The sequence below is a fragment of the Protomyctophum parallelum genome, assembly GCF_964188405.1.
Source record: "Protomyctophum parallelum genome assembly, chromosome: 14".
NCBI lineage: Eukaryota > Metazoa > Chordata > Actinopteri > Myctophiformes > Myctophidae > Protomyctophum > Protomyctophum parallelum.
Genome location: NC_139709.1, coordinates 50,637,100 through 50,709,188, shown reverse-complemented (window position 1 = coordinate 50,709,188; position 72,089 = coordinate 50,637,100). Strand labels below are relative to the sequence as shown.

General features: G+C 42.8%; 1 protein-coding gene across 1 annotated transcript; it reads right to left on the bottom strand.

Annotated features, from left to right (window-relative positions):
• Positions 1-51,087: 51,087 nt before the first annotated feature.
• LOC310870330 (hydroxysteroid dehydrogenase-like protein 2) lies at positions 51,088-52,542 on the bottom strand. The gene has a single exon (XM_083781511.1). The coding sequence runs from the start codon at positions 52,411-52,413 to the stop codon at positions 51,163-51,165; it is 1,251 nt and encodes a 416-aa protein (XP_083637637.1). The 5' UTR covers positions 52,414-52,542; the 3' UTR covers positions 51,088-51,162.
• Positions 52,543-72,089: the final 19,547 nt, after the last annotated feature.

Sequence of the window (72,089 nt, the reverse complement as noted above, 5' to 3'; positions counted from 1 at the left end):
GAATATTGCAGGGGATGTAATCACACACATGATGAATAGGCCTTCAAAACCACGACAGCAAGGATCGGGGTTAATGATTCATCATATGAGGGGTATTAAACGGCCTCCAAGGTTCCAGACACATGGGCGTATCAAGAAACGTAGAAATACGTATAAAAGAGTAGCCGAGACCCATAAGAAGAAGACAAAGGCTAGACGTCACATCAGTAGGACTACTAGATCGTCAACTAGAGACATCTTCTAACCATACTTCCCATTCTACATTATTTCACCATGTCTTTGATACATACTCAATCGCAAGAATGCTCAAAGAGTGAACTGGACCTCTTCAGTGTTTGTTTGACTCAAACAGCAATTGATAAGAATACTTACCACGAAATAAATCCTTTGTCAGCCCTCACGGATACCGCACCTATCGAGTTTTACATCACCGGGAGTTCTGAGGAATATCTCGATCTGAATAATACATATTTACACGTACAAGCTAAAATCACGAATGCTAATGGAACCAATATTGCGGCAGGAGCTGAAGTAGGATTTGTCAATTATCCGGGGTGTACACTATTCTCCCAAGTAGATATTATGCTAGGGGATACACTCATATCACATGCATCTAATACTTACCCTTATAGAGGGATATTGGAATGTTTGCTGAATTATGGTGAGGATACACTATCCAGTCAGTTTGGATGTGGTCTCTTCTCTAAAGATACATGTGGACATATGGACGCTTCAAGCCCCGCTGGTGAAAATGCGGGTCTTACTGCTAGAGCTGTATATACTGCCGATAGTACAATTGTAGATATTATAGCTCCTATTCATTCTGATATGTTTTTTCAAGAAAAATTACTTATAAATGGCGTTGATCTCAAGATGAAATTTATACGTGCTAAAGATGATTTCTGTCTGATGGCTACAAATGCTGCTGGTGGTTATAGGGTTAAAATTGTATCAGCTAGTCTATTTATAAAGAAAGTATCAGTATCGCCGGGTGTCCGAATGGGGCATGCCCGAGCTTTAACACAGACAAATATCAAATATCCTATTGATAGAGTATGTTTGAAGACCGTTTCTATACCGAATGGAGCACGACTATGCAGCCAGGAGAACTTATTTTTAGGTCAGATACCTAAGTTTATAGTTATCGGTTTTGTCGATCATGAAGCATTCACAGGGAACTACACTAGGAATCCCTTCAAATTCCATCATTACAATTTAGAATTCTTGAATCTACATACGGACAGTCAATCATACCCAGGGAGACCTTTTCAACCATCCTTCGATAATGGACAGTATGGACGTGAATATTATCAGATGATACAGGCCACTGGTCGTCAACTGAAAGACAGAGGCCTAGCCATCACCCGAAGAGATTTTGGTCTAGGATATACATTGTATTGCTTCAATCTAGAACCAGACGAGGGTTGTGGTGGACACGTGTCATTGATCCGGTCTGGAAACGTCCGTTTGGAGGCCAGATTTAGAACCCCGCTACCTCATACAGTCAACATGATCTGTTATGCTATTTTCGATTCAATCATTGAGATATCAAACCGTAGACAGGTCTTAGTGGATTATTATTAGAGTATTAAAAACTAGATACTAGACATGAATACTATAGAATTAACTAGTGTTCTTAAAAAGAAGGTTAAGAGACACATACATTTATTGGGGGTATTGGCATGTGATCAACTCCCAGATATTATTATTAGTAGTTTACCTGTTATGGTTATTATCAATACCCAACCGTCATCGATGGATGGGGCACATTGGTTAGCCATATATATCAATAATGATCGACATGGATATTTCTTTGATTCATTTGGACACCCTCCTACATATAGGAATTTCCCTGAAGATATAAATATATTTCTTCAGAAGAATTGTGTTAGTGTGACCTATTCTGTAAAACAGGTCCAAGATGACATGGCTACAACATGTGGTCAACATTGTGTATTCTTTCTATGTTATATGCAGAGGGGTTTTTCTTATGAAAAGGTGATGAATTTGTATAAGGATGATCTATGTTGTAATGATGTTATGGTATGTAAGTTTGTTAGTAGAATACGTCCGGAGATGTGTAGAAATCATGATTTTACGTGTGTACAGTGTGTAGAGCATGTAAAATATTGTATGTGAAAAAATGTAATTGATGTTAAGATGATTTCATGATTTAATAATAAATAAATAAAACACGGATACAAATTATTTCAAAATGTAATGTTTTTATTTAATTTTACTATTTTACATAACATAAAACACAGTCACATTCACTGGCATGTGTATAGCATATACATCTTGTTGACATTATATGAATCACAGTAGCATAGTACATACATAGAATTAAACAAAATACAATTAAAACAAAAATGAAAAGATCAAAAGAAAATACATAATATAAACCATATCATAAATCAAGCCAGACTTTTGATGGGGTACGCCTCGTAATACTTCGACTCCTAGGTGTCCTCCTCACTGGTGATATTTCATAAGCTATGGCACTTGGTCTACCTCGTTTCCTAGCCGGAGATATATCACTACGTTGTATGGCAGTGATAGATACCTTGACGTTATTGTTGGGAATGGCAGATAGAGGTATATTCAATGTGGCAATTTTATCCAAAAACTGCATCCACCCCCGTGGTCTCTTATCATCGGACATCTTGAATGGATTTGTTACATTCTTAAGTAAGTCGTAAAGATGTGATCCTCTAATAGTATTTCCATCGATAATTAACTCTCCATGAGGGGTCCATGAGACATCATCTTTATATTTAGATAATGTATCCATAATGTGTTGAACATTCTTCTTGTTTTTGTCAGGCATATGGTATAAAATATCCTTCAAAACATGGTCTTCTGAGGTTACAACATTAGCATTTTCTGCACTATCATCCACATGAGTGTTTTGTATGCCTTTAGGTAATGACAATGTGAGCATAGTTGTATCGGCCCCTCTCTGTTTAACCAGAGCCAAATATCTATGTAAAACCATAGTGTATTTCTTCGCTTTTGCATGTAAATCGGTGTCAGGGGTGTTCAAGACATCTAGTATTGATTTATCCAATTCATTCTCAGCGACTTGTCTGATAGATTCACGAGGTGATGCTGATGATGATGATAGCTGTTTTAAACTATCCAACTGCTGTTGTGGTACTAGAAACATTTTCTGTACGTGGTCCATATTTGTAAATAAAAAATAGTAGAAACTATCTCCGTGAAAATAGACTGGTTATGAAAGGCAGTGCAGCAGCTAGCAATGGCAGAATGAAACCATTACCTCTCTGGTTAATAATTAGTTTCTTTTTGGTTAGATTAATCCGTTTATCTGCAATTAACCTCACATGCCCCTTTTTCTTCTGCAATGCGTTATATTGTTTAGCTGATAACGGTATTTTGCCACGCAGAATATTAATGGAGATTTCACAGAGAGCATTCAGAAAATCTGAACTGGCATTTTTCAGAATAATGCGTCTGGTTTTAGGACTGGCCTTATACAATCTTTCCAGTAGGACTAAATTTCTACGAATGAGGTCTGACATGATTACAACAGGGTTTTTCTAGGTAAATAGACTACTGATGTGTCTGCTAATATCTCTGATCTGAGACGAAAACAGTCCGGTGTTGTTGTTTTAAAGTCAACAAGTAGATATCCATATGAACGACTGGTGGCGTCGTTATAGGCTTGTAAAAAATATTTAGTATCCCCCGGATACATCTGCCGTGCTAGCAACATTATCTGATTCTTGTCTCTGGCTGTTTTGAATAAGACTAAGTAATTAGCATTCAAGCTAATAGTTCTGCTAGCCTTACCTTGTATAAAGATGTTCTGTAGTAAATAGATACAACTGAGATTCCTATGATGTACGTACTTTGTGAAAACATTCTGAACCTCTTGATTCTGACTAGCTGCATCCATGACATCATCAATTATTAATAAATTATGTACATTAGTAGGTAAGAGGTTATCATCACATAATGACTCTGGAATTCCTTGTACAAAGTTGATAGGCCTGATTTTCAATAAATCATCATACATCTTTTGCCAACAAGCATATATGTACACAATATTCTCTACTTTAGCAGAGATAATCTGATCAGCATGTTCAATTAGCTCTTTCACAAAGAAAGTCTTCCCGCTATTAGACGGCCCTGCTATTAGCATACTAAAAGGATGTTGTAATTTGGTTTGAAAACCATTAGCATCTTTAAAACCATCTCCGTTAGTAGCCATAAGGAAGGGTGGTGAAGTCGGGGTATACTCGTCTCTTGTTGTACACAATTCGTACACGTTTAACAACTGTTGCATTTCTTAACTGCAACGTGGTTTTATTCCTAGTGATAGTGGATGTCTCAACCTGGACCAAACCATGCTACCAGAACTAATTAATAAACAGATGCTGATGTTAAACAGTACAATGTTGCATAAATGACAGGTAGCTTTGTAAACATGTGTGATTTGTGTAACAATGAGAGGGGGTGTGGTGTATAGAATCAGGACAGCCTATTTAAAAGGGAGGTCTCAGATCTACATCTGCATCAGATCTTTCACACCCCGAGGATAAGGCTACGATTCCTCAATTATTCGTCAATTATTTCCTCTCAATATTAGTCATGGATGCTATGGATACACGAGGATCCCATAATGAATCAATGGAACTTCAGACGTTATCGTCAACCGAACCAAACCACACCAAACCTCTGTTCAACTCATACGATCCTTACAGAGTATGGGGATATGTGGATCCACTAGAGGACAGATTGGTCTATACTCCGGCTCTCGAAATATACAAAGAGAGAATGGATGATGCGGTCATGACTGCCGAGCTGTTAAGCATACATATGCCCAGAATTGATAAGGAGGACCTGGTGGACTTGGAGTCAGACGGGTTGATAATCGATACGGATGATGAATATTTTGATGCTATCGAACCGATGGACTTGACTACGATCCAGAATAGTAGATGGGGAGTTGGACAACTTCCCAGCACAACCCCAACCCTCCTCAACCCCGAACTATTCCAAACCAGTGCAACCCCTGCATACTCTGATGATGAGGACGCAACCTCCCCTCTAGATCTAGATGCACCAAACCTTGTCCATGAGGGTGCTACAAAATATGATGATGACCTTCGCCATGATGCACAGGACAAACGCAGACTCAGAACCCAAAAAGAACCTAAACCCAACACTACATTCCCCTGTCCATACTGCATCAGAGTAATCGGATCCAGAATCGGCCTCCATAGCCACCTGACGACCCACAAGCCCCATGTGTACAGTGTGCCCACTATACACTTATAGACTCAGATAAAATCATCATTGATAACTCAATTTATACTACATTTTGTACTATATGATTTAGTTTTAAATCTGTTAGATGTATTGTGTAACATACCTGTGTAAATATGTGTTACATGTTTCTCACTAAATAAAAAATATCAGACTCATTTTCATCGTTGTTTTTATCTCATGTTTATTTCATATTTATTATTCAGTGTATGTAAAAAAAAAAAAACCCAGTTTGACCTCAAAGGTCGACAATGACAGCTTGAAATTGTTTATCTATACCGCTTACAAATACTCTATTTCTCCTAAAATTCTTGGCCGCAGGAGCATGAAGTGTATATACATCCTGTTTCTCTAACCACTTTTTAACCTCCACTATTTTAGGAGTGACCCCATGATCTGTTTTAGCAGCTGCGATCAGTCTGGCTACCCCTCCTAACCCCCCAGGGTTACCAGCATCATAATATATCTTCTGTAAAGTTCCGTCCATCATAACATCTATACCAACAATGAATAGATTGTACACTAGACCTGTATTAAGTATTATTTTTTATTTTTTATTATTATTCTTAATGATTCACTCTATATTTGCTGGCCTATCATTTTTAAAGTATACGTGTAACTCTATAGCTAATATCTTATTATATCTATATCATGTTTTGTTTTGTTTGTTACACTATAATGTATAATAATCTTAAACCATGAGTGTCATGGTTAACTGTGAATCCATGGTGTCATAAGCATCTAGCATTACCCAGAAGGCCATAGGGGGCGTTACTTTAAACTCATTCACAACCACGAGTGACAGGGTTGACGCTGGATCCACTGTATAACAGATGTGTAGCATTACCAATGATGCATCAGGCATTCGTGACTACCACAGCGGCGAGTCCCTATTCTACATATCTATTCCCACCCGTGAGAACAAACACGCACACCTAATCGAGGGGAGGTTGCATCAGCTGAAATGCTGTGGTCAGATTGGTTAAAAAAAAAATAACCAGCATGCAATAGTTACTTCCATGCACTTAATTAAACATTTCATTTACAGAATACAGTATATTCACATATTTTGTTCACATGGTACAAACAGTATATAACTAATTATAACTGTCATCATATTACACCTATATCATGTTTTGTTACACTATAATGTATAATAATCTTAAACCATGAATGTTATAGTTGACGCTGGATCCCCGGAATGCATCTAGCATTACCCAGAAGGCCATAGGAGGATGCTTTAAACTCATTCACAACCATGAGTGACAGGGTTGACGCTGGATCCACTGTATAACAGACCAGCAAGGTTATAATAGTTAACTAAAACTAACTAAAAAACGAAAACTAGAATTAAAAAAAAAAACATTTTAGTTAACTGAAACTAAATAAAAAACTAAAAATAAATTAAAAACGATAACTAAACTGAAACTGTATTGCGTGTTCACAAAACACAACACAAAACACAAAATAATACAAAACCTACTTTAACCACAAACATTAGGAAAAAACATGAAGCCTAATTGAAGGGTCTATTACTCTATTTGGTTACCAACTCTCCATGATTTAGCTGGTGGGGATCACATGAACCCCCCTCAAGGACCACTGGTAGTCCCAGACCGCTGAAAACATTGCACAATGTGACTGAAATCACATCAGGGCATAGGTGGTATTGCAGTGTAATTATATATATAGAAATTGACCACTAGGTGGGGTATCCTTGACTTACACCAGAAATAAAACAAAAGTCTGGATTCGTGACTGCCACAGCAGCGGGTCATCCATTCACAAACCGTGACACCGCATCATAGTATCACTCGCCATTCCTCCTCTCAGTACTGTAATCTGATTCCTTGTCTGCTCCCCCCATCGAACTCAGAGCTAATATTATAGGGGCGCTGTGAAGCTTCACACTTAGAAATGCTACGGCAGTTGTTAATGTCAATAAACTTTATAAAATTATAATTAAACTACTACTTTTTATTTTAAGTAATGTCTACACAGGCCTAACTGTTGTGGTCAGATTTGGTTGAATGCTTGGCTGAATGTTAAAGACAAAAAACAATCTATGACCACTTAGTTATAGTTTTTATCAATATTTATATGCATTCCGCTGAAAACATTGCACTATGTGACTGAAATCACATCAGGGCATAGGTGGTACTGCAGTGTAATGCATCTAGCATTACCCAGAAGGCCATAGGTTACTTTAAACTCATTCACAAACCGTGAGTCACAACACCGCATCATAGTATCAACCCCCCCAATTCTCCCTCAGTACTGTAATCTGAGACCTTTGTCTGCCTCCCCCATCGAACTCAGAGCTAATATTATAGGGGCGCTGTGAGACTTCACACTTAGATAAGCTACGGCATTTGTTAATGTCAATTTTTATAAACTTTATAAACTTGATTAAACTATTACTTTTATTTTAAGTAATGTCTACACAGGCCTAACTGTTGGGATCAGATTGGCTGACGAATGTTAAAGAGCTAAACAAGCTATGTCCCCATCAGTCCTCCAAAACCAATATAATCATACAAATACGTCACAGAGACGGTCACCAACACAATATCCTTTATGTAAAGAATTTAAGGAATGTATGGAATTTTATGATTATGCTAATTATAATTATAATATTTATGAGATATGCAAATATGATTTATGATTATGGAATGTAAAGAATTTAATTACTAATTTGCATAATTTATGCATTAATTGACTCAGTGGCGCCCCCCAGTGGTCAAAAGGGGTGGCGTTCACACACCCATATAGACTACTCTCCAGGTCTGTAGTTTACTCAAGTTAGGGAATAAGACCTGGTACTTAAGACACGCAAAATACAGCCCTGTGAGTTCCAATGAACCTGAGAGCGATGCCGTCCAGGGTCACCCATGGCGGTAAGGTCAAAGGGGAGGTTTCATTTTCTTCTTTTTTGTCCTTTTTAGTTTGAAGATTGTGAGTTCCAATGAACCTGAGAGCGATGCCGTCCAGGGTCACCCATGGCGGTAAGGTCAAAGGGGAGGTTTCATTTTCTTCTTTTTTGTCCTTTTTAGTTTGAAGATTGTGAGTTCCAATGAACCTGAGAGCGATGCCGTCCAGGGTCACCCATGGCGGTAAGGTCAAAGGGGAGGTTCCATTTTCTTCTCCATTTAATTTGTCTTCTCCTTGGATCGTCACCTTGTAGTGGTGGAGAAGCTTGTGAGTTCCAATGAACCTGAGAGCTATGCCGTCGGGAGCTTTGCTCCTGGTAGGGTCACCCATGGCGGACAGCTCAAGGGGGAGGTTCCAGACGAAGTGCGATCCAACACCTCTACGGAGGACCAGACACATGCTGACATTCCAGGAGCATCACAACAGCTGGGAATGAGGATCTGAAGGCTGCAGCAGCATTGAGCCCATTCTTGGACTCTATGCGACTGGATCCTGACCCACATCTGTTAATGACTGCTTAATGGCTGTCTGTGTGCCCGTCTCCCCATGTGATGCAAACGCAAAGGTATGCTCCCGAAAGTGAATGTACACATGACATCCCTTATTTCACCTGACAGTGGATGACCACCACAAATGAGCTGGACATCCTGCAGTCAAAATAGACCAAATAGACCAAATGACCAAAATCTCCATCCGGCCCGGTCAGAAGCTAACAGCACTGTTACAAGCAACTGTCTACAAGCTACAGGTCCACAGTGTCATGGAGTACGCCTCACTCCATGACTCCATGATGAGTGCTCCACCTACAAATCTCAGTCTACTTGAAAATATTCAGAGGAAGGCTCTCAAAATAATTTGAGTTGACCAGGAGGACACTGCCAGTACAACACTCTCCATCGACAGCCATAGCCACAGAAGACACATTGCTGCTGCTACAGTCCTTTACAAAATGCCCCCCCACTGCCCTAGGGACCTCCAGGACATGCTCCCTCCACCACAAATCAGATGGCGAAACGCCCACCTTATATGGCACACCCCCCCCCCCCCCCCCTAGGCTCCAATACACGCACATTGGACAGAACCTTTCTCCACACAGCTGTCTGTGGGTGGAACAGCCTACCAGAGCATGTAGTTGACTCCATCACAGCCAATGGCCTTCAAGCCTTTAAACGTGGAGTTCATAGACACCTCCTGACCACCCCCTCACACTGACTGTTGTGCTGCAGTGAACCGTAGGATTGGCCAATGGAAATATATATGCAGTGACAGATGACACTATGATCCCAGGTAAATGTCCCTGTGAAGCAGTAGTAACATGTAGTAATATGCATTATCAATCTCCCCACTGACATTATTGAACACACTGAGCTTTGACATATACTGTCTTATCACTGAAATCAGTATACACATGCTTTTTAAGTGTATATATACCTGAACTAAGTTGTTACATGTAATTTCTGATTGTGTGTTAACATTGCGATAGATTTTTCTCTTCCTCTTATCCAGACAACATGCCACTGGTAAATTATATCACTACATTTGCAAAAGCGTCCTCATACCAAAGTCCCTCATCACAGCTGAGTTGACACGAGAAGTTGATGATCAGTCTACAGTGAGCAGTGTCCCCATGAGCACATGTACAGTAGGAGCTACACACTACTCCTACTTCCACAGTTGACCTACGTCACGCTGACAAACCAAAGGATTCCTAGTGCAGCTACAAAAGAAACTATCATCCGAGGTAACGTCCCTGTTAAAGCATTAGTAACATGTAATAATCTGTATTCTCCGATTCCCCACTGTCATTGCTCAGTGCAAACATGTACATCTGCTGTCTTTGATTCATGTCCACCTATCTCTGCAGAATGTTGAAGGAGTCAGTGGAGGAGTACCTGTCCCTGCAGGAAGTGCTGTGCCAAGTGGATAAGATGTAGGCCAAGCTGCTCAAAGAGGAGGCCTTCCTGGAGGGACCAGACCACCTGATCTCTAGAGCAAAGGTCAGGAAATGATGTCTGCCTGTGTAACTCTGTTAGTAAGATTGGATATAGACCGATTCCGTAACAGTTTCATGGTCGCAGCCTACGTATTTCCTGTAGGCGGAGCCGACATAGCTGCGGTATTTAAACCCTCACCAGGCGCACCTCTTCTACTATAGTGAACGGCAGAGTGACTGATGTTTAGTCTGCCTCAAACGTTACTCTTTTACCTCCTTTTTACTAACACTAACATTACAAATATGCCCAGAACATTGTGATGAACCTGTGTAGTTTATGGCTGCTCCAACAGTAGTGGCAACATAAAAAAGAAAATGAAAACGGAATGTCAAAATATCCACCGCGGTGGCTGAGACCAGAGCCATTGAGACGAAGCAGTGAAAGGTCCTGAAACATACATAACGTCAGTCTTACCCAATACCCAATATTTCTGTTTTATGAACACAAGGCTGCTGTACTTTATACCTCATACTTGAAATGCTTAGTATGAGGTATAAAATACAGCAGCCTTGTGCTCATAAAACAGAAAGATTGGGTATTGGGTAAGACTGACGTTATGTATCTTTCAGGACCTTTCACTGCTTCGTCTCAACCATTACTCAATGGCTCTGGTCTCAGCTACCGCGGTGGATATTTTGACATTCCGTTTTCTTTTTCTTTTTTATGTTGCCACTACTGTTGGAGCAGCCATAAACTACACAGGTTCATCACGATCTTCTGGGCATATTTGTAATGTTAGTGTTAGTAAAAAGGAGGTAAAAGAGTAACGTTTGAGGCAGACTAAACATCAGTCACTCTGCCGTTCACTGTAGTGGAAGAGGTGCGCCTGGTGAGGATTTAAACCTGCAGCTATGTCAAGTCCACCTACAGGAAATACGTAAGCTGCGACCATGAGACCCGCTACGGAATCGGTCTATACTGCTGTGGTTGGATACCATCTCCCCAGCCACTGCAGATATGCTACTGTATGTCCAGAGATTATAAAAATATGTGTGAACATGTGTGCAGGTACTCTGACCTGGACCAGTGGATCTCCCAGTACCAGACAGCCTTCTCCAGCCTGCAGGCCATAAAGCTGGCCATGCCTCGGTGAGATGCAGTGATACTGTGCTGTCATATGTGCACTCCTTGCAAATGAACCCATTAAGACTTCAGCTCGATTCTACGAAATGTTTTCTAAATCATGCAAAAACCTATGTTTCTATGTCAGTGGTCCTGAAACTACTTCATATCAACGACCCCTAGAATTATATGTATTTGGCCTCCGACCCCCATCTCAAAATATGTTGTTCCAGGGACCCCACAGAAGCAAACATTTGAGTTAAAAACGTTTGTTTTGAAAGAATATATGTTCCAAATTTGCGCCACATTTTCACAAATTTTCAAAAACCGCAAATCAACAAGCTTGTAGCACAGCACCAAGTGCCTCGTTATCAGCTTGTAGATCTGCTATTTTTCAATAGCTAAAGTATAACAATGCTTAAAACACCAAAAGGGGTTTCCGTCCTGAATTTGTTAACAATATCAACCTGGTATGGCACTCCTACTATGCTTGACACAGTAGGTGGATTGAACTATTGGTTCACAGGCCTTTGTCAGAATGTAGAACAGCAGGAATACTATTTAGGATACTAAAACATCATCATTGTGAATATTGTTCATTGTGTAGGAAACGCCACTAGCATATGGGACGCTCCTTTCAACACTATTTCACTGGCATTATATTTTTGCTCTAATCCATCCATGTACACCTGAACTATAATTATCAACCATGCTTGTTAACATTGATGATTGTGTACCTCTTTTACAGATATCTTTGCACTGGAATTGTCTATCACTCCATTTCCAAAAGCTTCCTCATACCATAGCCCCTCACCGCTGCTGTCACGTAGTGAGTACGTTCATCAGAGAAAGGTGACACAACAGCCAGCAAGAGGATGGAACGGGGAACCTTCCAATTCCAAGACGGCCACTCCACCTCCTGAGTCACTTGGTAATCATGATATTGTAACACTTGGTGCAAATGGTCTCCCATAGTGAAGTACGTAGACAATGCTCACTTTCATGTGACCCAACAACATTAACAAATAGCCATTGAAAAACATGTCATAATCATTCATGCAAAGTCATTTAGGACGAATGGATCAGCAACGGCTATAGAAAATGCTCGATTTTCAGTCGTCTGCTGTGTAACCCTTTAAAAGTTTTGAAATGCGACACATTTGGAATTACTTAACTGCAGTGTATCCTGCAACCTACTCCGCAGGACTTATTTAGTTATTAATTTGTTTCAAAGTGTGACTTTAATATAGTGTAAGCTGAGCTTAGGTTGCTACCAACCAAATTTTTGGACATGGTTCAAACAGAATTTGCTGAGAGGGACCAAATGCTTAATTGTTGCTTTTTTGGTCCGGATAGCGTTCCCCACAGGACATTGTAAACGTAACCAAATATGCAAATGAGACATGGTCAGGCCATGGATCTATTGACAGAATAGGCTATTCCTGTGGAAGATTATTTCACTGACAAACTACAACAGAAGGTTGTTTTGTTTTTGGATATTATCAAATATCTGTGATGAAAAACAGTGAGTACATATAATAGTCACTTATAGGCTCATTAAAGAAAAGGAAAAGGCAGGCATTTCAGGCTACGGACAGAGGGAGTAACCACACACACACACACACACACACACACACACACACACACACACACACACACACACACACACACACACACACACACACACACACACACACACTCACACACTCACACACACACACACACACACACACAAACACACTTGTAAACCAGTCAGTCTAGCCACCCCTCTGCCGCTTTTTATTTCATGACGAAAAAATAATGAATAAAGAAAAACGTCATAAGAATTACATTTCCACATAAAATAATATATTTCATAGCCTACATAAAAAAAAAGAATTGTCATAAAAAATCATAAGTCATGCCTGGGCCGTGGCTCAGCGGTCCAGGCACCTTGGCTGTTAATCCAGTCTGGCAGTGTGCCGCGGGCTCGACTCCCGATCCTGACGGCCTTTACTGCATGTCTTCCCCCCCATCTCTCTCCCCATTTCCTGCAATTGAATTGCATGGCGTTGGCGTTGGCTGGCATTGGTCGCTGTATTGTGCGTCCGCCAGTGCCTGGTGAATTGCCAGGCGGAGTTTGTTTTTTGCCAATGGCGTTAGCTTGTCCATTTCATGGCCAATGAAATATATAAAGTGGTGCGTGTCGGGTTGCAGGTCATGGTTGCCATCTCGGAGCTGGTGCAGGACATCCCGTTCAAAGGCGTTGGGCTGCTCTAACCCTGCAGGGCCTGCACCCTGCCCAGACCCAGAGGCCGCCTGCTGCTGCTGACTGGATCCTATTCAACAAAGGTTCAACCATGTATTACATTGACCTGAAATTTATTTTTTATTGTATTACACAACCATCATGTCAAATCTGGAGAGACAGCGAAATGCCTTCACGACTGACGACCTATGTCGCGACGTATATTTTTCCGTCGCAACATATATTCGAGTACGTCCTGGCGTAAATATCAATTCGTCCCGGCAGAACGGACTCGTCGCGGCTATATCTACCCGTTTGCGACCTAGTAGTTTGACTATTCTTTTACGTCGCGACAGAACGGGACACGTCACGGCTATATCTACCCTTCTCGACGTAAAAGGTAATTCGTTGTGGCGTGTGTGGACTCGTCGCAACAGAACGGAACTCGTCGCGGCTATATCTACCCGTTTGCGACGTAATAGTTTGACTTTGTTATGCCCGGTGCGCGGTGCCCTGCGCGGTGCCCTGCGCTGCCCTACGCCCACCGCGTGCACCTTGCCGGTCCGCCCTGCGCCCTGTGGCCTGGCACGTGTGCACGTGTGCCAGGCCACCGCGTGCACCTTGCCGGTCCGTGGAGCCCTTCGCCGTCCCCAGGCGACCCTGCGTTCCAGAGCTGTCACCTGCCCACCGAAAATAGCAGATCTACCAGCTCCTCTCCTACATACGGGATGGCCCGACCCGCGTCTGTGGACCCCTGGGGGGGTGTGTGTGTGAGCGTCTGAGCTCCTATCTGTGTGCCTCCCCCCCCCCCCCCCACCCCATGTGGACCCTTGCAGGGGGGGGGGGTCGGGGGGTCCCCCTATGCACTTTGTGTAGATGCTGCGTATCGCCTCATACTGAAAAAATTACTATTTTACGCACAGCGCAAGGCAATATGTGATTACGATCGTCCTTCTGGGGGGGGGGGGGGGGGGCTGGCCTACACAATAGATAACCTACCCTGGCCAACACAATAGATAACCTACAAGGACATATGAATTTAATTTATATACACGGCTATATTAATTTAGCCGATCATCAAAGCTCACCGCGCTCGTATAGCGCATTGACTGTCTGTCTGTCTGTCTGTCTGTCTGTCTGTCTGTCTGTCTGTCTGTCTGTCTGTCTGTCTGTCTGTCTGTCTGTCTGTCTGTCGGCATCTGATCTACAAGCTCACGCATCGCAGCGAACAGCGGTTGATTATCGCTGGGCCGCAGCGGGTCTATATCGCCTAATGTATCATACAGCGAATGAAAGCAAACGTGTGTGTGTGTGTGTGTGTGTGTGTGTGTGTGTGTGTGTGTGTGTGTGTGTGTGTGTGTGTGTGTGTGTGTGTGTGTGTGTGTGTGTGTGTGTGTGTTAAATGTGGTCATTTAAATGTAGGCCTATTATATACACGCACCATACAAGCACCTATATTATATAATGTGTTATACAAATGGGCAATCAACATATAGCAGCACCCCCCACCAGCAGATGTATATAAACATGGAATTGCGCTATGATATTAAAATTGACTGAGCTGTGATTGTGCCGTACTGCGCCGGCCGGTGGCCACTGGCCTATTCTGCCAGTATAAATGCATTATCATGCCTGTTGGTGAAATATAAACATCTAAAATGGTTCAGTAATAATTAGCATAAGTTATTATTAACGAAAAACATCTAATACTATTTTAAATTGGTCTAATAAAGTTAGTAACTAATCAGAAGCAGCAACCATTTTGTTTCAAACAACTATAGACCAATAAAATAGTAGGCTAGTATTTATGTTTTTCGTTAATAATAATACATGCTAATTATTATTGAACGTAAGTACGCTGGTATGTACGCTAAGGTACACTATAAGCTTGTAGATCTGTTTATTTTAGTCAGAATCTCGTGTGTGTGTGTGTGTGTGTGTGTGTGTGTGTGTGTGTGTGTGTGTGTGTGTGTGTGTGTGTGTGTGTGTGTGTGTGTGTGTGCGCGCGCACACACATCACATGTGCACACATGTGTGCTATATGTTATAGCTCTAGAGACGCAGAGACAGACATATTTATTTAAAATCATCCTGTCTCGCACGGCATATAGAGCCAATGAACGGAGCATACACCCCCCCCCCCCCCTCTCTCTCTCTCTCTCTCTCTCAGCACACGCTGTGCTGTGATATCAATCAGACGCAAATGATCATTGAGTAACGTTAGCTCTGACTCGCACATTATGTGAGATCACATAAAAGGCCTTTAATATAGCCACAGATCATATAGGAATAGGCTTGGGCACTACCCTACCATCTCTCTATAGTGGGGCACCGACGATCTGCAAGCTCACAACGCGCTGCATGTGGACGCAACACTTGGAGCTTGTAGATGCGCACCACAGATCATACAGGGCGTGTGTTCCAGCTAACCCTATAGCATAACACACACACAAGCAACAGTATAGACATCTATTCATCATTATTTATTTCAAATCAAAATACAATGTAATGCTGCACCACTGTCATGAAGTTCGCACGCACACGCACACGCGACACACACACACACACACACACACACACACACACACACACACACACACACACACACACACACACACACACACACACACACACACACACACACACACACACACACACACACACACACACACACGTTTGCTTTCATTCGCTGTATGATACATTAGGCGATATAGACCCGCTGCGGCCCAGCGATAATCAACCGCTGTTCGCTGCGATGCGTGAGCTTGTAGATCAGATGCCGACAGACAGACAGACAGACAGACAGACAGACAGACAGACAGACAGACAGACAGACAGACAGACAGACAGACAGACAGACAGACAGACAGACAGACAGACAGACAGACATGAAATGAAATGGTTCAATAATAACACACACGAGATTCTGACAGAATGCGGCGGCATGCTTAAAATAAACAGATCTACAAGCTTATAGTGTACCATAGCGTATACATACCAGCGTACTTACCGTTCAATAATAATTAGCATGCATTAGTATTAACGAAAAACATAAATACTAGCCTACTATTTTATTGGTCTAGTTCAGTTGATTGAAACAAAAGTCATGGAATTCAATTGCCTACATTCAGTATAGGCCTGGTTTTGATATAATGATGCAGGGAGATTTTCTGAGCCAGTCCGTGCCATGTCATTTTTTCAGATTAATATTTAAATCTTTAGTTGGAAGAAGAATGCAATAGCATATCATAAGTGTTGACCATAATGGGACGGTTGGAACCAAATGAACCCCCGACGGCCGGCGCTATTCAGCTATAAGGCCTATAAACGATATGGCCATACAAATATGGTTATGTGGTGGTCTGTGACATGTCTGCGTGCGTGCGTGCGTGAAAGAAAGACAGAATACGACGCAATGACATGTCAAATTGTCAATTGTAGATCAGCTGCTTGTTATTTAAGTAGGCTAATATGAAGGCAGCGTCTCCGCAAACGTGGACACCCGTGGCCCCCCTTGATCCCCAAGGGTCCACGGTGACCCGTACCGCCCGGGGGTCCCCGGACCCGTTTGGGCGGCCCGTCAGGTGGTTTTCGAGCTTGTGGATTTGTATTTTTAATATTGCTTGTCAAACGTTTAAGGCATATAGCCTATTTAATCTGATTGGTATAGCTCTGCATGGTTGCTGCTTCTGATAGCCTACTAACTTTACGCACGCATGCGACACACACACACACACACACACACACACACACACACACACACACACACACACACACACACACACACACACACACACACACACACACACACACACTAGAGCCCTGCACGGGACTAAAATATAGGGGCCCGTGGAGTTAAGGGACCGTCCGGCCCTAAGCCCGTTGGTACAGTCCAGAAACGGACGCCCGGAAGCCCAACATATTTTTATTTAATATTTCAAGCATACGTGCCGCTGCCGCGGTCGCTCTATTGGTGCACGGACGCAGCAGCAGCAGCTATAGGCCTACTCACTCACAGCTGCACTATATCGCTCTGATAAACCTGCACATTAAGGAACAAGAAGTCAATAACACACAGACGTCACACAAAAAAGTAGCCTACTTAAATATAATTTTATACAGTAGCTGCTGCACGTGCACTGTCAATCAGCGCAACGCGTTGTGAGCTTGCAGATCGGCTATCGCGGAGCGGACTCACACTGCATTATAAAACCCAGACGGACAATAATAAGAACACTTACGTTATGTTACGTTTCTGCAATGTACAAATCCAACTTTGTTTAGTGTAATGCTCCCGCAGTATTTAATGTTTTTAGAGCCGTACCCTATATGCTACTTATACTTAGTACTCGGTGTGTGTGTGTGTGTGTGTGTGTGTGTGTGTGTGTGTGTGTGTGTGTGTGTGTGTGTGTGTGTGTGTGTGTGTGTGTGCACATGTGTCACACATGATGTGTGCTACAGTATATATGTTATAGCTCTAGAGACGCAGAGACAGAGACATATTTATTTAAAATCATCCTGGCACAGGCCTATAGTCTATACTAGACAACGGCGTCAACCGTCAACTCCGCTGGTGGCAAAATAATAAGCCAATAATAATAAGTTGCGGGGCGGGTGCCTTAAAATATATAGGCTACTCTAAGGTGGGCACGCACCCACTGTCGTTATAGGAACCTTCTGCCCTTGCCTATAGAACTGCCCCCCCCCCCCCTATCTGCCTATCTGCATGCGCTACGACGCAGAGAACGCAATGAGAACTCACTCTTTTACTTTACTTTAATAAAGTACTTGTAGTCTATATTATCCGCCTAAGGCAAGTCATTGAGACACAGACAGACAGACAGACAGACAGACAGACAGACAGACAGACAGACAGACAGACAGACAGACAGTCAATGCGCTATACGAGCGCGGTGAGCTTTGATGATCGGCTAAATTAATATAGCCGTGTATATAAATTAAATTCATATGTCCTTGTAGGTTATCTATTGTGTTGGCCAGGGTAGGTTATCTATTGTGTAGGCCAGCCCCCCCCCCCCCCCCCCCCCCCAGAAGGACGATCGTAATCACATATTGCCTTGCGCTGTGCGTAAAATAGTAATTTTTTCAGTATGAGGCGATACGCAGCATCTACACAAAGTGCATAGGGGGACCCCCCGACCCCCCCCCCTGCAAGGGTCCACATGGGGTGGGGGGGGGGGGGAGGCACACAGATAGGAGCTCAGACGCTCACACACACACCCCCCCAGGGGTCCACAGACGCGGGTCGGGCCATCCCGTATGTAGGAGAGGAGCTGGTAGATCTGCTATTTTCGGTGGGCATGGGTGACAGCTCTGGAACGCAGGGTCGCCTGGGGACGGCGAAGGGCTCCACGGACCGGCAAGGTGCACGCGGTGGCCTGGCACACGTGCACACGTGCCAGGCCACAGGGCGCAGGGCGGACCGGCAAGGTGCACGCGGTGGGCGTAGGGCAGCGCAGGGCACCGCGCAGGGCACCGCGCACCGGGCATATAACAAAGTCAACCATTACGTCGCAAACGGGTAGATATAGCCGCGACGAGTCACGTTCTGTCGCGACGAGGCCAGCTCACGCCACAACGGGTTCCGTTCTGTTGCGACGAGTCCACACACGCCACAACGAATTACCTTTTACGTCGAGAAGGGTAGATATAGCCGCGACGAGTTCCGTTCTGTTGCGACGAGTCCACACACGCCACAACGAATTACCTTTTACGTCGAGAAGGGTAGATATAGCCGTGACGTGTCCCGTTCTGTCGCGACGTAAAAGAATAGTCAAACTACTAGGTCGCAAACGGGTAGATATAGCCGCGACGAGTCCGTTCTGCCGGGACGAATTGATATTTACGCCAGGACGTACTCGAATATACGTTGCGACGGAAAAATATACGTCGCGACATAGGTCGTCAGTCGTGAAGGCATTTCGCTCCACCTGCAAATCTGACTATAGTCACACAAAGTTTAAATCAAATATTACATTGGGGTTGAGTTGTTTTTGTCTTTGCTTTGTACACATGTTTATGACTTTTCTGTATCTTACCACTTTCATCCTGTGATGTCTGACCAACAGAGGCTGGTGGTCTGGCCTGATGGCTCCTGGTGGCAGGGTTCCAGTGCCTGTAGGTGTGACTGCCTGATATGAAGTAAGATTTAATAGCATTATATAGAGCTTGTATTTTTTGGTGTTTGACTTGCAAATCCCAATGAGTTGTCTAAAGATCTTACCATTTCCACTAGCCGATGGCAGCACAGGCCTCTGCTCAACCACAGCAGAGGCCTGTGGTCCAGTCATCTGACTGGTGACCAGTCCGGTCATCTGACTGGCTGACCCTGCAGAAGCCTGTGGTCCAGTCAGATGACTGGACCACTGCTGGTTGGCCGACCCTCCTCTGCCTCTGCCTCTGCCTCTGCCTCTGCCCCTGCCTCTACCTCTGCCTCTGGCTGTTGCACAGCTGGTGGCAGTGTGGCTGATATAGACCTTGAATTGCTTTTGGGTTAGATTCTTAAATGGAAATGGTTTCATTTGGAATGTCTTACCACTTTCAGCAGCTGTGTCCATCACAGGCTGGTGACCTGCCTGGTACCCAGGTACCGTGGCTGGCAGTCTGTGGCCTGGTGACCGACTGGACCCTTTCCCTCGTCGTCTTGTGTAAAAGGCTGCTATGAAGTAAAGTTTAATCATAATATGATATTGTGCTTGAATTGTTTTTGTTGCATTTGTAAATGTCAATGACTGTCTTTTACACCTTACCACTTTCACCAGCTGGGGACCGCATATACCCGGGAGCTGGGGACTGCATATACCCGGGTCCAGGGGTTGTGGGTCTCTGGTCTGCTGACCAACTCGGCCCTGCTGCTTGGCTGGTGCGAGCAGGTGTGTGACTGGCAACTATGAAGAAGTTTAATCATATGATATTGTGCTTGAATTGTTTTTGTTGCATTTGTAAATGTCAATGACTGTCTTTTACACCTTACCACTTTCACCAGCTGGGGACTGCATAAACCAAGGTCCAGGGGTTGTGGGTCTGTGGTCTGCTGCTGACCAACTCGGCCCTGCTGCTTGGCTGGTGCGAGCAGGTGTGTGACTGGCAACTATGAAGAAGTTTAATCATATGATATTGAGCTTGATTTTCTTTTGTTGCATTTCTAATTGTCAATGTCTTGTCTGTACATCTTACCACGTTCAGCAGGCTGTGGACCTCGCTCCCTGCAGGCTGGCGCTGACAGCAGAGACTGGGTCTGGCTGGGCTCGTCTTCTATTAGGTAATGTTGCAAACATGTCAGTACACCTTTCTATTGGATTTGTAAGCCCTAAAACCTAAAACTCTAGCAAAGTGTAATTTAGTTTGGATAACTATCACAACATGTTACCTGGTACATTCAGGTACACCAAGTCAATTGTGAACTCTGGGTCATCCTCCACGGCTGCTGGTGACTCTCCACGTTGTTCGTGAGTTGGCTCTGAAATTGTATGCTCCTGATTGGTCTAAAGTAAGGTTTTATGTCTTAACATTTAGAGCACCGAAGGAATAAGAAAGCTTCTGCCGGCTTCCTTCTATGAAGCAAGGTTCAAACATTTATTGAATTTGTTGTTCTTGTAAACATTTGTTCTGATTAATATGCATGTCTTACTTTTACCCCCTGCAACAGCAAAGATGTCCTGCCTGGACCATTGGGAAATCTGAGTGGCATCTGTAAAGTAAGGGTTAACATGTTATTGAATAGAGCTTTATGGCTTGATTGAATTTGTAATTAGTCATCTTATTACTAATATACATCATTCTCTTACCACTGTCATCAATGTAGGGTTGGCGCACTTGGTGAAGCTGCACACTTCTTTCTATGAAGTTAGAATCAAACATACATAATTTGTGTACACCTGTATGGTTTGGATTGGTGTTGTGTTTGTAAACGGTTATGATTAACATGCATATATATTACCTCTTTCAGCAGGAAACGGCGAGCTGGGCACCTGATAAGGAGGGAGACTTCTGTCTATTAACAAATGGGAAAGAAAATAGAGGTTCAGAATTCCCAAGATTCAAAAGAAAAACAAATACATGAAATACAACACATTTCCAGAAATGTCATCATAGATAAGGTAAAATCAGCACTATTAAAAGTGTACAGATGCTTAGAACTAGAATCATCCTAGGATTCTCTCATGACTTTACAAAGGTCTTCTGGAAATGCAAGTTCACAATACATTGTTAACGAAAGGTGTGCGACAAATTTGATAAACATCTTGGGAGACAATCTTTAGATTCTCCAGCTCAGAAAAGAAAAACCAAGGCTCTGGATGTTAGAGATGAGGGGATGCTAATCTTTTTTATAGAACTGTGTTCAGTCAAATTCACAACCACATGGTGAATGTCTGTGTAGAGCAACGGTGCCCACACTTTTTGGATTTGACTTCAAAATGACCTGCTCAACGATATCTACCCACCTCAAAATAAGTATCTATATTATATATACTTCTATATATTAGAGAAGTTATACATACTGTATTTATATTATATAAATATTATCCCCACAATAGTATATAACTATATAAATAATTTAGTTTTAACATTTTTCATGAGGGGTTTCTGGAATAGCGATGCTGGCATTACATGTAGACCAGGGGTGCCCAGTAGATCACAAGGGCTTTGCAGGTAGATCACATGACATGCCACTAAAAAGTATTAAAAAAAGTTCAAAAATATTTCTGGAATCTGCCACTTGAATTAAGGGGACTTGATTGATTGACATAAAAAAGGGCCTGTCAGCTCGAACCCACTATTTTGTTTTCAAGAGTGTTGCTGTGCACAAATGTCAGTAGCATTACAGATTAAATACAACAAACCCTACATATTCCATTTATCCCCCTCTATTTCCAATTCCAAGTGTATTTGTAACACCAGCTCTGCTATTCCATATTTAAACTATTTTCAGCAATGGTATACTATTCTTTTTTTCAGCGGGTAGATCTTGTTGAGCTTGTCATTTTGAAAGTAGCTCTCAAGTTAAAGTGTGGGCACCCCTGATATAGACAATAGTGGGGGAAGATGGAATTGGTGCAACAGCAACACTCTTGAAAACAGTTTTGGAATGTGAGTTTGAACCTATGTACTTAGCTTTTTGATGTAAATCAATCAAGACACCTTCAAGTAGCAGTTGCCAAAACATCTATTTCTCCATATTTAAATTATATATTTTTAGGGGCATGCCATGTCGTCTACCTGAACAGCCTTTGTGATCTGCTGTGAGATTGCGATCTACCTTTTTTGCAGCCCTGGTGTAGAGTGATATTTCATTCTATTTTTTGGCAGTGCATTTGTTGTGTTTTTGCACACACAAAAATGGGGACCATTGAAAAACATGCAGATACTTTATCGTATGTACAAGGACAAATAATGTAGCAGAGGAGCAAATAGAAAAGCAAAACACTGTAATGTGACAAGCATTTATCTGTTCTTTTCCCAAATAAAAGTAAATTACAAAAAGGAAAAAAGGCTCTAAATATGTGTTAAGTTTTGCATTTGTTAACAGTCATGAGTAATATGCGTCTCACCACTGTCAGGGAAGAGGTGGTGGCTGTGACCGGGATAGTGCTGCTGATGCTGCAATCCATCTGAGAAAAGTTCCAAACATATTTATTGTGTACAATTCTTTAAGGATTGGTGTTGAATTTGGAAACAGTCATGAGTGATATATGCTTCTTACCACCGTCGGCAAATAAGTGGCTGGGACCTGCTGCATAGTGCTGCTGATGCTGAGTTTCATCTGAGAAAGGTTCCAAACATATTTATCGTGTACAATTATTTAAGGGTTGGTGTTGAATTTGGAAACCGTCACGAGTCATGTGTACTATTATTATTTATTACCTGCATTTCCAGCATAGAATGGCTCCTGGGAGTCGTGGCTGCCGTGCTGCTGATTGCTGTCTATAAAGGTTGAAAGATATATTGTAAAACTTTGGCCTGTTGTGTGCTGGCTCAAAACGGTCATAACAAATATTTCTCTTACCATTTGGAGGTGGGAAATTGGAGGACGTTTCTCTCTCCGTGACATGGGGCTCCAGAAACGACATGATGTCGTATAGTGGCCATGTGTGCGTGTCCCTCCCTTCGCTGCCACTTTTGGGGGTTCTCAGCGCTCTCCTTGTCCTGGTGTACTGGTTCCGGAGGCCTGTCCACCTATCGAAGCACTTTTGTGCTGAGTATGCAAGACACGGAAATGAAGCATAGCACAAATCCAAAGGGACACCCAGGAAAATAGTTTTTTTGTCCATTTGGTAGATATGTACTATAGGCCTATCAAAACGTTAAAGAATGATTCACTCAATCAACATGGTTTGTATTCTGTCCTATTCAAATTGTTGCCCAAGGCAATACACTGCAGAGGTCTGTGTTTACTGTACTCTACTCATCATACAGTGGAGTCTACTGTATGAGTCTACTGTATGGTGCCTGATCCCTACAACAAGTATCTCTCCTTCATATTTTTTTACATGATAAAATCAAGTAGGCTTGTACCACTTCTTGTGTGTGCAGTGTATAATCACAGTATGATACACGTATCGACAGGAATACAAGCAGAGTGGGCACCTCATCATAAATAGGCTATTTTGTCCAAAATGTAGAAGTATTTGGAAAATGACATTAAGTAATATACGTCCATGATTTAGACATATAGCCTCAATGCTGCATCATCTTACATCCTTCAAGGTATTGTTTATTGGGAAAATGAATTCTCCAGAACAACATACTAAAAGTCCCAAGAAATCCCAGTTGGGGAAATATGTTTAATTGCATTAATCCAAAATGGCCGCCAATTGGGCTTATTTGGCCAATCTTGGAATACATTTTTGACCATCAGGTAATTTTAACAGATTATATTTCGCCTATAGTCTACCATCGACGTCTGCGTCATGGCTAACAGCCTGAAATGCAGCAAGTCGTCTGAGCGTGTTGTGGTAAAATGGATGCGCTTTATTAAAAATAATGGAGTGGTTGCTAACATAGAAAATATTAATTTTCCTCAAATGATGCCATGCTCTCTGCTAGTCTGCGTTCCTGGAGGCTACTATACATACACACGGAACCAGTGCCAGACTTGGCACCTACTGTGGTAGTGGTACTGATAACAGCCGTGGAGACAGCCGTGCGCCCGGACGCAACTTGGAGTCTCCAAGTTACGCGCAGCTGTCTCCAGTCTGGAACGTTCTGGAAAGTTCGTTCGACAATCAGTACCAGATTTGTCGATTCTATCTGGCACCGATTGTGTGCAGGTAACCCCCCAGGGACACAGTCACGCAGACTACAGGAGAGACTCAACATGGCGTCATTTGATGAACGATTAATTTTTTCTGTTTGTAAATATCCTATTTTGTATAGCAAAAGCCATCCGTACCACTGTAGGAAGGATATGAGATGGGCAACATTTAAGGCTATTGCCCATGAGATACACGAAGATGGTAAGTAGGCGAGATATAGCCTCGATAGCCAGGCTTTCATTTCGTCTGCGCGAAAGATGAAAGCCTGGAAAAAGCCGTGGGCTGAACAAGTCTAAAAGTGGGAGTCAACCCTTCCGGGTGGGCGTCGCTCTAAATGATGTGACGTAGCGCTGCACTAGGGGGGAGAGGAGGGGCCGGGGGTGACGGACAGATCGATGAGATCCAATCAGGGTGCGCGCATTTCTGAGGCGCGACCCGCCCCTCTAGACGAGAAATGTCTCGCTCTGGATCAGGCTAGGCGAGATATAGCCTAACGTAGGATAAGATGGCATGGGATGGGTAACAGCATAGGTTGGCACCATGCAAGGAAGGGTCTGCAGCACCCTATAGGCCTATATATAGGCAATTTGTTCCAAAATGTAAAAAAGGACATAAAAATGTGTTTACATTATTTGAACATGCTTAAATAAGACTATAAGGTCTAGTAATGCTAACATTTTGCTTCATGTGTGCTTCGTAAATGCGCACCAGGAGCGCACTAGCCTATTAGGCATTGCACCGTGCGCTCTCCTCAGTGCGCTATTTCCGAACGCGTGTAATCTTCATTTGATCTGACTTTTTGATTATTCTATAGGCTTCACGTATTTTGTGGACATCTTCATGCCTCACGTATATAGGCTCTCGCTAATAAAGAGGCCGGGTCTCAAATGAGTTCGTCGTCTCAATTTCTCAAATATATTCAGAAGGAAATTAAAACTGTATTCAAGTGCATTCCCTATACCAGGGGTTCCCAACCTTTTTTGGACCAGGTACCCCTTTTGCGGTAGATATTTTTCCAGGTACCCCCTCATCCTCGCAACACAGATAACAATATATTTACAACCACAAGCAGTGTTTCCTGCAGGAAAAAGCTTTGGCATGGTGCTGGGCGCAGGCCGCAGGGGGGCCTTCTTGCGTCGAACATTTTGATTAATTAATTAATTTGATTCAATAATTAATGAATAAGATTAATAAATTAAGATTGATTTGTATTATTGCTCTTGTATTGCTATTGGAGACACTGGGGGGACACTGGGCAGGCACTGGGGAGGCACTGGGGAGACACTCGGGAGACACTCGGGAGGCACTCAGGGAGGCACTGGGGAGGCACTCGGGGGGGACACTGGGGAGGCACTCAGGGGGACACTGGGGAGGCACTGAGTGGACACTGGGGAGGCACTGGGAAGGCACTGAGGGGACACTGGGGAGGCACTGGGAAGGCACTGAGGGGACACTGGGGAGGCACTGGGAAGGCACTGGGGAGGCACTGGGGAGACACTGGGGAGACACTGGGGAGCATGGGGAGGCACTCAGGGGGACACTGGGTAGGCACTGGGGAGGCACTCGGCTGGTCACTGGGGAGGCACTCAGGGGGACACTGGGGAGGCACTGGGAAGGCACTGGGGAGACACTGGGGAGGCACTGGGGAGACACTGGGGAGCATGGGGAGGCACTCAGGGGGACACTGGGGAGACACTGGGGAGACACTGGGGAGGCACTGGGGAGACACTGGGGAGCATGGGGAGGCACTCAGGGGGGCACTGGGGAGGCACTCGGCTGGTCACTGGGGAGGCACTCAGGGGGACACTGGGGAGGCACTGGGAAGGCACTGGGGAGACACTGGGGAGGCACTGGGGAGACACTGGGGAGACACTGGGGAGCATGGGGAGGCACTCAGGGGGACACTGGGGAGACACTGGGGAGGCACTGGGGAGACACTGGGGAGCATGGGGAGGCACTCAGGGGGACACTGGGGAGACACTGGGGAGCATGGGGAGGCACTCAGGGGGACACTGGGGAGGCACTGAGGGGACACTGGGGAGACACTGGGGAGGCACTGGGGAGACACTGGGGAGGCACTGGGGAGGCACTGGGGAGGCACTGGGGAGACACTGGGGAGGCACTCAGGGGGACACTGGGGAGGCACTGGGGGGACACTGGGGAGGCACTCAGGGGGACACTGGGGAGGCACTGGGGAAGCACTGAGGGGACACTGCAGGAGGCACTGGGAAGGCACTGGGGAGGCACTGGGGAGAAACTGCAGCCACTGGGGAGACATTGGGGAGCCACTGGGCAGACACTGGGGAGGCACTGGGCAGACACTGCAGGGAAGACACTGGGGTGGCACTTGGGGAGGCACTGGGGAGGTACTGGACATTTCATATCACACACACACCATGATTCACAAGGCCCCTCAAAAAAAAAAAAAAAAAAAAAAAAAAAAAAAATCTCCTTTTTTTTTTGAGGGGGCTTGGGTACCCCCTGGCTATGCGTCGCGTACCCCTAGGGGTCCGCGGACCCCACGTTGGGAACCACTGCCCTATACGGTCGAGCCACACACGGCTTTTCAAAGCGCGCGCGCGTACACGTGCCCCACGCATCCAGTTAATATGTGCTGTGCGCGTATGCGGGGCTCGCGTGTACGCGCAAACGCGAGCTGAAAAGCCTGGTGTAGCTCGGCCGCAGGCACGTGCGTCACGCGTATACTCTGCGTAAAGTTCGGGCGTAATTTCTACAAATCCTCTATATAAATTAATTTTCCCAATAAACAATACCTTGAAGGATGTAAGATGATGCAGCATTGAGGCTATATGTCTAAATCATGGACGTATATTACTTAATGTCATTTTCCAAATACTTCTACATTTTGGACAAAATAGCCTATTTATGATGAGGTGCCCACTCTGCTTGTATTCCTGTCGATACGTGTATCATACTGTGATTATACACTGCACACACAAGAAGTGGTACAAGCCTACTTGATTTTATCATGTAAAAAAATATGAAGGAGAGATACTTGTTGTAGGGATCAGGCACCATACAGTAGACTCATACAGTAGACTCCACTGTATGATGAGTAGAGTACAGTAAACACAGACCTCTGCAGTGTATTGCCTTGGGCAACAATTTGAATAGGACAGAATACAAACCATGTTGATTGAGTGAATCATTCTTTAACGTTTTGATAGGCCTATAGTACATATCTACCAAATGGACAAAAAAACTATTTTCCTGGGTGTCCCTTTGGATTTGTGCTATGCTTCATTTCCGTGTCTTGCATACTCAGCACAAAAGTGCTTCGATAGGTGGACAGGCCTCCGGAACCAGTACACCAGGACAAGGAGAGCGCTGAGAACCCCCAAAAGTGGCAGCGAAGGGAGGGACACGCACACATGGCCACTATACGACATCATGTCGTTTCTGGAGCCCCATGTCACGGAGAGAGAAACGTCCTCCAATTTCCCACCTCCAAATGGTAAGAGAAATATTTGTTATGACCGTTTTGAGCCAGCACACAACAGGCCAAAGTTTTACAATATATCTTTCAACCTTTATAGACAGCAATCAGCAGCACGGCAGCCACGACTCCCAGGAGCCATTCTATGCTGGAAATGCAGGTAATAAATAATAATAGTACACATGACTCGTGACGGTTTCCAAATTCAACACCAACCCTTAAATAATTGTACACGATAAATATGTTTGGAACCTTTCTCAGATGAAACTCAGCATCAGCAGCACTATGCAGCAGGTCCCAGCCACTTATTTGCCGACGGTGGTAAGAAGCATATATCACTCATGACTGTTTCCAAATTCAACACCAATCCTTAAAGAATTGTACACAATAAATATGTTTGGAACTTTTCTCAGATGGATTGCAGCATCAGCAGCACTATCCCGGTCACAGCCACCACCTCTTCCCTGACAGTGGTGAGACGCATATTACTCATGACTGTTAACAAATGCAAAACTTAACACATATTTAGAGCCTTTTTTCCTTTTTGTAATTTACTTTTATTTGGGAAAAGAACAGATAAATGCTTGTCACATTACAGTGTTTTGCTTTTCTATTTGCTCCTCTGCTACATTATTTGTCCTTGTACATACGATAAAGTATCTGCATGTTTTTCAATGGTCCCCATTTTTGTGTGTGCAAAAACACAACAAATGCACTGCCAAAAAATAGAATGAAATATCACTCTACACCAGGGCTGCAAAAAAGGTAGATCGCAATCTCACAGCAGATCACAAAGGCTGTTCAGGTAGACGACATGGCATGCCCCTAAAAATATATAATTTAAATATGGAGAAATAGATGTTTTGGCAACTGCTACTTGAAGGTGTCTTGATTGATTTACATCAAAAAGCTAAGTACATAGGTTCAAACTCACATTCCAAAACTGTTTTCAAGAGTGTTGCTGTTGCACCAATTCCATCTTCCCCCACTATTGTCTATATCAGGGGTGCCCACACTTTAACTTGAGAGCTACTTTCAAAATGACAAGCTCAACAAGATCTACCCGCTGAAAAAAAGAATAGTATACCATTGCTGAAAATAGTTTAAATATGGAATAGCAGAGCTGGTGTTACAAATACACTTGGAATTGGAAATAGAGGGGGATAAATGGAATATGTAGGGTTTGTTGTATTTAATCTGTAATGCTACTGACATTTGTGCACAGCAACACTCTTGAAAACAAAATAGTGGGTTCGAGCTGACAGGCCCTTTTTTATGTCAATCAATCAAGTCCCCTTAATTCAAGTGGCAGATTCCAGAAATATTTTTGAACTTTTTTTAATACTTTTTAGTGGCATGTCATGTGATCTACCTGCAAAGCCCTTGTGATCTACTGGGCACCCCTGGTCTACATGTAATGCCAGCATCGCTATTCCAGAAACCCCTCATGAAAAATGTTAAAACTAAATTATTTATATAGTTATATACTATTGTGGGGATAATATTTATATAATATAAATACAGTATGTATAACTTCTCTAATATATAGAAGTATATATAATATAGATACTTATTTTGAGGTGGGTAGATATCGTTGAGCAGGTCATTTTGAAGTCAAATCCAAAAAGTGTGGGCACCGTTGCTCTACACAGACATTCACCATGTGGTTGTGAATTTGACTGAACACAGTTCTATAAAAAAGATTAGCATCCCCTCATCTCTAACATCCAGAGCCTTGGTTTTTCTTTTCTGAGCTGGAGAATCTAAAGATTGTCTCCCAAGATGTTTATCAAATTTGTCGCACACCTTTCGTTAACAATGTATTGTGAACTTGCATTTCCAGAAGACCTTTGTAAAGTCATGAGAGAATCCTAGGATGATTCTAGTTCTAAGCATCTGTACACTTTTAATAGTGCTGATTTTACCTTATCTATGATGACATTTCTGGAAATGTGTTGTATTTCATGTATTTGTTTTTCTTTTGAATCTTGGGAATTCTGAACCTCTATTTTCTTTCCCATTTGTTAATAGACAGAAGTCTCCCTCCTTATCAGGTGCCCAGCTCGCCGTTTCCTGCTGAAAGAGGTAATATATATGCATGTTAATCATAACCGTTTACAAACACAACACCAATCCAAACCATACAGGTGTACACAAATTATGTATGTTTGATTCTAACTTCATAGAAAGAAGTGTGCAGCTTCACCAAGTGCGCCAACCCTACATTGATGACAGTGGTAAGAGAATGATGTATATTAGTAATAAGATGACTAATTACAAATTCAATCAAGCCATAAAGCTCTATTCAATAACATGTTAACCCTTACTTTACAGATGCCACTCAGATTTCCCAATGGTCCAGGCAGGACATCTTTGCTGTTGCAGGGGGTAAAAGTAAGACATGCATATTAATCAGAACAAATGTTTACAAGAACAACAAATTCAATAAATGTTTGAACCTTGCTTCATAGAAGGAAGCCGGCAGAATCTTTCTTATTCCTTCGGTGCTCTAAATGTTAAGACATAAAACCTTACTTTAGACCAATCAGGAGCATACAATTTCAGAGCCAACTCACGAACAACGTGGAGAGTCACCAGCAGCCGTGGAGGATGACCCAGAGTTCACAATTGACTTGGTGTACCTGAATGTACCAGGTAACATGTTGTGATAGTTATCCAAACTAAATTACACTTTGCTAGAGTTTTAGGTTTTAGGGCTTACAAATCCAATAGAAAGGTGTACTGACATGTTTGCAACATTACCTAATAGAAGACGAGCCCAGCCAGACCCAGTCTCTGCTGTCAGCGCCAGCCTGCAGGGAGCGAGGTCCACAGCCTGCTGAACGTGGTAAGATGTACAGACAAGACATTGACAATTAGAAATGCAACAAAAGAAAATCAAGCTCAATATCATATGATTAAACTTCTTCATAGTTGCCAGTCACACACCTGCTCGCACCAGCCAAGCAGCAGGGCCGAGTTGGTCAGCAGACCAGAGACCCACAACCCCTGGACCCGGGTATATATGCAGTCCCCAGCTCCCGGGTATATGCGGTCCCCAGCTGGTGAAAGTGGTAAGGTGTAAAAGACAGTCATTGACATTTACAAATGCAACAAAAACAATTCAAGCACAATGTCATATTATGATTAAACTTTACTTCATAGCAGCCTTTTACACAAGACGACGAGGGAAAGGGTCCAGTCGGTCACCAGGCCACAGACTGCCAACCACGGTACCTGGGTACCAGGCAGGTCACCAGCCCGTGATGGACACAGCTGCTGAAAGTGGTAAGACATTCCAAATTAAACCATTTCCATTTAAGAATCTAACCCAAAAGCAATTCAAGGTCTATATCATATTGTGATTAAAACTTACTTCATAGAAGTCAGTCACACCAGCCACACTGCCACCAGCTGTGCAACAGCCAGAGGCAGAGGCAGGGGCAGAGGCAGAGGCAGAGGAGGGTCGGCCAACCAGCAGTGGTCCAGTCATCTGACTGGACCACAGGCTTCTGCAGGTTCAGCCAGTCAGATGACCGGACTGGTCACCAGTCAGATGACTGGACCACAGGCCTCTGCTGTGGTTGAGCAGAGGCCTGTGCTGCCATCGGCTAGTGGAAATGGTAAGATCTTTAGACAACTCATTGGGATTTGCAAGTCAAACACCAAAAAATACAAGCTCTATATAATGCTATTAAATCTTACTTCATATCAGGCCACACCTACAGGCACTGGAACCCTGCTACCAGGAGCCATCAGGCCAGACCACCAGCCTCTGTTGGTCAGCCTCTGTTGCAGCCATCACATGGTGAAAGTGGTAAGATACAGAAAAGTCATATACAAAGCAAAGACAAAAACAACTCAACCCCAATGTAATATTTGATTTAAACTTTGTGTGACTATAGTCAGTCCATGATGGTTGTGTAATACAAAAAAAAATCAATTTCAGGTCAATGTAATACATGGTTGAACCTTTGTTGAATAGGATCCAGTCAGCAGCAGCAGCAGACGGCCTCTGGGTCTGGGCAGGGTGCAGGCCCTGCAGGGTCAGAGCAGCAGCCCAGCGCCTTTGAGAGGGATGTCCTGCACCAGCTCAAGGATGGACGGGACCTGCAACCCGACACACACCATTTTATTTACTTTATTGGCCATGAAATGGACAAACTGACTCCATTGGCCAAAAACAAACTCTGCCTGGCAATTCACCAGGCATTGGTGGACGCACAAAACGGAGACCAACGCCAGCCAACGCCATGCAATTCTATTGCAGGAAATGGGGAGAGAGATGGGGGGGAAGACACGCAGTAAAGGCCGTCAGGATCAGGAGTCGAGCCCGCGGCACACTGCCAGACTGGATTACCAGCAAAGGTGCCTGGATCACTGAGCCACGGCCCAGGCATGACTTATGATTTTTTACGACAATTCTTTTTTGTGTTTGCTATGAAATATAATTTGAAATTATTGTGTCAACTCAGCTGTGATGAAACCCTTATGACGTTTTTTTTTTGTTATCAACTTTTTTCGTCCTAAAATAAAAAGCGGCAGAGGGGTGGCTAGAATGACTTACAAGTGTGTGTGTGTGTGTGTGTGTGTGTGTGTGTGTGTGTGTGTGTGTGTGTGTGTGTGTGTGTGTGTGTGGGGGGGGGGGGTTGTGTGTGGGGTTACGCCCTCTGTCCGTAGCCTGAAATGCATGCCTTTTCCTTTTTTTAATGAGCCTATAAGTGACTATGAATGTACTCACTGTTTTTCTTCACAGATATTTGATAATATCCAAAAACAAAACAACCTTCTGTTGTAGAAATAAACAACCTTCTGTTGTGAAATAATCTTCCACAGGAATAGCCTATTCTGTCAATAGATCCATGGCCTGACCATGTCTCATTTGCATATTTGGTTACGTTTACAATGTCCTGTGGGGAACGCTATCCGGACCAAAACAATTAAGCAGTTGGTCCCTCTCAGCAAATTTTGTTTGAACCATGTCTAAAAGTAAATTTGGGTGGTAGCAACCCAAGCTCAGCTTACACTATATTAAAGTCACACTTTGAAACAAATTAATAACTAAATAAGTCATGCGGAGTAGGTTGCAGGATACACTGCAGTTAAGTAATTCCAAATGTGTCGCATTTCAAAACTTTTAAAGGGTTACACAGCAGACGACTGAAAATCGAGCATTTTCTATAGCCATTGCTGATCCATCCGTCCTAAATGACTTTGCATGAATGATTATGCCATGTTTTTCAATGGCTATTTGTTAATGTTGTTGGGTCACATGAAAGTGAGCATTGTCTACGTACTTCACTATGGGAGACCATTTGCACCAAGTGTTACAATATCATGATTACCAAGTGACTCAGGAGGTGGAGTGGCCGTCTTGGAATTGGAAGGTTCCCCGTTCCATCCTCTTGCTGGCTGTTGTGTCACCTTTCTCTGATGAACGTACTCACTACGTGACAGCAGCGGTGAGGGGCTATGGTATGTGGAAGCTTTTGGAAATGGAGTGATAGACAATTCCAGTGCAAAGATATCTGTAAAAGAGGTACACAATCATCAATGTTAACAAGCATGGTTGATTATAGTTCAGGTGTACATGGATGGATTAGAGCAAAAATATAATGCCAATGAAATAGTGTTGAAAGGAGCGTCCCATATGCTAGTGGCGTTTCCTACACAATGAACAATATTCACATATATGATGTTTTAGTATCCTAAATAGTATTCCTGCTGTTCTAGGCCTGTGAACCAATAGTTCAATCCACCTACTGTGTCAAGCATAGTAGGAGTGCCATACCAGGTTGATATTGTTAACAAATTCAGGACGGAAACCCCTTTTGGTGTTTTAAGCATTGTTATACTTTAGCTATTGAAAAATAGCAGATCTACAAGTTGATAACGAGGCACTTGGTGCTGTGCTACAAGCTTGTTGATTTGCTGTTTTTGAAAATTTGTGAAAATGTGTCGCAAATTTGGAACATATATTCTTTCAAAACAAACGTTTTTAACTCAAATGTTTGCTTCTGTGGGGTCCCTGGAACAACATATTTTGAGATGGGGGTCGGAGGCCAAATACATATAATTCTAGGGGTCGTTGATATGAAATAGTTTCAGGACCAATGACATAGAAACATAGGTTTTTCATGATTTAGAAAACATTTTGTAGAATCAAGCTGAAGTCTTAATGGGTTCATTTGCAAGGAGTGCACATATGACAGCACAGTATCACTGCATCTCACCGCGGCATGGCCAGCTTTATGGCCTGCAGGCTGGAGAAGGCTGTCTGGTACTGGGAGATCCACTGGTCCAGGTCAGAGTACCTGCACACATGTTCACACATATTTTTATAATCTCTGGACATACAGTAGCATATCTGCAGTGGCTGGGGAGGTGGTATCCAACCACAGCAGTATAGACCGATTCCGTAGCGGGTCTCATGGTCGCAGCTTACGTATTTCATGTAGGTGGACTCGACATAGCTGCGGGGTTTAAATCCTCACCAGGCACACCTCTTCTACTATAGTGAACGGCAGAGTGACTGATGTTTAGTCTGCCTCAAACGTTACTCTTTTACCTCCTTTTAACTAACACTAACATTACAAATATGCCCAGAACATCGTGATAAACCTGTGTAGTTTATGGCTGCTCCAACAGTAGTGGCAACATAAAAAAGAAAAAGAAAACGGAATGTCAAAATATCCACCGCGGTGGCTGAGACCAGAGCCATTGAGACGAAGCAGTGAAAGGTCCTGAAAGATACATAACGTCAGTCTTACCCAATACCCAATCTTTCTGTTTTATGAACACAAGGCTGCTGTATTTTATACCTCATAGGCCTACTAAGCATTTAAAGTATGAGGTATAAAGTCGCGGTGGATATTTTGACATTCCGTTTTCTTTTTCTTTTTTATGTTGCCACTACGGTTGGAGCAGCCATAAACTACACAGGTTCATCACGATGTTCTGGGCATATTTGTAATGTTAGTGTTAGTAAAAAGGAGGTAAAAGAGTAACGTTTGAGGCAGACTAAACATCAGTCACTCTGCCGTTCACTATAGTAGAAGAGGTGTGCCTGGTGAGGATTTAAACCCCACAGCTATGTCGGCTCCGCCTACAGGAAATACGTAGGCTGCGACCATGAAACTGCTACGGAATCGTTCTATATCCAATCTTACTAAGAGAGTTACACAGGCAGACACATAATTTCCTGACCTTTGCTCTAGAGATCAGGTGGTCTGGTCCCTCCAGGAAGGCCTCCTCTTTGAGCAGCTTGGCCTACATCGTATCCACTTGGCACAGCACTTCCTGCAGGGACAGGTACTCCTCCACTGACTCCTTCAACATTCTGCAGAGATAGGTGGACATGAATCAAAGACAGCAGATGTACATGTTTGCACTGAGCAATGACAGTGGGGAAGCGGAGAATACAGATTAGTACATGCTTTAACAGGGACGTTACCTCGGATGCTAGTTTATTTTGTAGCTGCACTAGGAATCCTTTGGTTTGTCAGCGTGACGTAGGTCAGCTGTGGAAGTAGGAGGAATAGTGTGTAGCTCCTACTGTACATGTGTTACTTGCTCATGGGGACACTGCTCACTGTAGACTGATCATCAACTTCTCGTGTCAACTCAGCTGTGATGAGGGACTTTGGTATGAGGACGCTTTTGCAAATGTAGTGATATTATTTACCAGTGGCATGGTGTCTGGATAAGAGGAAGAGAAAAATCAATCACAATGTTAACACACAATCAGAAATTACATGTAACAACTTAGTTCAGGTATATATAAACTTAAAAAGCATGTGTATACTGATTTCAGTGATAAGACAGTATCAGGTCGATTTTGAAGGTGCGGTTTACCAGGTCGTGATACATAAATTGGCCTCGCTCTGCGCACATTCGTATTATGAAAGGCATATCGGCCCGTGTTGAACGCACTCGGCCCGTGTTGAACGCACACACATTTGGCATACCGCGTCCCTGAATATTTTAGCATTGTGGGAGTGTCCATATGTTAATTATTCTCGCTTTGCGCAATTTGCTATTAAGCCCCTTGACCTAAAGACACTCAGCGCATAACGATTAGACGTGGGTCTGACCACCTCATAAACGCAAAAAGCACTGTTTGATTTGACACTTGAGCGGCTCTGGGAGGCTGGTAGAGTGTTGCCATATCTGTTTATTATAAGCGGCTTATTTTTCTGTAAAGTTGCTTTCTGTGTGATTGCTTTTCTTGTTTCTAAAGTGGTTATTTGGGCTTTTCTCCTAATGTTGTTTAAACCAGTGCAAAACAAGCACATTCCCATGTCAAGGATCCCCAGATGAATGCATTTGGATGAATGCAAGGACAGCTAATCCAAAAATTAAATAAAAAGATTACTTTTGAAAATAGCAGATCTATACCAGCTCACAATGCATCACATTCATTCATTAAAACTATGAACTCTGACTGCAGGGGGATATATAATGATCATTATAACAATGTGCAAGAACATATTTAAAAAGAAGGAAGAACTTTATATTTGTGGACAATCAAAATATGTTTTTTTATTTTAATGTGGTGTCATTCAAATTAATCTGGATATGGCAGACTCACTATTTAGAAAATAAAAACATGGCACTTCATTTAAAATAGGTTACAGACCCCTGTTATATGCGCTTATTTTTATAGACCTATTTACTTGTTTCTATGAGACATGGCAGTTTTGCGTCTATTTTTAAAAAATGTTGAGATTAGAAACGGCCATAATTCTTTCATTTCTCAACCTTAAAAATAAATAAAAACATCTCCATAATCCGTGGGAAATGTGCTTTCATATGCTGTATCACACCCGATTCAAGTCTTCTTCAATAAAATGCTACGAGCGAACTCAGCGAAGACCATACCATCGGGGCCACAGCATTACGCAGCACGCATTCAACTCATTCCTTGACTTGAATGAAATAAAATATAATAAACGTTATTTTACTGGTGTTTTTCAATAGAAACAAATAAAGAGCGTGTGTAGGCTACTGTGTGCAAGTGCAACAGTGCATATACATGCATGCACTAGGCTATAGCCTATTTCTTCCGTGTCGGGATGGTGATTGAGCTCTTCAAGTTCACAGCCCGTTTGGTCTTTCATAAAAAAACGTTGATATTAGCCTATAAACACTCATGGTTCTCTCATTTCTCAACCGTTTTATTAAATGTAAAAATCTCCATATTCCTTAGGAATCTTGCTTTCATTCGCTGTATGGTACATGGTTCTATCGTTATCGAATTAATTAATTACCATGGATTGCCAATTTGCCAATATGCTGCTATCTACTCGCAATTCCATTCCGATCTGAAAGGTGGGTCTGTTCTTTTGAGGCATAAAGGTGACAGCATGCAGTGCAATAGGAATAATTAACCCAAATGTGACAAAGGCATGTCATGTCTTCTATGGTGCCAGCCTGAAGAAATGTCATACCACGATCCCCAAAGTGCGCATTCCGTATGTGACATCAGCTGACTGGTAAAGAGAATAGTACGGACATGTTGATTGGGTACGTCTCAAACACGCCTTAAACACACCCATGACTAATTCAAGGCCGTTTTGCGCACTCCGCGGGGTGTCAAAAGCGCTTCTTAACATGCCCAAAATTGCAATATGACATACTACACGCCCCCAGATCATAATACTGTAATTAGATTAGTAATATAGAAGTAAGTAAAATAGAAGTCCTAAATCGACCCCATTATGTCCAAGCTCAGTGTGTTCAATAATGTCAGTGGGGAGATTGATAATGCATATTACTACATGTTACTACTGCTTCACAGGGACATTTACCTGGGATCATAGTGTCATCTGTCACTGCATATATATTTCCATTGGCCAATCCTACGGTTCACTGCAGCACAACAGTCAGTGTGAGGGGGTGGTCAGGAGGTGTCTATGAACTCCACGTTTAAAGGCTTGAAGGCCACTGGCTGTGATGGAGTCAACTACATGCTCTGGTAGGCTGTTCCACCCACAGACAGCTGTGTGGAGAAAGGTTCTGTCCCATGTGCGTGTATTGGAGCCTAGGGGGGGGGGGGGGGTTTGGAGCTGTGCCATACAAGGTGGGTGTTTCGCCATCTGATTTGTGGTGGAGGGAGCATGTCCTGGACGTCCCTAGGGCAGTGGGGGGGCATTTTGTAAAGGACTGTAGCAGCAGCAATGTGTCTTCTGTGGCTATGGCTGTCGATGGAGAGTGTTGTACTGGCAGTGTCCTCCTGGTCAACTCAAATTATTTTGAGAGCCTTCCTCTGAATATTTTCAAGTAGACTGAGATTTGTAGGTGGAGCACTCATCATGGAGTCATGGAGTGAGGCGTACTCCATGACACTGTGGACCTGTAGCTTGTAGACAGTTGCTTGTAACAGTGCTGTTAGCTTCTGACCGGGCCGGATGGAGATTTTGGTCATTTTGGTCTATTTGGTCTATTTTGACTCTGTCCAGCTCATTTGTGGTGGTCATCCACTGTCAGGTGAAATAAGGGATGTCATGTGTACATTCACTTTCGGGAGGATACCTTTGCGTTTGCATCACATGGGGAGACGGGCAGACAGACAGCCATTAAGCAGTCATTAACAGATGTGGGTCAGGATCCAGTCGCATAGAGTCCAAGAATAGTATAGGGCTCAATGCTGCTGCAGCCTTCAGATCCTCATTCCCAGCTGTTGTGATGCTCCTGGAATGTCAGCATGTGTCTGTTGGATCGCACTTCGTCTGGAACCTCCCCCTTGAGCTGTCCGCCATGGGTGACCCTACCAGGAGCAAAGCTCCCGACGGCATAGCTCTCGGGTTCATTGGAACTCACAAGCTTCTCCACCACTACAAGGTGACGATCCAAGGAGAAGACAAATTAAATGGAGAAGAAAATGGAACCTCCCCTTTGACCTTACCGCCATGGGTGACCCTACCAGGAGCAAAGCTCCCGACGGCATAGCTCTCAGGTTCATTGGAACTCACAATCTTCAAACTAAAAAGGACAAAAAAGAAGAAAATGGAACCTCCCCTTTGACCTTACCGCCATGGGTGACCCTGGACGGCATCGCTCTCAGGTTCATTGGAACTCACAGGGCTGTATTTTGCGTGTCTTAAGTACCAGGTCTTATTCCCTAACTTGAGTAAACTAAAGACCTGGAGGCGTGATCAATGCTCTCTGGCCACTCAGAATAGCCAAATGGCATTGATCACGCCTCCAGGTCTTTAGTTTACTCAAGTTAGGGAATAAGACCTGGTACTACACTGGTAAGACACGCAAAATACAGGCCATAATCTTCTAACTAAAAAAAGAATAATAAAGACACAAGGGATTACAAATGGCGCTCTTGCCACGGCACCGCACCGGCTGGAGAGTTAAAGTACTCCCTGAAAGTGTTTTGCACTTGGAGACCATCAAAGTTCCTCCTGACTGCTGCCCCTGCAGCATGTGAAGGCTCCACTGGAGGCATGTGGGCCGCGTCCTGCTGGCCCCATTTGATGAAGTTGTGGAGGACGGTGGTAGCCTTCACAACCTTCTCAGCGTGGTCAGGGTTGAGCTCGATGACTCCGTGGAACACTCAGAACTTTGTCACCAGCACACCAAAGGCACTCTACACAACATGCCGTGCACGGGACAGCCGGTAATTGTAAACACGGTGGGTGTCCGTGCGGAGCGACTGACGCGTGTATGGGCGAAGCAGGTTCTGGCGCAGAGGGAAAGCCAAATCCGCCACAAACGCGTACGGAAGTGGCCCCAGGTGCTCAGCATTTTGGAGCGGGGCATCATCGGGAAGGTCCAGTGTACCCCTCGTCAGAGCCCGCCCAAAATGAGACACTGCAAGTACCCCATCGTCACTGCCACCCCCATACGCACCTACGTCGACCACACGGAACAAGCCAAGAGCATCCACCACAGCCAGCAGGACAATTGAAAAGTGCCCTTTGTAGTTGTGGAAGAGCGATCCTGATCTGTCGGGTGCCTTGATGGCAATGTGTTTGCCATCTATGGCACCCACACAGTGAGGAAAGTGCCACTTCTCACCAAATACATCGGATATAGCCTTCCAATCATCCTTCTTTGGCACAGGCATGAAGTCCTCAGCCATGGTGTTCCAGATGGCAGCTGCCACAGTGGGCACAATGCCAACCACAGTGGAGCGGCCAACACGGAAACTGCTGGAGATGGCCAGGTAGTTGTGACCAGTGGTAAGATACCTGTAAAATAGGTAGAGACAATAATCACAACGTTAACACACAATCTGAACTGACATGTTACAAGTGATGTTGATAAGATAATGTTAGCTCTGCATTATTAATATTACAGAACCTCAGCATCCATATATACCGGATCTATAATCATAATGGCATTGCTTTAATAGTGGCTCTGGAGAACAATGGCATGGCTGAATGATGAAATAATTTGTTCAAAAGTAGCCCACAGCAACTATTGAGTGCACAAATTAACATCCTTTTCAGATGGTTGACATTTCTGAATTTAAAAAGTTATATATATAAAAAAACAGTTTATACATAATGCATCTATAATATGACAGTTTAATTTTTCCCACGACATTCAAATGTTACACATTTAGACCTAATATATATTCAAAGATTTGCGCCACATTTTTACGATTTTTCAAAAATAGCAGACCTACAAGCTCGTAGCACGCTATGAGCTTGTAGATCTGCTATTTTTCAATAGCTAAATTATAACATAATGTTTAAAACACCAAAAGGGGTTCCCGCCCAAAATGGGTTAGACAGTGGAGCATCAGACAGTTTGAGAACATTTTGATCATAATAATTATGTATAGGTAACATCTTCGTCATGACCTGACAAAGATGTGCCCTATACTTGTTGTCATTTTTTACCTTCACCCTGTGTGTGCATTAAAAAGGGCTTGAACTGTCTGTGATGCTCCAGTGTCTTCCTTCCTATTCAAATGTTTAACTTTGGATTTAAACAGATCTTATATCAGAGTCTGCATACTATTTCAATAGTCCTGAGAGTAAATGCCATTTGTCCCAAAGTGACAGTTTGTTTCAAAAAGCTTTATACCATGTTCTAACATAACGATGCAAAGTGACATAGCTCTGTTTGCAAAATGCTGCACCTCCTCCAACTGCATATACTTCCCCCATTTTCAATACTACAACTTGGCCCCACCCCTAGGGGGGCCCCTTTCCCCCTCACTGTATATGTTTCTTTTCCCTTTTTTCCCTCCTTTATGATGAATTCCTGTTCTGTTCTTTGGCGATATAGAAGTGTCTATTTGTACGTCTCTAAATGTTTTGATGAATTGAACATGGTGGACCCCTCTTGTAAACAAGTGTAATCAATCAAAAGAGGATCAATTCTCAGTCCGGGAGCTAGACCCAGCCCTCGTAATGTTTCCTGCTAAGTTCTGTTCACTATTCATGTTTCTAACTTCAGACAGCAGTAGTTTAGCAGCACATGTTTCTAACTTCAGACAGCAGTAGTTTAGCAGCACATGTTTCTAACTTCAGACAGCAGTAGTTTAGCAGCACATGTTTCTAACTTCAGACAGCAGTAGTTTAGCAGCAAATGTTTCTAACTTCAGACAGCAGTAGTTTAGCAGCACATGTTTCTAACTTCAGACAGCAGTAGTTTAGCAGCACATGTTTCTAACTTCAGACAGCAGTAGTTTAGCAGCACATGTTTCTAACTTCAGACAGCAGTAGTTTAGCAGCACATGTTTCTAACTTCAGACAGCAGTAGTTTAGCAGCAAATGTTCTAACTCCAGACAGCAGTAGTTTAGCAGCAAATGTTTCTAACTTCAGACAGCAGTAGTTTAGCAGCAAATGTTTCTAACTCCAGACAGCAGTAGTTTAGCAGCAAATGTTTCTAACTTCAGACAGCAGTAGTTTAGCAGCAAATGTTTCTAACTCCAGACAGCAGTAGTTTAGCAGCAAATGTTTCTAACTTCAGACAGCAGTAGTTTAGCAGCACATGTGAACCTATCATTTGTTACATTCTAGGACTCTGGAAGGCTATAGTCAATACCTCTTTCTCACACTGAGGGAGATCCCCACTTTCACAGCTTTTGATTGAGATTGTGATCATGTATAACCACTTATACAAAATAGGGTAAACCTACCCTAATAATAGTTTAATCTTTTCTTATTTTCTATTCTTACTATAGTCTTATTAGGTTTGAAATGTGCCAGGTATTTGTATGCTTATGTCCTGTATGTCAGTCCTGTTTGTAGAGATAGATATATCTTTATTTGTCATTGCTTGCATGAACCAACAGAATTCAGTTTAGAGCTTCACCACTGGCATCAAATAAATAATAACTGTAGCTCTTCTCACAACATTTACGACACAGGTGGGGATCTTTGTAAACGGGCATTTATTGTCAGGCATTCTTCTCATCCCTCCGTTCCATGCCGTGAGAACTGTAAGTTCACACAAAAAAAATAAACACATAAACAATCAACAAACTGCATCGCAGTACATAATATTGACCAAACAAAAACATACGAGGAAATGCGCGATGCGCATTTGAACGTGTCCATCGAACAAACAACGCAACAAATACAGATTCGAGTGCAGGTTTCGTAGTACACCCACGTCGCCACGGCATTTATAAAGTGATCGCAAACAGCTGATCCTTCCTTAATTTCGTTCCTACGTTAATAAATGTCACGGCTGAATTTGATCTGGCACGACCTAAGAACTCAAGCCTCGCCCTCGTTTTTGCGACCTGAACCACTGCTATACGATCTGGAAACCATGGTTACCGTGCCTTTCTGCCCGCCTCAAGTCACCCCCCTCTCTCATACACACACACACACACACACACACAGACGCACACACGCTGCACGCACACGCAACTTGCAAGCCCAACTAACTGGTGTGTTGTTAAATAAATAAACAACGAACACCTGCATGAATTAAATGAAGTTGTAGGCCTACCCTGTCTGTTTCCCTCTCACCTCGCTTGCCTTGCTGTCATGTCCACGCACGCACGCACCTACATGACACATCGACATCGCATCGCCATGAATGGAATACGTTTGGGCTGGCCTATATTCATTTTACCCATTCGTGCGCAGTGCACGGCGAAGGCGTGAGACTGCACACTGCTGTGATATTAAAGTCCTGTGGCAGTGATGCCTGCATGAGAGATAGGCTATCATGTCGTCAAGGCAGTCATAATCAACGTTTATGTAGTGATTTGATCATTGATGAACGAATCATAAACATATGGATGAAGGCTTGCTTGCATGTGTGCTGGTATGTGTTGGCGACGCACGCCGCGGTCCCGTCCTCCCCCGACCCCCGAAAATGATCTGCTTTTATCTGAACTGTCAAAACTGTCAAAACCTTTCTAAGCACTTATTTAAATGGTGAATGATTAAGCCCCTTACGCCTATAGCCTGCTAGTACTTACTACAAATAGGTATGCTTGTCATTGTCACTTGGAAATAAAGGCGTGCAGTCCATTTATGCTTTCTTTTTATAATATCATAATCACATGCCGCATCACTGCATGCGCTCCAAAATCATCTCACAAGTGCGCTCGCATAACAAGGCCAGTAAAGCACTGATTAAGCACAAACTAATACATTGTAAACATGTTATATTGTTTTTAATTGCGCGATTTTAATTACTTGTAAAGTTGGAAATCTCTCTTTTGATTTTTACATACACATACCGTTTTATATTAACATTTTAGGAGTGAAAACATATGTTTAAATGCCTGTGACAGCCTCTCAGCTGGTCAAACAATGCCGCTCCGCTGTTCTACGACAGAAAAACAGGTGAGGACAAAGCGTACGACAGCTGCTGAGCAGACGTGGGGTTTGAACGTTGTCACGTTCAATTTCAAGCTTTGCCGGAAATGTTAAATGCCGAAAATGTCGGTAATTTCGGCGTGCGCCCATATTTTGGCGTACGCACGGTTGATAAATGAGGGCCTAATAGGGCAAAGTTCAGTGCAAGACCAAGTCCATTTTCAGTACCCTTTTATATTTTTTACTATAGAGGGTGTTGGGGGGGGGGCAGGTTGTGAGCTTGTAGATCGGCTATTTTCAGCATGCAACCAAGTGTAAAATGACTTATACTGGATCTGTTGTCCACTAGTCCCTTCCTAACATTTTAGTCTAGTTTTTATTTGTTGACGAAATTGTCAGTATATTTAGTCTTAGTTTTAGTCACCATAGCATATAGTTTTAATTTAGTTTCCATTTAGTTTTCTTCAGTGGAAAAAGGTAGTCGACGAACATTTTTCGTCTTAATTTTAGTTGACGAAAACAACACTGGTGCTGCTGGTGCAATGTAATAGTGCAAAGTTCAGTGCAAGACCAAGTCCATTTTCAGTACCCTTTTATACTATAGATGGGGTCGGGGGGGGCAGGTTGTTCATTCAGCAGCCTGACAGCCTGTGGTTCAGTCTGTTGTTTCTGGACCAGATGGATCGGTATCTCCTACCAGAGGGCAGACGTTGGAAGAGATGGTGTTCTGGGTGGAACTACTGGTCCTCTAGGATGTAGCCTCAGGCAGCGGGAGGTGAAGACTGTGGAGATAACCGGGAGACTGACCTCGCTGCAGCCTCGACCACTCTGTGGAGATCTCTGGGAGACCGACTTGGTCCCCAATGATCCTCCCGGCAGCCTTGGCCACTCTGTGGATGGCCTCCTTGTCTGCCCTGGTGCAGCTGGTAAAACACACTCTCTACTGCACAGCGGTAGGAGTTAATCAACAGAGCTTGTGGAAGTCCTGGCCATTTAAGTTTGCTTGTATTGTTTGATGTTTGATGTCTGGGGACTGCACATGGAAATTAGCGTGTTTTGGTAAATCTGGTATATATTTACACTGCATTTTCAATGTAATGTTCATCAATATACACTGTAAAGTAGTGACTGGAAATGTAATCTTCTTCGATTTGAGGTATAGTGCAGACTTTTGGCCACAGAAATTTCAATTCAAGATAGAGAAGTCAATCAGCTCAAATTGAAGCTTATGAAAATGGGCCGTTTTGTATCTACAAGTGAGGCAGTGATATTCACTCTAAAGTGCTGGGAAATAATCATATTCGATGTGTATTTGTCATTTTTTGTGTGTTGGAAAAATTTCTGTGTTAGAATGGCAGCAAGCCCCAGAAATATATTCTGCTACTTACCCCTATATGTGTCAGGATACTCCGTGCCACATTTCACATGCACTTCCATGGGGGACTACCCATAGATCCGAAGTCCCGTTTGTCCGAACATGCACTGCTCCCGTGCTTGCGGTTAGGTTTAGGTTTGCTCCCGTGCTTGCGGTAGTCTAGTTTTTATTTGTTGACGAAATTGTCAGTATATTTAGTCTTAGTTTTCATTCAGTTTCCATGTAGTTTTCGTCAGTGGAAAAGGTAGTCGACGAACATTTTTCGTCTTAGTTTTGGTCGACGAAATCAACACTGATTCTGATGGATAATATATTTAAGGGTTTTTATTGCAAAAGCAAAAAACAAACAAATCTCACAACATCAAATCTCACAGTCTTCATTGGCAAAATAAAATACCAACAGCATCAAATTAAGTAGAATAATATGTTTATGCCAATATCCGCTCAAACTTTCGGCCACACATTTGTACGATTGTTTTAAATTTGATTTTGACCCGATGGCCGAGATTCACTTTATCCCTCAAATCCAGGGAGTAAAGTTACATAATTATATAGCTTTAGTTTAAAGGACTTAAAGGCGGTTCAGAAACCAGTCTGTGTCTCATAGGAGGGCTGTGGGCAGTTCAGAAACCAGTCTGTGTCTCATAGGAAGGCTGTGGGCAGGTCAGAAACCAGTCTGTGTCTCATAGGAGGGCTGTGGGCAGTTCAGAAACCTGTCTGTGTCTCATAGGAGGGCTGTGGGCAGTTCAGAAAACAGTCTGTGTCTCATAGGAAGGCTGTGGGCAGTTCAGAAACCTGTCTGTGTCTCATAGGAGGGCTGTGGGCAGTTCAGAAACCAGTCTGTGTCTCATAGGAGGGCTGTGTGCAGTTCAGAAACCAGTCTGTGTCTCATAGGAGGGCTGTGGGCAGTTCAGAAACCTGTCTGTGTCTCATAGGAGGGCTGTGGGCAGTTCAGAAACCAGTCTGTGTCTCATAGGAGGGCTGTGGGCAGTTCAGAAACCAGTCTGTGTCTCATAGGAGGGCTGTGGGCAGTTCAGAAACCAGCCCTCCCGGGGGCACGGTGGCGCTTGCTGTAACTTCATTGTCGAGCTTGGGCAGCCAATCGCGGCCCTGGATTTTCGTTGGGACCAAAAATGCCTGCACTGAGAGTCAGCCAATCACATTCTTTGTCGAGTTTGGGCGGCCAATCACGGTCCTGGTTAAGATGCCGGATGCCGGCTGCAAGAATCTCAGAACGGCGTCTGGATAAAAACAAATCACACGTGACCACAACACTACAGCACCCAGCTTCAAGAGAACGAAATAACATATAATAACAATCACATTTGTTGCTTCGATCATCAAGTCAGAATGACCGTGAGTTAAATCTATATTGTTATTGTTTTGTATAATGTGACACGTTGTGTCTTTTGCATAGCGTATTGCATAGCCCATAGCGTATAAATGACTACCCCCTCTCGGAACCCCCTGGGTCAGCTCGATCTATCGTGCCGACGTATGGAGTCAGAAACTTCACTACCATTGGGTTCTGACTTGTGGGGCTAATAAATGACTATAATGGACCATCAGAGCGGGTGAGGGCCCGGGGGGTTTGCCACATTATAAACTCAGGAGTTTTAATTCAGCACAAAAGTTCGGTGCAATAAACTGAGTTAACAATGTGACATTCTAGGAGCCTCACCTTCGCCTAGCCAGCCTTCATCTGCCTGTGCAATGCATGTCCACGCATGATATGATTGTATATTTGTAAGTCTCTTGTTATGATGAAATGAAAAGGGTGCACCCTAGTACATGTGTAATGTGTAATGCTTTGTACTAGGCTAATGTTTCTGAGTCAATAGGTGTCCCCAACTGTAGGCTATTAATGACTGAATTTGCATGGGGAGTGACACAACACAGATTTCAATTTCAGTTATTTTTGTTAGATTTGTAGCTCAGTATAGCAGAAGACAGTCATAATAGTCAAAGTTTAATGCAGTGGGGTTTCAACCCTTTTGTATCAAGGCCCATTATTTAGACAGCATTTGAGCCACAGACCACCATTTGAACTTAGAATATTTGTTATTGTTGGATGAGATTTTGTCCACAAGACCATGCTGTATTGATGTTGCTACCATTAGGAGATAGCAAACGATCAAAATAACAATTGTTCTACATTCTCCAATTGTGTAGACGTCAGAATTTTAACAAAACTGTAACTCTTGAGAGTGTAAAACGCGTACGGGTCCTTTTTGTTTCATTTTACACTCTCAAGATTTAAATATCTCTAAATTTGATTACCAACTCTTCCATCATTTAGCTGGGGACCACCTGGAACCCCCTCAAGGACCACTGGTGGTCCCCGGACCACTGGTTGAAAACTACTAGTTTAATGCAATGCAGTTCTTTGTTTTATAGCCAGATCTGATCACCTTTCAATGCAATGGCAGGCAGAGATTATTGACTTTTACACAGGCTCCATTCATGGAGCATATTGAGGTAGAATGTAAGAAGGGAGAATATGCTAAAGAGTTCATACCAAGCATATTCTAATTGTTGGTTTGTTTGTTGTTGACTTCGCTGTTTTCTTCAAGCATGCAGAATGGATCCTTCATTCAGAAAGGAGAGGGATGGCACTCAGTGTCTGGTAGACTCTTGGCCAGCCACAAAAGCCAAACAGGACAGAAGGCCATGGGTTCGACCCCTGTCACCAGAGAGAGTAAGGCAGGCTGCGCTGGATGCTGTTGTGCGTCTTGGTGGGGACACCAACAACAAAAATAATGTTCTGGGGCAATACGTGTTGACGTATGGGGTTTACAAAGGCGAGACATTTAAATGGTTGGCTGAAAATGCTCTTGGCTATGCTGCGTTTCTGGTGAATGCTGTGCGACTGGAGCAGTCGCACAGCTATTCATACTATTCGTAAATAGTATTCGTACTATTTACATGCTACAAGTAAAAAGCACAATAAGTAAAAACTACCTCAAAAGTTGTATTTTACATTATGTTTACAAGCTAAAAAGCACTATTTCTACTACCTCAAAAGTTGTATTTTATATTATGTTTACAAGCTAAAAAGCACTATTTTAAGTAAACCTACCTGGTTTAAAAATGTAAGTAATAGTTTTTTTTATTATGTTAAATGTTATAGGCATGTTATATCGTTGCTGTCAGGCAGAAATATTTCATCAGTGGTTTTCAACCCTTTTCATATCAAGTTGCACTATAAAAAATATTACTGCACTGTTTTTTTTGTTGCTTTGTTTTTTTGCATTTGTAATAAAATATCACTGATATCACATGGTGTTCTTTTATGGTATACCATCACACTTGTATTTTATGGTATGTTATTCATTCAAGTCAAGCATCGTTTGTAAGTAATGTTTGTATCATCTCACTCACATCAATGTTGTCTTATCTGACATGCAATGGAAACAAGCTATGTTATGCATTGTGCACCTCTTTCCATGTGGCATATGCCACATGGCTAATTTGCATACGATGGTCCTAATTTAAATATATGTTAATTAGCCATGTGCTATCGCATCATTCTGGTATCAATGCTCGTGGGTCTCTGTGATTGGCCAAGCGTTGATTTTCTGCCTTGCTCAAGGGCACGTCGGGACCGAGACAATTGGGCGATACCCTTGGCGCAGTTGGTAGTGCTGTCGCCTCACAGCTAGAAGGTCCTGGGTTCGGTTCCCGCTGGGGACGCTGTGGGCACTGGCGGCGTGTTCCCTTCTCCGCGTCATCAGTGCCCATACCCGAGGCGGGGGTTGGCGATAGGGCCTTTCTGTGTGGAGTTTGCATGTTCTCCCCGTGTCCCCTAGGGTAGATACCCTCACAAAAACATGCCGTAATCCTGGTCTCTAAAACTACCTCCCCCTGGCCAGCCAAATTCCCCTCTGTCAGGTGAAAAGAAGCAGCTTGGACTCCTCATGCATAGAAGGAGGCATGAGGTCAGTCTGCTGCCCCCCCAGGTTGGCAGAGGAAGTGTAGCGCCCAGGATTACATTAGATAATTGGCACTGGGTGAAAAAGAAAACTGGGTTACAAAATCGTGGGATAAAAATGTAAGTAAAAAAAAAAAAAAAAAAAGCAGATCTACAAGCATATCACAGCACTCTACGAGGTTGTAGATCTGCCATTTAAAAGAATATATTGTAATATTATTTCACAGTGAACGTTTGGTACAAAATATTTTCACATGGGCGTCCACAGCCAAATACAGATAATTGTGGGGGTTATTGAAATAAAAAATGTTGAGAACCACTAAAATAGAAACAGGTTTTTCTGTTGACTTTTTTTTTTTTAAGAATCGGCCTCAGGTCTAAATGGGTTAAATACACTCAAATAAATAAATAAATACAAACACTCAAGACAACTCATTGAAATGTTAGCTACCTCCACAGCATTTGACTGATTGTGATAAAGCCATTCAGGGACAGCTGGGGCTAGATCCCTGCATCTGGCCAAAGAGCAATAATTTAATTGTAATTTAATACTGGCTCCATGGGGTCAAAACAATACATGTAGTAAACAATTCATGAGACTGTCCTGTAAACGAGTGGCCCCAAATCCACGTGGTCCATCAACAATGACCAGCCAGCTACAGTATATTTTAAAACAGTAACAGAACCTTTACCTTCGCACACTGTAATATATAGTGATTACTGGATAGAGGCACAATGAGTTATTATATTACATTAGTTCATGTCCTTTTGGGTAATTTAATGAATGAATACACAGAAAATATTCCTGCAAGGGAGGCATAGTGGTCTGAACTCGGCCATTTGTAAAGAAAAAAAAAGAAAGTAGAATAAAGTGTCATTCGGCGGTTTTGGCCCTAAGCCTACAGTCGAGTGCTTTACTTCTGCGACATGGAATGGACCAGCCGCCCGAGAACAGAAAGAAAACCTTGCTGGAATAAAGCGTTCTCTCTACCTTCCTGCTGTCGTATTGCCATTTCCTGCTCTCTCTCAGAGCAGCCTCTTCCATCCTGGCCTTTTCCATCACCGCCACACGTGCAGCAGCATCTTTTTCCATTGCCTCCATTGTCATCGAAAACTGCCGTTCAGCGCCAGCTCCTCTCTCTGAAACTCTCTCTCGTGTTCCAGCTTCTCTTGCTCCATCAATTTCATAGCCTCAATGAATCGACATCTCGAGGTCTTTTCCCTAGATAAATAAAGACAAGTGTGATTGATTTCCTTTCATGCAATTCAATGTTTGATGGTCATCGTACCACTATTATTAGCTATTATTTGATATTTCAAGGGACAAGGGGAAAAATACATGAATTAACCAGTTGGGGCACAGTCACACCGTATTCTACATTCAATGCATTTCAATGGAAATGGTGTGTTTCTTTTGTTTATCCGCAAAAACACACATGCTCCATTCTCATAGGCAGAATAAAAGTGCACTGTCCCTTATGCCCTATTTAATTTTTTTGAGGGGCGCTAGCCCCTCCTATATACAGGTTTAATGTTTGTCTTTACTTCAATTGTTTGTTTGTTTTGTGTTTTAAAAACACCATTGACAATGAAGGGAAAATGTACATCATCTTGTCCCTAACACAAACATTAAATGCCATTAACAATAAAGAGAATTTAATGTTTGTTTTACGCCACCATTACATCACCTAATCAACATGAGTTAGACTTAAATAATGGTACTTAAAGAGTGGTATGAGAATCAGCCCAGTTAAGTTAGTCGGGGAAATTTTATGGTCACCGCTTCAATCTCCGGACGCCTTGCTGCTGCCCTAAGGTGGTATGAGAATACCAGAATACAGAAGTCCTGTTAAGGCGGTCTGGGGAGTTAGAGCTTGGATTTCTGCATCAATGACATCATCTTCTCCAGTTTAATGGCCATCGTCATGTCGCCTTTGATTCTCAGTTTCCCAGACATGAACGCCATCGTTGGCTTCATTTGCCCGGCAAACATTTTGATGAAGTCAGACGAGTCCATCGACATGACAACGTCTGCTTTGGCCGGTGGCTCGCCCTGTCCAGCATCTCCTGAACCAGTCTTCAGGTCAATGTACCATACACCCTCATGCTCACCGGAAAGTTCAAACTTGTACACTCCCTGAGTGGACTTCACCACGTCAGGATTAAGGACTCCTCTGAGGACGTTGAACGTGGCTTCTATGGGACCTCCTGTAGAACTCCCACTAGTGGGTGGCTTAAAAGCCGGGGTGGCCCCATGTTTCTCCATCTGTTTGGCCAGTCCCTCAGGCTCCTCGTCCAGGAAGAAATCCGGCAACAGCGGGTGACCAGGCTCCACGGCATACAGATCAAAGTCGACCACACCCTCCTTCCGGAGGAGCGCCTCGTCGATGACGAAGTTTCCAGTATATGAGGTAGGCTTCGACAGGATGGCATACGCTGCGTCGGACATGATGTCTACCGTGCGACATTGCTTCCCTATGTCAGACCCGCCCAGCATGTCCATGGCCGCTGTCTGGATGGCGGTTTTCGGCCAGAGCGCATTGACGGCGATTTGACCCCTGAACTCCTCTGCCATTCCCAGGACGCACATGGACATGCCATATTTAGCCATAGTGTATGCTGTGTGGTTCTTAAACCAGATGGGGTTCAGGTTCAGAGGAGGAGACAGGTTCAGGATGTGAGGCGATTTGCTCTTCAACAGGTGAGGGATGCAGAGCTTAGACGTTAAGTAGGTGCCTCGCAGGTTGACTCCCAACATGAGGTCAACTTTCTTCATCGGAGTCTCTACCGTTCCAGTCAAGTTGATTGCACTGGCATTGTTCACCAGGATGTCAATGCCTCCAAACTTCTGCACAGCCTGTTCGACAGCGGCACTGATTTGTACCTCATCGCGCACGTCGACGATGCATGGCAGTGCCTTACCTCCGAGAGCCTCGATCTCCTGTGCTGCAGTGTAAATGGTTCCAGGAAGCTTTGGATGCGCATCCGCTGTCTTGGCGGCAATGACAACATTGGCTCCGTCCTTCGCCGCCTTCAGAGCGATTGCTTTACCGATGCCTCTGCTAGCGCCCGTGATGAACAGAGTGACACCTGCCAGTTTACCAGTGTTTTGCAACATTTTCGCAGCTTCCAACTTTCCCCTTCGTGGATCGAGACGAAAACTTTTTTTAAATTGTTATTTATTAATTTGACTCAATAAAAAGAAAAATCTGCGAGCTTCCTGGAACAACACGTCTGTCACGTTAGACTTCTTACTCCATATGTACTTCTGGGTCAGACGGGCTCAAATATGAGGTCCATTCACAATGATGTCATGATAAGTCAGCACTGTGCCAATATTGGAAACCAACGGCAAAAAAATCTGCCAGTGTCTTGAGGAACCCACTAGGAACAACCTTGGCGCTGGGGACCAGGGCCCAGTGCAGCTGCCATCCCCCATCTGGGTAGGCCTTCAAATACACAAATTACAGTTTCGTAGTTCTTCAGATGATTTCCAATATGCTGAAAATAGTCCTTCTCTGTTGACAAACAAACACTGCAAACTAAACACTTAAAAGAAGATGTTATTTCTGTCTGTAGAACTTCATCAGCTGGATGGTTTCTGTATAAGTGTTGGCGAAGAGAAGCCTGTGTTTTAAATGTGCATGGGCAACTGTCATATAAACAGGGCTTTGATTGTCCGTGGCCAAAGTTGTGTTGTAGTCTGTAATGCTTGAGAAGACTCCCCTTTGTGGTAGAAACAGCCTTGCAGATTTTACATTGCCATCCCATGGATCAAAACCTAAGTACCAAAATTGAGAGAGATGAGGTGGGGTCCTTATTTCCATGTTTATAATTTACCACACGGTAACCAAAAGTGTGTTCAATGTTTATTCAATTGGCTAAAATTAAATTAAATGTGAAGTAATGCAAAGTATTTTTGGCTTGAACATTTAAAGGGATATTTCCTTTCCTACTCAGTCTTATGTGAACACCCCAGACAGTTTTTAAGTTGCTTGATTCAGTATTTAGATATTTCATATAAAGTTTTGCTGCCCTGCACTGTCTGGTGTGGTCACATAAGCCTGAGTAGATGATAAAATGACAATCAAAAGATAAAGTGAAATATCCCTTTAACCTTTATCAAATGGCTACAGGAACTGTGTCAAGCCTGGCGCAAAATCAATAAATTGAAGTGTAAATCTAGGACTCATAATGATGTACCGTGCATGTTCAAACCACATATAATTTAACATTATTTTAGATGGGGGTCTGCGGCCCAATGTACATTCATGTGGGTGTCTTTGACAGGAATGGTTTGAGAACCACTGAATTGCATGTACATTATACATTACATACCTATTGATATGATTCAGTCAGTAGTTTAACCAGGAACCCTGCTCCTGGAATCCTGGAAACTGCATCTGAAGAGATATTTAGATGAACTTTTTCAGTGTAATCAATACTATTGTATACACATAACAGGGTACATACATAGCAGTGTTTCCTGTGTGTTATTATGTGGCCACCATGCAATCATAATGGGGGTTCCAGATGGTCCCCAGCTAAATGATGGAAAGCTGGCAACCAAATTGACCCTTGTAGATCAAATGGACGAGTAAGGGTCAGTTTGGTTTCTTTATACACTCAATTAGAATTACATTTTTGAGGGGCGCTAGCCTTTAGTTAGTCTTTAGTTCAATGTTTGTTTTGCAAACGCCATTGACAATGAAGGGAAAATTTACATCATAATGTAACTCATTACGTCATATTGTCTCTTCATTGATAATGGCATTTAATGTTTGTGTTGGCACCGTTTGTTTTACATCACCAAACCAAATCAACATGAGTTAGACTTTAATATATTAGCGCCCCTCACTTCACACAGGTGTGATTTTTGTTCTGCATTAGGTCGAAAGCACCATAGCTCTAATCTAATGCAATGGCAGCAACGGCATTAGGTCTATGGACCTATGGCTATAGGTAGGCTGCAACTTGAGTCTACAAATTGAGGAAATTAAATGCAGTCACATGTAATTCGTAATTAGCCTACTCACATGAGTCACGTCCAAGAACAAGAATGTGAGCGAGCGGTGGGTGTAATCACAAGCAGAGTCCTGCAAAAATTAAAGTAGATTAGCATATATGGCCATTAAAAGGCATCAGCCAGCCTATAATGTTGCATGCAGTGTTAGGAAAGTTCACTTTCTACATAAACTAGTTCAGGTCACAGTTTTGCCTACTGTCAGCTGTCCAGATATTAAATTAAATTTCAGAATGGTAGACCAAAATTATTGCCACAACCCATAGCCATAGAACCACAGAATAAAGTCCAACCCTTAAAGTAAGCCCAAATCACTTTGGGCTTATCCAAATGAATTCCTAATTATTATTATCATCATCATCATTTCTGCTTGCCGAAAATAACTGATCCACAAGCTTACAACGTGTCACGGACGTGTCGGGTTGTGAGCTTGTAGATCAGCGCGCATTTTCAGCACGACAGCATGGAACACGTACGACGAATATACATCAGCCTCCACTCACTCAATTCACTGTGGGAGGGTTTTTTGCCGAGGCGATAATGTACAGAGTACAGACGCAACGCAACATAAATAATTTGAAGCTTTTTTCGGTGGCACCGTGGAACAACAAGTTTAACTCAGTGTTTTTGGGTCGGGACATATTATGTTCTCATTTGTGCTGTATCTGGCTGTGACTACAGTAACTGTCTGCGTGCATCACGCCTCATCATCCAGTTGTCAGCTGCGCGCTCCCATATAGACTTATATGCGCGTTAGATTGATGATTACATTAAATTCGTGTCGGATTTGGGTTTATTGGTGGGTTTTACACCAGTGGCGTGACACATTAAGGCCTGTTAACGTTGCGTTTTAGCTGGGGGTTTGCCTGGCTAGAATGTTCGATTGAAATCTGACACCCATGAACAAAGTGATACGTTATACAGGACAGAAATGAACGCGTTCTCAATAACTTTAAACCAAGGGACCACACAGTCACATGTACACACTGGATAAATGTTATACATGAAGTCACATCAAATCATGACAGAGCAGACCGGTTCCATCCATGGATCACACGACAGACGACATGTTTCAGTTTCAGCCAGGGCTAAACTAAACTTGCAGACAGTAACACAAAACAATGTTCAGCTGCTACAGCAACTTATAATAAACATATCTTACCTTTCTTTGGGGAAAATGGTCCAAGTTTATATAGTTTCTTCCAGGAGCAAGAAAATACAAGCAGCAGGCCAGCAGCTAGAAGTTCCAACACCTGCACCGTGTTGAACTGATTGGGGCAGTGATTAACATCTATATACAACCAATGAGTAAAATCTACCCATTTTCTACATCTATCGTTTTTAGTGACACATATAATTAAATTCTAGTCAGTTATGGAGAGCTGATTTTATTCAGACAACATTGTGTAAATGCAATTCATAAATAACTAAAATTGGTATGAAAACAGCTTCTCCCATATGAATAAAACTTACATAATTCCTGCATAATTGCAATGACTCAACAATACAATTAAATTCTACTCAGTGATTCCTACCTGATTTTATGCAAAGAAAGTTAAGTAAAATACAGTGCATTATATCGTTTAATTCAGCTCAATTTCATTGAAAACGGCACACAGTCCTTTTTATAAGCAATATGAATACATATTTATTAATTACATATTACTTCAGCCCAGTCTCAGTTTTTACAGTGCAGTACTCCACGAATGCATCTCTGTACTGCACAGGGAGTTTACTTAACAGTCTGTCGACATGAGAGCCACATTTTAACTCTGAGCCAGTGGGGCCTTCTAGGGACAGCAACATGCCTACTAGGGCATGTATAGAAAGTGACAAATCATCCAGGGCCTCTACATCACCAATGCGAATGATGGGGGAATTCAACATTGCTCCAATTTCACTCTGAACAAGCAGCCTTGTCTGGCCGTATCTCTCTTTAAGTGCTCGGAGGGCAGAGGAATATGGTTTTGCATCATGCATGCTAGATCTGGCCAATTTGTTAGCACCTGGGTGCTGAAGATGGTCTAATAGGATCTGATATTTATACTGTTCAGTAAGATGGGGATGAATATCAAGGAGGTTTTCTAGGGCCATTTTCAGGAGGGCAAATTCAGTCTCTCTGCCACTCTTGAACACAGGAAGTGATGGCCTGGGTATCCCATATGCAGAGGCTATAAACAGATCCATGGAGTTGGGGGTTTGAACCTGTGGATAAGCAGATTGTGGCTGCTGGTATGATGTGGCTTGTAGCATTGGTGGTTGGCTACTACTGATAAAACTGGGCTGTACAGGGCCAGGCATGGGCGCAGTATAGGCTGGGGCATTGACGGTAAATGGAGGTGGAAGTACATGGTGAGTAGAGAGGGCAGAGTGTGTTACACTGGCAGCTGCATGGTGACTGGAGGATGGCATTGTCTATGCAGACCTGAGAGGGATGGACAGCGATGCAGCTTGGGCATGAGATACATGGGGAAAACTGGGAGCCTGAGTAGGGCCTAAGGGCTGCATAGTGGCTTGGGGAGGAGCTACATAGGGCACACTAGGAGCCTGAATAGGGCCTAGCCCTAAGGGCTGCATAGTGGCTTGGGAAGGAGCTACATAGGGCACACTGGGAGCCTGAATATGGCCTAAGGGCTGCATAGTGGCTTGGGCAGGAGCTACATAGGGCACACTGGGAGCCTGAATAGGGTCTAAGGGCTGCATAGTGGCTTGGGCAGGAGCTACATCTTGCTGTATTGATTGGAGCATGGAGGATGTTGGAGATGGCTGGGCGGTTGATGATGTTAGGGGATGTGAGTCAGCATTCATCGTTCTTGAGGAGGCAGGAGTGAATATGGGGGGCAGGCCATAGAATGAAGAGGTGGCTTTTCCATCAGGAGAGGGAATGAGCGCCGCAGCTCCCTCAGGGTGCTCATCAGAAATTATATTCTGATGAATAAAGCTGGAAACAAGTTGGGCTGACTGAAGCTGGTGCTCTTTCATGCGGATGCGTCGGTCCATGTCGACCTGTCTGACGATTCTCTCTCTCTCCTTATGTGCATCCTCTTGCGCGTGCTGAGCAGCCTCTTGCGTGTGCTGAGCAGCTCTGGCTCTCTCATCAATTGACTTGCATTGTTCATCAAGCTGCTTTTCCTCCTGTTGTTGCCTTTTAAGCTCCTCTAGTTCATCTCTCCTTTTCTTCTCATCCAGAACACTGATTTGGAGATCACTTAAGTGTGAAGCATGGCTACTGCTGCTTGAATGCCTACTTAATTGGGACCTAGCCTGGAGACTAAAGCATGATTTTCGAGTCCTCCTGCTGTGAGAGCTTAGGGCACCGAGGGACAGTGCAGGTGGCCTTTGCTGTGAAATACCATACCAATCAGGGTGGCGTCTATTCCTTTTAGGTCTAACATCAGGACCTGGAAGGGCTTCATCAGGTGGTGAAGGGGATTGATCCTCTTTGTGAGAGGAAGTTAATGATGGCTTTGGTGAAAGGTGAGGCTCTGTTTGTGTTTGGTGAGGTATAGTTGGACTACTAGGTGTAATAGTTTGAGACTGTGGGGTGGCTTCTTCTGTGAAGAGCTGGGTTGAGTCTGTTACACTAGTAGCAGGTATACTCTCAGTGGACAGGGCTTCTTCACCATTCTGTGCATCGGCCATTTTAGGTGGTCACTGTGTGGTTGTGGCTCAGTTTCCGGGTCGAAGGACCATTTTGTTAGGATATAAAGTTCAACTGGAGCCACAAACCACCAGGAAGCAGGATTTTGTATTATCCATTTTTTTTTTTTTTTTTTACTTCATCAAAACTAGGGCTTTAATATAACAAAATAAACAAAGACAGCACAACATACTGTACATATATACAAATAAGAAAACAGATATCATCTGTAAAGTACTGCAAGCCAGGCCCAATTAATTCCCAGTAGCCACTAGCCATAGAATTCAGCTCGGCAGTTGCACTGTAAGTTCCTATGAGTTTGAAAACAAAAAGTGGCAGAACTGGAAACAGCCAGGATGCATTTCCTGTAGACATGATGGTCATTATTCTCCTTCATCACTTTCCACTTCATCATCAGAAGCTTTTTCTGGTCTTTTATAGCTCAAGTTAGTAGTGCTTAGTATTGCTTGGCGAATCTCTTGTCTTTCTTCTTCACTTTTACATTGAGGGAGCATTCTGTGAAGCTGCTGGGTGTTGTATCGGATCAGAAATTTCTGACATGTTCTGATTGTTCCTCCCACATGCAAACAGTTCAGGAAACATGGCACTTTCTGTCCTCGATTGTCAATACTAATACTAGTGATAAAAGGCAATGCAGACCAGATAAGTCTGTAATAGCTTTTGAGGCAGCGCAGGAATACCATTCCAGTAAGGGCATTCAGATATTTCACAGAGAATCCAATGTTGCAATGTGCTGCTCCATAGTCACCGTGAGCCCGAGCCACCGCTTCCCTCAACGCCTGTGCGATGGCACCCTCGCGAAGCGGCAACAAGCTGTTACGGTTTGGCATGTTCACTTCACACAGCAAATACCTTGACTTACACCGCACCATCGTTATACTTTCTTCTTCACGGCACGGCAAACTTTTTTTAAATTGTTATTTATTAATTTGACTCAATAAAAAGAAAAATCTGCGAGCTTCCTGGAACAACACGTCTGTCACGTTAGACTTCTTACTCCATATGTACTTCTGGGTCAGACGGGCCCAAATATGAGGTCCATTCACAATGATGTCATGATAAGTCAGCACTGTGCCAATATTGGAAACCAACGGCAAAAAAATCTGCCAGTGTCTTGAGGAACCCACTAGGAACAACCTTGGCGCTGGGGACCAGGGCCCAGTGCAGCTGCCATCCCCCATCTGGGTAGGCCAGGATCCCCCCTTGGACATGTTCAGGGATTTCGGGTTCTGGGGAGGGAGGAGAGGTGGGTGGGTTAGAGATTGGCTCCAGAGGTGCTGACTGGTGACAAAGATGAGGTTGTGTAACCCGGTTGGTTATATAATATGTTTTGGTTTCATGTTTTCTGTTTAAAAACGTTTTTGTAACTTCATGACTAATTCTTTAGGAGTTTGTTTTGTTTTAAAATAAATGTGTATCTGTTATTTCTATACCAGCACTCATGGGTTTAACATTCTGTATGGGAACGGAGTTAGGGAGTGTGTTGCTGCACGGACAAGAGGAAGTGAACACAGTGGGAGGAGAGATGGTGTTGCGCCAAGAGACTGAGTGAACAGAACAGTAATTCAGATAAACTCAGTTTTATTATAAGTTTGCCGTGCACAAACCTGCATGCACATGTTGTGTCTCAAGAGTGTTTACACAACAATCGGAGAGGACAATCAACATGTTTGGAGAAGCAACTGAATGTCTACAAGAAATTCAGTGACTGTCTGGTTTGTGTTGACATGCTAACGCTAATGCTAACGCTAGCTCAGTGAGTTTAGTGCAGGGGTGGGCAATTATTTTTCCCACGGGTCCAAATGAGAAACAGAAAATATTTTGGAGGGCCGGGCCAAAAGGCTGAACTTAATTGTGCATAATAATGCATAAAAGCAGTAAATGGCATTGTTTTGCAAAGCAATGGTAAACAAAATGTGAAACATTTGACTCAAATTATAGGCAAAGTGACTATTTTACATCATGATGATGTACAATAAGAGCGCCCCACACTTCACATGGGTGTGATTTTTTTTACTTTTTTACTTGCAGGCTTGAGACGTTTCCTTTCCCAGTTGAAAACGATGTTTTTGTTTAAAGGTATATTCAGTGATTTCACTTAATTCAAATATCACTTATTTTTTTGTTTTGTTGTGATAATCCTCCCTACTATAGAGTGTGCTGACCATATAAGGAGTTCCTCCCTGTCCCCAGTTAACCCCTGGGGGTCAAAAAACCTTAGGTTTCGTTTTTGACTCTATCATGATTGGACGAAAGGCTGGGTCCCACAACCAAAAACGAAACCTAAGGTTTTTTGAGTGAAATCACTGAATATACCTTTAACACTAGGAAGTCTGAAAAAAATTCACTCCTACTCAGTCTGACTATTCCGGCCCAATCGACCGCTCTCCCCGTTTCTCCCCCGCACCACTCTTTCACACCTCTTCAGCTGGAGACGACATTGTTGCCTACACGCACGCACTTTTCTTTTTTTTTCTTCCCTCTTATAAATACATTATTATACACCCAATGAAAATGTACACTTCACGGATTATATAGGCCATTTGGAATTAGAAAAATCGGTAGAAAATTGGCAGAGAATAACACAATTTAAATATCAACCGTTTTGTTCCGCCACTGCACCGAAAATGGTTAATCTGCAAGCTGCCCGTATATAGTCCCTCTCTTTTGAATAAATTATTCTTCGTCATGTAACAATGTCTTTCAATGACTTTATTTCCCCCGAAACGGAAAATATATATTGTGAAATATGGTGTGTTGACTGACTATTCTATAAATAAATAAATTTCGTGGATCATGCTTTTTGTTCTATTTTCTCCAGGCCATTTTCAATTAGCCGCATCGAGATGAACAGCCGTGCTGTTTTCAATTAAATTACGTGTAGCCTATAATATGAATAAATGCTACAGCCTACATTGCTTGTCTGTCTAATCATTAAAATGTTTTTTTTGTACCGTATGCTGCATAGTTTCTGTAGCCTAAGCCTGAATTAAAGTGTGATTACTGAGGCTTTTCCCTCACAAACATGAAGCCTATAAATATTGCTCAACTGTAGCCTATAATCAATCAGTATAAATAATGAATACGTTGTGTTAATTCAACCATGTTTATTGTTTCTTATTGTTCACAATAATTATCAGAAAGCATGAAAGAAAGAGAATATAAAGCGAAATAAAATCAGGGAAAACACACAATAGGCCTGTGCTGTCCTCACCAAGCATGCACCTTGAGCTTGGCTAAACAGCCAGCTAAACTCTTGTCCACATAAGTACAGGCAGAGACAATGTTGAATCCTTGATAATTATTTATGTAGAAAAGTGTAAAACTGTAAATAAAACAGAAATACAAAACAAGTGTCATTCTTACAGTATAATGCTTAATACAATCAAGAATAACATACAGAAAATGTGTACATAAGAAGAATAAGTAATACACAAAAATCCCAACAGGGCTCTCTTAATAAGAGTATTTTATACCAACAGGGCTCTCATAATGAGTATATTTTTATATACCAAAGAAACATAAAACACAATACTAAAATGAGGAAATATTAGAATAGCCATCAGAGGTAGTCAGTAATGACAGAGCAAATAAACACTATGCACATTTCAAATGTAGGTAAGTAAATAAGAAATAATATCCTGTCACAAGGTTAATAACATACAAAACAATAAGTATCACTTACAGATGATGCCTTTTTGAGGGCAAAACATGACAGATGGGACTGGATTGAGAACAGAACATAGCAAAATGCCACAATGTGCTGAAGTGAATGCAACTTCCTGTTTCCTGTTTGTCTGAGTGTCCTTCAACTGTTTTCCTCCAAAAAGGTTCCTACCTAACAGAAATTCCTAGGAATAACATTTGAACCACCACTAGGTGTCACAAAGTTCCAAAACACAACAAGGCCGCATCGAGATGAACAGCCGTGCTGTTTTCAATTAAATTACGTGTAGCCTATAATATGAATAAATGCTACAGCCTACATTGCTTGTCTGTCTAATCATTAAAATGTTTTTTTTTTGTACCGTATGCTGCATAGTTTCTGTAAGCCTGAATTAAAGTCTGATTACTGATTACTTTTCCCTCTCACAAACAACGTGTTTTGAATAGCCTATAATCAATCAGTATAAATAATGAATACGTTGTGTTAATTCAACCATGTTTATTGTTTCTTATTGTTCACAATATCAGAAAGTATGAAAGAAAGCAAATATAAAGCGAAATAAAATCAGGGGAAATCCTGGTTCAACACAAAACTCGCTTCTTTCGCTTAGATACACTTGACACATGTCATCGTAAATGTTCCAGTGCATGTTCCACATGCACGTTTGCCACATTTCTGGCAGCTGGATAGCGTCTTGTTTCCACATCCGTCAAGCTGACACTGCCTTCGCTTCTTGGGCGTAGGCGTGTCTGGTGTCTGTGGACCATTCTGGCTCCTCTTGGCGTCGTAGGCTGGTTCTGTGGTGTCGTAGGCAGCGGCTGCAGTGCGCTGCGCTGCTGGCGCCGAGGTGTGCGTGGTGGCACAGTCCTTTTCAACCATGTGTTCCTCACGGAACTGTAGTGCCAAGTCCTGTAGGAACTCTCTCCTGGTGAGCTGCGGTTTGTTCAAGCACTGTTTGAACAACACATAGGCATTGATGGCAGCCAGGTCCAGAATGTTGTAAAAGACAGCCATTGGCCAACGCCTGGTGCCAAGTCTCACGCTGTAGTTTCGTGCCATCTGATCCAAAATGTCCACTCCCCATTTTGTGTTATTATAGTCCCTTACAGACTCTGGTTTCGCTTTGGGGTCTGTACCGATCACGATCGAACGGTGCATGGTGCTTAGAATGCAAACGTTTTTGTTGGCTTTGCTCTGGTAAATCGTCAGTGTCGCACCATCGCTCGTCATCAGTTGTGTGTGTGTAAAGTATAGGCAAATATAGAGAAGTTGAGAATTGGTGTCATGCATATACATATGGACACATTCCTGCTGTTGTCACCGCATGCATTTTGTGCATCGAAGTTCTATACGCTAATTTCAATGTCAATTGATTCTGATTGGGCTACTACGACATCATTCCAATGCATTTATAGAGAGGGCGTTCCCACGCATGCGGTGACAGCAGGAATGTGCCCCCATCAGGAACGCTAGCTTTAGGAGGACCGAAAATAACCACACTTTTTACAAAATACGATGGTTAATACTTCTTTCTCTGCTATTTCTGTTAGCCAGTTAGTGAAAGACTAGTATTATCTTCAAAAACGATTGTGTACAAAAAAGCGGATTTTAGCGGAATTTGCATACTTTGAAAGTAAAGGTGATTTTCTGATTAGCATTGGTTAGCATTGCTTAACTCAATGGTTAAATAATTAAACATAGTGACTTGTTTACGCAATTACAACGACTTAATGACACTAAAACGACTTTTTGATGGAATAAAAACATTCTTTAACATTCTAACTGTGTTAATGTGGCTAAAAACGAAAACCACCAAAAAAAGAAATGAATTTTAAATTCAGCTATAACTGTATATCAACTGTGCCGACTTGTGGTTGAAATCACTGGCACTGGTCACATATATGTATATGCATGACACCAATTCTCAACTTCTCAATGGATAACTTTTTCACTTCGATGAAGTTGGGTCAGTCTCTCCTAGCAAACAACACAATGATACTTGGAACTGTGAACAGACAGAGGCGAGAGTTGCCTCCATCCGCACGTGGAAAAGAACGGCTGTTCCACACACAACTGATGACGAGCGATGGTGCGACACTGACGATTTACCAGAGCAAAGCCAACAAAAACGTTTGCATTCTAAGCACCATGCACCTTTCGATCGTGATCGGTACAGACCCCAAAGCGAAACCAGAGTCTGTAACGGACTATAATAACACAAAATGGGGAGTGGACATTTTGGATCAGATGGCACGAAACTACAGCGTGAGACTTGGCACCAGGCGTTGGCCAATGGCTGTCTTTTACAACATTCTGGACCTGGTTGACATCAATGCCTATGTGTTGTTCAAACAGTGCTTGAACAAACCGCAGCTCACCAGGAGAGAGTTCCTACAGGACTTGGCACTACAGCTCCGTGAGGAACACATGGTTGAAAAGGACTGTGCCACCACGCACACCTCGGCGCCAGCAGCGCAGCGCACTGCAGCCGCTGCCTACGACACCAAGAGCTGCCAAGAGGAGCCAGAATGGTCCACAGACACCAGACACGCCTATGCCCAAGAAGCGAAGGCAGTTGTGGAAACAAGACCCTATCCAGCTGCCAGAAATGTGGCAAACGCGCATGTGGAACATGCACTGGAACATTTACGATGACATGTGTCAAGTGTCTCTAAGCGAAAGAAGCGACATTTTTGTGTTGAACCAGGATTTGTGTTTTTCCTGATTTTATTTCGCTTTATATTTGCTTTCTTTCATGCTTTCTGATATTGTGAACAATAAGAAACAATAAACATGGTTGAATTAACACAACGTATTCATTATTTATACTGATTGATTATAGGCTATTCAAAACACGTTGTTTGTGAGAGGGAAAAGTAATCAGTAATCAGACTTTAATTCAGGCTTGCAGAAACTATGCAGCATACGGTACAAAAAAAACATTTTAATGATTAGACAGACAAGCAATGTAGGCTGTAGCATTTATTCATATTATAGGCTACACGTAATTTAATTGAAAACAGCACGGCTGTTCATCTCGATGCGGCCTATTGTGTGTTTTCCCTGATTTTATTTCGCTTTATATTTGCTTTCTTTCATGCTTTCTGATATTGTGAACAATAAGAAACAATAAACATGGTTGAATTAGCCTGACCCAGAGCGAGACATTTCTCGTCTAGAGGGGCGGGTCGCGCCTCAGAAATGCGCGCACCCTGATTGGATCTCATCGATCTGTCCGTCACCCCCGGCCCCTCCTCTCCCCCCTAGTGCAGCGCTACGTCACATCATTTAGAGCGACGCCCACCCGGAAAGGTTGACTCCCACTTTTAGACTTGTTCAGCCCACGGCTTTTTCCAGGCTTTCATCTTTCGCGCAGACGAAATGAAAGCCTGGCTATCGAGGCTATGGTTGAATTAACACAACGTATTCATTATTTATACTGATTGATTATAGGCTACAGTTGAGCAATATTTATAGGCTTCATGTTTGTGAGAGCGAAAAGCCTCAGTAATCACACTTTAATTCAGGCTTACAGAAACTATGCAGCATATGGTACAAAAAAAAACATTTTAATGATTAGACAGACAAGCAATGTAGGCTGTAGCATTTATTCATATTATAGGCTACACGTAATTTAATTGAAAACAGCACGGCTGTTCATCTCGATGCGGCCTATTGTGTGTTTTCCCTGATTTTATTTCGCTTTATATTTGCTTTCTTTCATGCTTTCTGATATTGTGAACAATAAGAAACAATAAACATGGTTGAATTAACACAACGTATTCATTATTTATACTGATTGATTATAGGCTACAGTTGAGCAATATTTATAGGCTTCATGTTTGTGAGAGCGAAAAGCCTCAGTAATCACACTTTAATTCAGGCTTACAGAAACTATGCAGCATATGGTACAAAAAAAAACATTTTAATGATTAGACAGACAAGCAATGTAGGCTGTAGCATTTATTCATATTATAGGCTACACGTAATTTAATTGAAAACAGCACGGCTGTTCATCTCGATGTGGCCTATTGAAAACGGCCTGGAGAAAATAGAACAAAAAGCATGATCCACGAAATTAATTTATTTATAGAATAGTCAGACAACACACCATATTTCGCAATATATATTTTCCGTTTCGGGAGAAAGTCATTGAAAGACATGTTACATGACGAAGAATAATTTATTCAAAAGAGAGGGACTATATACGGGCAGCTTGCAGATTAACCATTTTCGGTGCAGTGGCGGAACAAAACGGTTGATATTTAAATTGTGTCATTCTCGGCCAATTTTCTACCGATTGTTCCAATTCCAAATGGTCTATATAATCCGTGAAGTGTACATTTTCATTGGGTGTATAATACATTTATAAGAGAGGGAAGAAAAAAAAGAAAAGTGCGTGCGTGTAGGCAACAATGTCGTCTCCAGCTGAAGAGGTGTGAACGAGTGGTGCGGGGGAGAAAGGGGGAGAGCGGTCGATTGGGCCGGAATAGTCAGACTGAGTAGGAGATATATGCCTAAAATCATATTTACAAATCGTTTCAAATGGAAAAAAAACAGAGATGATTTCAATCGAATATTTAGACAAAGTCATGCAAGGGGAACTTTCTCTGGACTCCATGGGCTAAGAAAATAAACTTTTAAATCTCAAAATCGGTCTGAACGGCTGCTCCGCTGTCCTAGTCCATAGCTCCAGTCATCACCCACATAGTTAACCTCTCCATCAAACAGGGACAGGTTCCCCAAGATTTTAAACTGGCCAAAGTAACCCCCTTGTACAAAAAAGGGAGTAAATTAGAACCCGGCAACTACCGCCCTATTTCTATTCTAAGCTCCATCTCGAAAGTGATGGAAAAAGTAGTCTATGAACAGGTTGAAAAGTATCTTGCCACTAATAAATTGCTGTACGAGTTCCAATCTGGTTTCAGAACATCCCACTCCACTGACACATGCCTCCTCTATTTGAGCGACCACATCAAACACGAGGTGGACGCTGGAAAATACTGCGGCATGGTCATGCTGGACCTCCAAAAGGCTTTTGACACCGTGAACCACTGCATACTGGTTAACAAGCTTAAAGCTATTGGTTTTGATAGCACATCAGTGAGCTGGATGCAATCCTACCTGGAGGGGAGAGAACAGATGGTGGAGGTGAACGGAACACTGTCCCCTCCCAGTGAGCTGTGGCGTCCCACAAGGAAGCATACTAGGGCCTTTACTGTTCCTAATATATGTTAACGACATGACTTCAGCTTGTGACTGCAACTTGTTCCTGTTCGCAGATGACTCAGCACTGCTGGTCTCGGACAGGAACAAACTGCAGGTTGAAAAGACCCTCAGCTCTGAACTCGGTAGAATCTGCACCTGGCTCGCTGATAAACTATCCTTACACCTGGGAAAAACTGAATCCATCCTCTTCGGATCAAATAGTAATCTCAGCAAGGCAGATGGCTTCTTGGTTAGAGTGGGTGACAATATTATCACACGAAAAGATCAAATTACCTACCTAGGTTCCATCCTGGAGGCCAATCTTTCCGGTGATAAGATGGCCACCAACGTAATCAAAAAAGTCAATCAAAGAACAAGATTCCTTTACAGGATCTCCTCACTGGTCAGCAAAAACACCTTGAAGACCTTAACAGGAGCCCTCGTACAAGGTTTCTTTGACTATGCATCCACCTCTTGGTACCACAGCACCTCAAAGGCCCTTAAAACAAGGCTCCAGACCTCCCAAAACAAACTGGTCAGGCTCCTACTTGGCCTCACCCCCCGAACCCACCTCACCCCTGCCCACTTTGACAGGCTGGGATGGCTTAGGGTCGACGACAGAGTACAGCATCTTGCAATGGGTCTGGTCCACAAGATTCGATACACCACCAAGATACCCATGTACCGGTCTAAATACTTCCTTAACAGATTCTATACATAGGACGTCTGAGAACGTCATAAGGACCCCGAAATATTAATACTATTGACGTGTGAGGACGTCCTAGCGACGTCCCAGCGACGCGGGGCGAGATAAGAATATTCAGAATTTTTCCTATTTTTTTTTTTGGCATTTCGCTTTTCGCTTGCCGTATGCTAACGCTCAGTGCAACTATTAGCTTGTCATTGACTCCCATGTTAGCGCGGCGGAAAGAATGACTCGTATCTCCTAAGCCAAGGCGCTCTCCGCGGTGATGAATGGATCGATATGCTGGCGCTTCATTTCTGCTCCTCATCCGTCTCTCCCGCAAAATATGAACGTTTTTTGGAGCGTAAATAAATATATTAAGATGATCGGGGATGTGAGGTCCCTTTGTAAAGTCAACTTTTTTAGGCAAGTGTTTCCTGTTTCATGGCTTTCAAAGTAAAAGCGATCAGACAACTCTTGCACTCTATAGCCTTTATTTTGAAGGCACTTCCTGTACTAAATGTGTTAATTGCAGGTCTCCGTTCATTCAAGTGCTTTTATATGTTCATGGGGAAAAACAAAGTTGTTTTTAATACAACTCACCATCTCTCCTCTGCTCACACGGTCTGTTTTGTCTCTTCATGTTCTTTTTCGTCCTCCTCTCCTCTTCTCCCACACCACGGCCACGCGTTTTTATCATAGACTGTAAAAGAAAATATGGACAAAGCGTTCTCCGGGTCTGATATGGACGTAAGATGAAGCCTGTCAGTATTAATGTTTGAATACAAATACAATTAACTTCTTCTCGTCTTCTCCCAGGGAGGGTGTTTCTTTATTAGTCTTCTCTCGCTGCATCAAACAAATGTAAAGTGTTCTTCTTCAGGAACGAAGAACATGTGGCTGGTCCATATAGCTCTAAACCGTTAAGCTATGGACCAGAGCTACAAGCACACGGCGCACAGCGCAAACAACGCTCCGTGGGCTTGGAGCTCTGCTGTTTTTAGGGTCAGAGCCTGAAAAGAAAAGAAAAGAGCGGTCTATTAAACAGACCCTAATCAGCCCAGCTGCATGTGATTGGACTATACACGCATCGTCATATCAGATCTGTAATAGCTTCATGGGGTCCACATTAGAGTATATATTATAGAGACGGCATCCGAGTTCTCCTTCCATCCTGCATTAAATTGCTCAAAAGCGCATGAGGCGATTTCATGCTTTCTGTGGCAGACTAGAGGCAGCCCCCGGTATAGGATCCTCCGGGAGAATCTAGACACAGCTGCGCGACATGAGACTGATTAATTAGAGCGACAGAGAGAGCGAGAGGTGCGTGTGTGTGGTGTGTGTCAATTTATTTAGGTGCAGACGATCAGAAATCATAAAAACGTCTGGGTCATAAAAACGTCTGGGTTTCCGAGGCTATCTTAATGCCATGGAAATAAAATGATTCATGAATAATAATACAAATTTTAAGTCTTTGAAACATGCTATGTGCTTCTTTGCTATTGTTTTTCTTTTTTTCCCCTCTCTTTTTTAGTATTTGATTTTATGTAGGCTATATGCCTCATACCTTTATTTTATGTGATATAATAATTACAACAAAAGGGGTCAACTTAACTCAAGTTCCAATAACATGCAATTTATAAATGTTTGCATTAGTCCTGTAGCGAACCAGGCTGGGTCAAGAGGTTGAAGGCCGACTGATGATGTGAAGTTTCTTTAATAGATCAACGTGAAAACTAAAAACAAGACACAAACATATAATCAACACAGGCAGACACATCCAATAATATGAGGCATTCATATAAACAAATACGTTTACAAATAACCAATAAAAAGGTACATATCAAACCATAATACCACATGAGCAAAATACCAACTAAACAAAATCCCACAACAATATGACACAAACCAATAACCATAAAAATTGGCATTCAACTTGTTCCCTCTCCAGCTAGGTGCTAACTTGTTACCAGGTGTCCCAATATCATGATGTCACTCGACCATGTCATTCTCCAGGAAAGTCACTAAAACCAATAAATCAATAATTAAAATCTGGCAGTTCCATTTCCATTTAATTTGTTATTTCATTTGTCTGCACTCACTTGATCCTTTTGGTGTTCCATTTCATCCTGTTGGTGAGGTTAGGCTTAGCTTTCAATGATCATGGTTTGGAGCACATGAGGAACAAACATTTTCTCTCTGACTGATGCTGGGCTGTCTCTATCAGTCAGTATGACTCTGGTGAGTGAGCAAGCTTCCTGTTTGCGCACATAGCCTTTCAAAATAAAAGCCTTTCGTCCATTTCATTCTGGGGTCCGTTACAAGTCCTTAATTTGTAAATATCAGTAGATCTATCATCTACACAAGCTCACAATGTGTCGCATCATGCATTATGTGAGCTTGTAGATCTGCTATTTCCAAATGGCCGAAATGTGTATGGGGTTGAAATGGTTAATGTATGTTTTTGTAATAATAATAATCAACATCTACAAAGTAACGTTTTCAAATAACTGTAGTGGAGTAAAAGTATAACATTTGGAGTATAGAAATAAAAGTATTGGATATTGGAAATAGCTCAAGTAATGTACAAATACCTCACAACTTTACTTGAGTGCACAGTACTTAAAGTGGCTGTAAAGCAAAATAAAAAGATGATACAATTTGTATTCCCAGTTTGTCACGCCACAGAGTAATGTGTTATTAACCAACAGACCAAATTTGAATGATGACAAAAATCGCTTCGTTTCAGGAATGATGTTTAAAAATGGATGAAATACAATGCAATATTTTCTGGCCTCTCTGGCAAGGACTGTAGGGGCGTGTCCATTGTACAGTTCGCGGGAAATATCTCTCCCCGTTTCGTCCAAACGCTATGTCGACAAGCTTTCCTCACGGACTGTACTGTTTCAATGAAGTTGCTCGCTGGTCGCTAGTGTGCCACATGTGTGTGTTGACAGTGTGTGTGTGTGTGTGTGTGTGTGTGTGTGTGTGCGCGCGTGCGCGTGTCTAAGCCACGCCCATTCGCGGAAGACAACAAGCTAAGTATTCTCGTGTCGCCCGGTCTTTTGAACAAGATAAACATGTATGCAGCACCAAATAGTTCCATCGGCAATGCAGCCATACATGTTTGAGCCACCAGAACCAGAGGAACCAGATGAAGAGGAACCAGCTCAAACTCAACCTCAAGGAGAATGGTGGGTTATTTATTTCCCCCATACTCCAGTCTACTCTATTATTCTACCACTGTCTGAACAACGAATTGAACAACAAACACTGGTCCGGAGTGCATACCATTAGCATACCCCATGCTATTTATAAGTAGCATAGAACAAAAACCATTGTCATTTTACCAGTTCATTATTTTTGTATAAATCAAACTGGCAGCCAGCCATCATGTTTTTAGTTCTGTTGCCTAGCCTAGCAGAAAATATTGCTACAAAATATTATGCTCTGAACTGTAACTTTATTGTAAACTGTATGACTCAATTTAGTTCAATGGTTGACAAAATATATAATCCAACTGAAGGGCAATCCACACCAATGCAACTGCCATTTGGAGATAATGGTAGCAAGTAGTTGCATCGGAGTGGACTGGCCTTTGGGTAGCATGATGACAGCTAGATTTCATTTCATTTTTTTCATTGTTTGTAATAGTATACCGACATGATGCTAGGTTATTGCTTTACCTGGGATAGTAGGTTATTGAGGCACTAGTGTCTCTCTGCTGTCTATGTACGGTATAGTGGAGATGAGGGTCTGCTAAATGCATACATTGTAAATTGTACACATCACTGTGAATTGTAATCATACAGGTGCATCTGTGGGAAATGCAGACCAATGACCGATGTGAATCACAATATCTGCTGCAAGAGTGTTAATGTGGTATGTAAAGAAACATCTTCAACAATGCAACAATGATCACCACAGAACCAGTAAAGTACTAAAATATCTTATACTCCAACAGCTTCAGAATATGTTTAGCGAGCTTCCAGAGGACCTGGAGTGCATGACTCTCCATCCAGGACTAGAACCTGTCTGCCTGAACCCCTGGTCCCTGCAGAATGCCCTCAGACAATATGAGGCAGAGCATGGAAGACTGAGGACGAAGAAGAGAGCTGAGTATGTTAGACCATCAAATATTTATTTGGAATGTATATGGATTACTTTTATCAAATGGCACACATGCCCTTCAAAAACTGGTAAGATGTAGGATGAAGAAAAATATGTTATATAATCATTATACAAAACAAACTATGGTCACTTAGCTGTATGGTCATAGGCATTCAATGTTATTGAAATGTTATTTCAAGAACCTCCATTTGTATATGCATTAGGCCACAGACCCATTTGATTCAATATGTATCTCTGGGACACCGATCAAGATGACAATTGTCAAGTGTTTTGTCCACAAATGTGCACAGTACTTGTCTGACCAGTAGGTTCAAGGTTATACTTTGTTACATCTTGTGTACCAGGTACATAAGAGTAAAACTTATTTGTTTGGCTTCCTTACAGACTGCAGCAGCATATAGATAGCATAACATTCAAAC

Excerpts from the sequence above, each read along its gene's own strand:
- LOC310870330 (XM_083781511.1), bottom strand. The coding sequence starts at position 52,413 with ATGTTGCAAAACACTGGTAAACTGGCAGGTGTCACTCTGTTCATCACG.